This window comes from Thalia democratica, chromosome 4, assembly GCF_965202585.1.
Source record: "Thalia democratica chromosome 4, ktThaDemo2.hap1.1, whole genome shotgun sequence".
NCBI classification, from domain to species: Eukaryota; Metazoa; Chordata; class Thaliacea; order Salpida; family Salpidae; genus Thalia; species Thalia democratica.
The window spans coordinates 50642022-50714110 of NC_139168.1; the positions used below are offsets into that span (position 1 = coordinate 50642022).

At 27.0% G+C, this 72089-nt stretch overlaps 1 protein-coding gene across 1 annotated transcript; it reads right to left on the minus strand.

Annotated features, from left to right (window-relative positions):
* Positions 1 to 23784: 23784 nt before the first annotated feature.
* LOC145832920 (protein yippee-like) lies at positions 23785 to 35492 on the minus strand. The gene is made up of 3 exons (XM_082940121.1): positions 31246 to 35492; positions 27441 to 27588; positions 23785 to 24462 (listed from the first exon to the last, which is right to left on the minus strand). The coding sequence occupies exons 1-3, from the start codon at positions 31384 to 31386 to the stop codon at positions 24335 to 24337; spliced, it is 417 nt and encodes a 138-aa protein (XP_082796247.1). The 5' UTR covers positions 31387 to 35492; the 3' UTR covers positions 23785 to 24334.
* Between the last annotated feature and the right edge of the window lie 36597 nt (positions 35493 to 72089).

Below are 72089 nucleotides of genomic sequence, written 5' to 3' on the forward strand. Positions count from 1 at the left end.
AGTTTTAGAAATCTTTTAAAATGTTTAAAAATTATTTTGTGATGATTTGAGGTTCTAGCACAAAATATTCACAAATAGATTGATTTTTAGTTAGTTTCGTATTTCTGCGAAAATGAAAACAACGATATATGGTCTTAATGTATCAGAATCAAATAGACATTGCTGTACCTCAAAAACTTGGATTTTTTCTATACAGTATAAAAATTACCTTATGCTTTAAACTTCGAGTTACCTATACAGTCAAATGCTAATTTTTGTAAAAATTTGGTCTTACTCCCCTATGGCCTTATCATGCATCATTTTATTAAAAACAGACTTATCGAATCACAGTTTTTGTTTAAATAGCCTAACAATGCTAATTTATTTATCTTTCTTTGTATTAGTTTCAAATTTGCTAAAGTTATAACTAGTATTAATAATTAAAAAATAAACAGGTGGTTTAAAGACGAAGAATTGATAAAAACAGAGAAGACTGGAATTTATAAAATAAAGTACATAGATAAAAGTTGGAATAATGTTAATTTTTCATGTTGCATTCAAAATGAAGCTGGTTGCTCAAAAATACAATCGCATAAAATAAATGTGAAATGTATGTTCTTTATTTATCTTACTGTAAGCAAGAACCCTGAAAAGTATTGTTTAAATTATCTTTTTCTTTTAGATTTATGTTCTTACATTTTAAAAACTATAGCTAACAGTAATGAGCTTGGAATTTGAATATAATTTATTTTTTATAAAACCTAAAAAACTTTTAATTACTTTTAAATATCAAATTATATTTATTTCAGGGTTGCCAAAATACCTGAAAAAACCTGGAATTTTTAACAAAAATCCCTAAAAAACCTAGAATGTTAAACAACTTTTACATATTAAATAGTAAATTTTCTATTTGACGCAAAAAGTCTATCATATTGATAAAAACTTTTTTGTCACTATCAAAAAAATTTTTTAATAAAAAACACAATTAAAGAAGTGTTTAGGTAGGGATGGGCAACATTTTTAATCGGCGGGTTGGGTCAAAAAATTTTAGTCTTTGGCTGGCCGAAGCATTTCAAATTAGTGATTTACCAGTATCCGTGTCCAGCCAGATAATACCTTTTGAGATCCGGATCTAATGGATCCTAGTTAGAAAATATTATCCGGATCCGACTGGAAACTAATTTTAAATCGAGACCCGGTTCCGGTCTGATTCTAATTTAAATAAAAGTTTTGGATTTTGCCGGAATCTAATTTTATGGATATAATTGATCACTTTTCTGAATGCTTCTAATTAACATAAATTTCTCAAGTGTGACAACTTAAGATGCAGATTGAGACATGTCAGATGTTTATATAATGTCTGAAAATAGAACTGACATGGTTATTGACAAAGGTAGATTATTAAAAATTAATCTGATATTGTACTTTATAAAACAAACAAGGTCTTTTACGAAGCACAAATATATTTCAACAATTTTCTTCAGTGTGTTACAATTATTACAAAATAAAGAAAATATTTAACTTATATAGCCTTATAATTGCATCAGAAATTAATTAATCAAGCAAAACAAAAAAGTAATCAAAATTCTAAACAAAAAATTAAACATAACATAAGAGCTCTAATTAACTAAACAAGGATAACGAATAATCAAATTATCTCTGTTTATACAATTTTGGTCTATTTAAATAAATATATATGGCTTCAATTTTGATGAGGTCATAAATATTGTTACAACTTCTTAGTATTCTAAATTTCATTGTAACTTTTTTCACAATTTGGATTTTTAATTAAATGTTCTGATATTGAGGATCTTTTCATTGTATTTGAAGTTGCTGTACTAATTGTCTTTGGTTGGTTCAGGGTTGCCACTCGGTCAGGAAAAGTTAGGAAAAAATTAAAAAAAACACAAAAGTCAGAAAAGTCAGGAAAAAATGGGGGGTTTTGAAAAAAAGTCAGGAAAAGTCCGGAAATTTGATAAAATTAAAAAAAAAAGTCTGATTATTCAGTTTAAATTTACAAATTTCTTTATTTTTTAAAGCCTTCAAATGGTAAGAATTAATTAAAAATCTTTTAAAGTCAGAAAAAAATTCCAAAATTTTCCTATGAATTTACAAAATTATTTAATTCCAATGCCTTCATCTGGTATAAATTAATAAAATATCCTTTATAAAACTGCAAAAGTTTTCTATTAACATATTGAACAATTACCCTACTTGAACAAGCAGATTTTGTAAGCTTTTTAGTATTGATGATTTGTAGCAAGGACACTTCCATAGTGAAACTGTGATATATACACAAAAGTTTAAATGCAAGTAGTATACTCTGTCACTTTCAAATATGCGAAGAAAAGCACTCACTGTACATATGAATGGAGCTGAACATAGAAATAAAAGCCAGGAGTTCACTGAATCCAAATTTTTTTTATAATGCTAGATCAAGCTCCAGTGGGATAAGTGGTGAGAGCAGTGGCAGAGTAGCAAGTTGTGAGAGCAGTGGTGTAAGCCGATCAATAGGTTTGGTAAGTAAGTCACAAACCACAACTGCTGAAATTTTATGGGTATTACACACTGTCAAGCACAATTACTCAACCAGTACGTGTATCAAACTGGCGGAGCAGAACAAAAAAAGTTTCCTGACTTGGACCACATTTCGAAAACATCTTGCTTGAATAATAATGGACAAGCTGTGTTTATAAGGTAATAATATAAGTATTTTGCTGATAGAGCTGTTTATTGCAAATACATCAATAATACACAAATGGTTCAAGTGATGTAATCGAAATTTGATGATTGAATTCAGCAAAAAAAAAACTGTTGTTTTAACCTGTATTAAAATTAGATTGAAAGCTTTATATAGTTTTAAGTGTTAGATTATGTATTTTAGAATAAGTTTAAATTAAGAGTTTGATTTAGAAAAGTCAGGAAAGTTTTTGTAAAAAGTCAGGAAATTTTAGTCAGCTTGATCAGTGGCAACCATGTTGGTTGCTAATATGATCACTTACACACTTTGGAATTTTCTCTTTAATTCTAGTTTCAAGGTGCCTAGAGGTTTGATCAATATAGCTGTTTGAACAACAGTATTTAAACGTGTAAACCACGAAACTTTTATGTTTGTTAGATATGAGGTATTTACCTTTGGGTCTCAAAACTGAACTTAATAACCCTAGGTTTGGCAGCACGGTATACTTTAAAATATCTTTTAAATGTCTTTATACTATTTAAAACAGTTTTTTACCTTAAACTTAATTTTAAATTAAAATATACCCTCAAACGTGTAATTTTAGAAACCTGGTAGAAATTTTGAAAACCTGGAAAATATTTGCGAAAAACATTTGGCAACCCTTTTATTTTTACAAAGATAATAAACGTCGTTAAAAATGTTTTAATTTAAAAATAAGCTAAAAGTCTGCGTAAAAACTGAAATACTTGTTTTTTAAATTTTGAATTGTTTAAAAAGAACAGTATTTATACAAAGCTATAAAATAATATTTTTTATAGTTCTTATTAAACACCACCTCTAGTTAATTTTTTTTTATTAAATTAAGATGATCAATTTTTAGTAGTTGTTAAAAAGTGTAATATTTTGAATTAACTTTAATTTTTCGAAATAAAACCAAGTATTTATTTGCATTCTGCAAAGGTGTACTCAAGGTCTGATAAAAAAAAGAATATTTGTCAGAATTTTTTTTAAAAATATATGTAATTACACTTTATTTAAAGATGAAAATTTAAATTTAATTTTTTATTATATAAGTAGCTAATGATTGTAGCAAGAAGCTAAATGAGACATTTAAAAATTTTTTTACTTTCAAAATAAACTATTTAAAAGCCCTTCCAAGCGGGCTTGGTTAAAGTTGATTTATTTTAATAAGTATATTTTTTATTTTTAGTATATGTTGTTTAATATAGTATAAGTCACAAATATACACCATTTCAGTTTAAAAATTCAAGATTTTTTTTTTCACACTTTAGTATACTTTCTATTAGTTTATTTAAATATGCGTTTTTATTTCACATATTTGACTAAAAAACTCCCGATTTTTTAGATGCCCCCGTGTTAACAACCTATAGCAAAGATATTCGAGTTGAAAGTGGTAAATCTGTAAGTTTATTTTGTAATTGGGATGGAAACCCTAAACCATTTAAAACTACTTGGACTAAAAAAGGACTTTATGAAGTATTGTCAGAAAGTAGCTCATTGAACATTAATAGTGTAACTCAAAATCATGCTGGTATATACAATTGCAATGCAGAGTCACTGGTAAAATATTTCTTAATCTTTTTTTATATTTATGTATACAAATATTATAACTTAAAAGACTAATCTATTAACAAGTTTTTTCATTTACGTTTTATCTTATAAAGAATTGTTTGTTTTAGGTAGGTTGTTAGGATTTTTAGAATTTTAGTTTTACCTTACTCAGCTTTTGTATATTAAGAAAAACTATTTTAAATGAGCTTTAGAGTTCGTTTATTTATTTGATTTTTTATTTATATTTAAGAAGTATATAAGTTTGATAACTGATTTATGGCATTCAAATCCTATAATAAATTATCTAACAATGCTGAAAAATAAATGAAGCTTTATTTATAATTTTTACAAAAATTTTTTTTTAACTATTAAAAAATATACATAAACATAAAAAAAAAAATATTATTTATTTTTATTTTTAGATAGGTTCAAATTATCAATCGATAACAGTAAAAGTTCTAGGAAAACCTATAATATCCAATACAAGAGATCAGATTGTTAAAGCTAATGAAAATGCAATAATTACATGCAGCATAGCCACATATCCTGAAATACGAAATATTGTTAGTTGATTTTAAGCTCCCTGCTTACAAAAATAGTAAATCTTACTTTACCTACTTAAATATTCGTTTACATGCTTCAGAATAAAATGTTTGTTTAGTTTAAGACAGCCTGAGTTTTGTACGACGTGCTGTTGTCATTCACTCGGGATATTTTTATATATGTATAAAATTCTGGCTGATTCAAACTATTTTAATTTTTAGAAACTCAGGGTAGTTTTAAGATACTTAAATAACTCGGGCTAGTATTTTGTTAGAACTGATTTAAGATATTTTGTTGTTACCTGTCTGTACTTAAACTTGTGCTTGTGACTTTCGATAGAACACTACCAGAAAGCGTTAGTCCAAGGAGGTATGCTGGTAAAGAAAAACAAAGTAAAAGGAACAACATTATACTCTATTGTTTATTGGTAGACGTATAGATACTACAGCTACAGTTTTATCAAAATCAGTAAAATTTATCATAGTCAGAATTTACTTTGATATTTCTTTCAAGTTGCAACCATATATTTATTTCAGGGTGGCTATTTAGCTTGGCAAAAATTAGGCAAAAAGACATAAAAAAAACCTGGTAATGAGCAATTTTATATGTAAATAATGAAATTTAAATGAGATACATAATCTGTTTTATACACAAGAAAACTTTCGTATTATCTAGAATTTTATTTATTACAAAACATATTTAAAGTAGCATTACAGTATCTTTTCATTGTTTTATACTATTTTAAGTATTTTTTACCTTACATTTAATTTTGTATTAACTTGGTCAACAAAACTCTTACTTTCTAAAACTTGGAAAAAATTTGTTAACACCACTGACCACCTTGTTATTTATAGAAATGTTTATATATTTTATAACCATTCATTGACTTAACTTTAATTACCTTACTAAATTAACTTCTACAAAAATTAAACTTTAGTTGACAGTTTCAATTAAAATTTTTAGTTTGAACTAATTGCGTTAGTAAATATAATAAGTTAAAAAAATTCAATCTATTTTAGTGTTTAGGAACTTATTTTTGATTGTTGTTTCCCTCAATTGTAAAAAAAAAGTATTTTAAACCAAATGTTGCATTTAATTATTATGAAGTTTTATTTTAAGAAATTGGGTCAGTGATAAGCAGTTTTTTTTAAATGTATTATTTTCAGAAATGGAAAATCTTTCATTCTAAAAAATCATTTGAACTGCAAGATAATGATTCTAGAAATGACAAGTCTGGAGTGCTTAAATATAAAAGTATCCTTAATAGTTCTGGTTTTAGTGGAAAATTAGAAATTTACAATGTTAATAATGATGACTTTAATGCAAGTTATAACTGTGTTGTTGAAAATGTATATGGAAAAAGTTCTAAAGTTTTTTATCTAAGACGTGAGTTTTCTTCAAGTTTGTATAATTAAAAATTAGTAATAAATAAAACTAATTACAAGTGATATAATACGTTTCCTACAAAAAGAACAAAATAAATATAAATATACTTAAAGTTAGTAACATAATAATGTAATTTAGTATACTTATTATAATTTTCGCCGTTAACGATTTTAGATTCAGCCAATGGAGTATCAAAGAACAGCATATTAGTTATCGCTGGAAGCTCTGTCGGTGTTTTTCTTTTCATAAGTATTGTATGTGCTGCTGCTTACTGCTTTATCAACAAAAGAAATAAAAAACTGAATAAATTAAAAGAAAAAGACCAGCTGCAGTATAACGAGGATATTCCTGCAAGTGTTAATAGTGTTTTATTGTTAAAATATTTTTGTTAATAAGTTCAGTCGGTTTGCAAGAAAATCGTTTCTATTTGTATAAGATCTACAACTTGAAAATTCGCTCTGCGGTAAAACTTAGTAATTGTTTTTCTCAGAAGTAACAAATTATTAATTGATTTACAAGTAATACAAAGCAAACTACTGAGAAATACAATTTGGTTGTTAGAGTTATGTGTAATAGTTAAGTTTGATACGAAACTGTTTTAACTCTTTACTTTTAGTTTATCATGTACAGTCTTTTAAATATTTTTCATTGTTGTTTTATCTAAACAACAGTGTAAAATGTCTGTAATCAAGGAAAATGTTAAGAGTTTAAATTTGTTTCTACAGAATACTTTTGGTGGAAGTTTAAATGTATCAGCAGCTAAGTTTTCAACAGAAAGTTCAAACAATCATTCCTTTTTATTAAAGGATCTTACAAGCTCACAAATATCTTCCATTCACTCTTGCTCTTCACACAAAAACAATGACGATGGTTACTCTACTGGAGGTTAGTGCATAATTTTTTCAGTTTTCAGATATTTTGCAACGATTTATGATTAAGAACAGGCTAACTAACAAAAAATATATACCGTGTTTGTTAGTTTTCATCAATAATATTTTAATTTGTAATTTTTTTAATTTGTATGTCTTGAGTAAAATGAAACTGAAGAGATATATTTTTTGGTAACATTATTTAAAACAAAGAACGATAAATAATGTAAATTAGTTTTAAGCTATCTGTTTTTATTTTTTTACGTCGATCAAATGGTTATGTAAGTACAGTAAGGATATCGATATTTGAACCCAGGCAAAAGTGTGCTCACACCGCAATGTTTTCATTGTCATTTTTTCGCAAATTTAAAGATTCACTAAAAATCTATCTTATTCTTCATTGCTTGAACTAGACACCTCGAGTTTTCAAAAAACATTCCTTTTATAGTTTACAAGACTTTGAATTTTGGGTTTTCAAAATATTAAAATACTAAAATTTTAGACAAAAAAAAAAAAAAAAAAGTGGTTTATTTTAAATAAAATTTTAGTTTTTCAAAATTAAAAATATCCTGCATTCAATCGATTCAAACATTAGTTATAAACGTGGTGTGATATTTTGAAGAAGATTGTTAAAAAGTAAATGATAAGAATAATTTATAGTGAAGTAGTTTTTTTTTTGCGTTTTTGGTTTGCGCCTTTTTTAAATAACCTATTGAGGTCACCGACTTTGATCGCTTATATCTTGGGAGTTTTGTTAAACGGTAAAAAGTGTCTTAAAGCTGAGATTAAACTCTACAAAATAAATTCAACTTATAAAAATCAAGTTGGACCCTGCTATGCCCTTAATATCTACTTACTTTATTCAATAATCTCATTATTGAAATATATTTCAAAAAATAGTCTTTCATGTTTTTCTTTTGGCATTGTGTATAATTTAATTATATAACATTTAAACTTATTTAAGAAAGGTTGAGCGGAATACTTAAAAATATATTCACGAATGAATAAGCTTACTATTAATTATTTTGTCAGTTTCGTTTTATTAATTAGTTATAAACTAGTTTGCTTTGTTTAAATTTGCAGTTTTTTTACAGAGATACTTAATTATTTTGTTATTCGTATTAGTTTTTTACTAAGTTTGAGTGTTGCTACTGATTTTTAGTTAATTAACTTAAATTTTTTAATATTCACTCTCTAAACATAATATTTTATCAGGAGCTTCCCAAAATCCTCTCACTAGAAGGCCTTCATTAGCAACGCCCGAACCTGTATCCAACAATTTAACGATTCTTTCTCCGCTATCTCGTCTTCACCAACTTTCTTATGGTTTCCCTGGTAACAAGAACGCGACTTCATTTACACTTAGACCAACTACACACGACAACGTTGCTTCAGATGAAAAGTACCGTCGTTGCTCGAGTGCCACAGAAGAAAAACAAGTTTTTAGTAGACACCAAACTCCATCTCCGATTTTGCCCAGTTGCTTTCTAGGAAGCTCAAAGGTCGACCCGAAATCCATGGGTGATGGAGTAAATTTTGTTTCAAATAGCATGCCACATAAGTCTTCAAAGATTCCTCTACAAAATATTGACATGTATTCAACTCCTGACTACCCACTTTTCATAGCACAACAAGCTAAGGTTCAAATCAAAGATTCAGATAAAAACTGTTTAAGACCTTTTACGCCTAAATGTGATGATAATGAAAGAATGTCAACATTGGTGTAATTAAAAAGATGTTTTTCGTTTTGTTAGTTAATTTTAAAACATTTTGACTTACGGCTAATTGTAGTAGATGAACAGTATTTAGTTAGTTTAATATGTAAAAAAAAAAAATTTTTGATTATTTTTGAAAATTCGGTTTACATTTTCTGTATTTAGTTTATTCCCTTTGTATATTTTGAACAGTTAAACATATAATTTGCATTCAAATAATGTCGTTTTCTTTTCAACGTTAATTAAAACTAAAAAAAAAAAAGATTTGTAATTTGTATAACAGGTAATTTATAACGAAAGTCCATATTTTATAAACCTGGAAGTTTTTTTTACTGAATCTTAATAAATTAGTTACAACGTGTAAACTTTATATTTTTTAAACTTATATCAAATTAAAGTAGCTTTTTTATTTAAATTTGTCACTACAATAAGTACTTGAATATTTGCATTGAGTAACTATTTAATGATGATAGTTTTTACCAGAAATTACTCATAATAGTTTAAACGTAAACTATGGTGATAACAAAACAGAAATATTTTAAAATAGGGGTGGGCAACGGTATTAATTCCCACCCGATATGTCCCTTTTTCAATTCTACTCTTACGCGGCTTATTTTTAATCTTAATTATTAAAGTAAAGTTAACTAGCTCTCCAATAGTAAAATGTTAAATATGTCTACAGCATTTGCACAACTACTAAAATTTCGAAAACTGAAAGGATTATGATACTTTTAAGTAACCATATCTTTTTGAAATGAAGAAATGAATGTACTAAGATGTTGTGTTACTAATAAGCTACACACAGCTACAACTTATCTAATAGTTGTAGTAGCGTCGTTTCATCTTGTTATGTGACCAACTGGGCGCCGACCAACAAAGATTTAGGGTAGGGTACCCAAACTTATTTCCATAAACACCGCTCTTGGCAGAAATTAATAAAAATCCCCATTTTTTAGTTATTGCCCCATTACTAGTTAATTGCCTGTTAATTTTTCCGCCTTAATAATTGATACCCCTTGATAGCCAAAATTTACCTTAAAGGGCAGTATTTGCAACTCGAAAATGTCAGGATAATTTCACGCACGACCCTGATTATTTGAGTACTTCTAGCACCAAATATCCAAACTGAGTTATAAGTTATTAAACGCAATATCTTTTTTGAAAGAGAGTGATGATATTATAGTTTTTCCAATCAATCTAATTGATAACAATAGAAGTAATATTTATTCACTTGCAATATAACTACAAAATTTTATACTATACTTTCAATTTCATGTACATTTATATTTCAATGATTTTACTTATTGAAATAATAATAAAAAATATAATATATAAACCCAAAAAGCTTTATCTTGGCACTTTCAAAAAATACTATTTTCATAAATATGTTTGACGTATTACCTTAAAATTAATATTGACTTGTAAAACAAAAAATACTGAAACCCACTAAAACACATATCGCTAGACACAGTCTACAAAAAAACTTCTTCAGTGTACGGCAGATTGAGCTTGTAACAAAGTTGTAATAGTCTTTACAGACGAGTGTTGACAAGTTTATGTAATAAACTAATTTATTTAAAAAGTTTCATATAATTAAACTTAACCACAGTACGGCGCAAATAGATTTAAATTAGAAAGTTGAAAAAAAAATTTTAGTTTATACGTAAATCTAAAGCTAAAAACTAACGTCTACTAATAGATTTAACTAAAAACTTAAATTTTAGTTTAAACGTAGCTTTAATAAAAATATATTGATAAAAAAGGAGTTCTTAAAAAAATTTTCCATAAGGATCTGGTGTACAAAAAAACTTCGGTCATACACCATATGCTTAAATAAAATCTACATTGAGCTTTAAAAAAACTATCAAAACTAGTGATTTCGGATAATGCCTTTTTGGATCCCTAATTTGAAAAAACTATCCGTCTCGATCATAGTTTGAAAAAAATACTCGGGTTCAAATCTGAAACTTGTTGATTCGGTAAATCACTAGCTAAAATTCTAAATTAAAGTAAATAATTTTGATAATTACTGAAAAAATCTTTAGTGTTTTGTTTAATACTAATTTATAGTTAATTAATAAAAGTGTTGAAAACATTTTTAAACTTGTAAAAGCCAAAATTTAAGTATTATAGAAATCTTAAAGTCTTGCAGAAAAAAAATATACAGGTAACAATAGTGCATAAAATAGTTATCATCATGAAAAATAAACTTCGATACACAACAGCAAGCAATTTCAATATGTTTTATGAGTTTATTGAAAGATAACATAAATTACTATGCTTAAAGCTCTTTGAATTCATAAAATGACTGATTATTTTTGACAGCAACGAAAATAATTTTCAGATGTTTGTAGAGATTGTAAGCTTGAAATTTCAAGTTAATTAATGGTCTTAAAGTTTTTTATATTGGATAAACTGCTGAAAACTTTAAATTTGGCAGAAATGCGTTATCAATTCTAACGGTGTTTCTATTAAGGTTTTTATTTGATTGAACTATTTTTTTGGTAAATTTTAACAACTATTAGAAAAAAAATTTGCGATTGTTGGTAATTTGTTCAACGAGGGACAAATGGAATTGTAACCGTTTTTTCATACAGCTGTTTAGCAAAAGAAATTATATCTATAAATACAGTTGAAAGCGGGCAGGCCGTATGTGGTTCACCCTAACTCCATAACCAAGTTGATTTAACTAAAAATTAAGGAACTCAATTAATAATCAAGAATAAACAAAACGAATTCTACATCATTTCAATACTAATATTTCAGTCGTTTACAGCAGCATATATTAGTTTTATAACGACACAATACAGTATATACAACAAATGAATTAAAGTTGTTCGTAAAAGTTGGTTCTAATGGAGCACAAATTTTTGCTTATAAATCATTGTGTTATCGAATACGAACCTATCACATTTAGACCTCTCTTTGTTTTCTTCTTGGGATAGAGTACATAAGTAAGAGAATTACAAAAAATCATTTTGGTATTTAGAATTTTAAGACATTTTAGACACAAGACTATGTTTAGGTTTTCGTAAGCAAAATTTTAAAGAATATGCGTTTTATTTTTGTAAAACTAAGCAATTTAAGAAAATATATAAAAAGTTTGAAAAAATTTATTTTTCAATAAACTATCTTATTTTTCAACCACAAGCTCTTTTTTTCGACGAATACATACAAACTTTCGGTAGTCTCAGTGTACCAAGAGCTTGTGGGCTGATAACAAATCTGATATTGTAGTCAGATAAAAATCTTGGGCTAATCGTTGTATGGTCAAGACTTTATTTTAATTTGAGCTTGTCTCACGTTACATTAAAGTCTAAGCCATAGCTTTGATGAGTTTTGCCGATGCTTGTTTTGATTTTTATATTTTTATTTTATATATTTTTTCTTAAAAGTTAATTTCTTTTTAGTTTTTATTAGTTTAAAAAAAGAGGTTAATAAAATAGTATACAACAATTAATAAATAAGTAAAAGTTATTACGACTTTTAAAAAGAAATGATTGATTATTATCGAAACTAGTCGTTTAAATTAATTTAAACTTTTTACATGACTGTAATTTACTTGACTTGTCCTGGACATGACTTTAAATTGCATCCCGGTGTATGACTCGATAACCGAAAGGTTTTTTCGTACACCAGGTCCTTAGACCAAGTATTTGAGCGTTTTTTTTTCGTTCAATAAACATTATGTATAAGTATTTACCTAGCTTTCATTATGTTTTGTTGTACAGATTTCATCATTCTTGTAATTAGTTCGTGAATAAACTCAACAAAGAAAGATATTTATTTATGATAAAATTATACTGAATTGAATTAACAATGTCTGTGACTAAATGCCCTCTCGAAAGTTGCACATTTGGAACCCCAGATGTCGATGTAGCTGCCTCTTTGCTTATCATACACAACAATCTTCACAATAATGCATGTTCTTCAAAACCAAAGCCTCCAAAGGTGGACCGTACTCGAATAGGGAGAGACTGTAATGAAGAGGTATGGAATGGGTTTCTACAAAAATGGACAATATTTAAAGACAGCTCAGAGATGACAGATACAGTGAAACGTCGTCAGTTGTACTAGTGCTGTGATGGAGATGCTAATCTGAAGGGACATGCAGATGTAGTAAATTAAGTGAGCAAGAGATTTTATGGATGATCATGCAGCTTGCAGTTATTTCGGTTTCAGTTGTTGTAAGACGATCTGACTTTCTTATTAAAAGACAGGACTTGACTGAAAACACTAGATCTTTTGCTGCCCGTTTAAAGGGAAAAGCCAGTACATGCTCTTACACCTGTACTTGCCCAAAGGATGGCTGTAATCAAGTAGTAGACTTCACAGGAATAATTCTAAAAGATTTTATGGTGACTGGTCTAGCAGATAAGGATATCCGCAAAGAGGTGCTAGGATAGGGTGACAATCGAGTTTTTTGAAGCAAAAGAGATGGCACGTGATGCAATGAAACAACCTGCTATTACGGCCTCAGTTTCTTCAAACAAATCCTTAAGGAAAACTACACAAAAACTAAGTGGTAAAGTAACTTGTAATATTTGTAGTAAAATAACTGAGAAATTTATTTGGAGCAGAAAAAATAAAAAGTATATTGTGTGTTCTACCTGTAAACATTGTTGGATAAAATACAGGAAAAAAGTTCGTCAAGGTGACAAAAAATGTGCTGATGAGACAAATACATCTCTGGTTGGTGGATCATATATACAAAGTTTTAATATGGCAGTTGATGTTTACGATAGTATCAATGTAATCAAACCTGGTCACTACGTCTTTGATTTTTTGAGTGGTTAGAAAGAATCGGTATCACTGAATCATCCTAAAATTTAACTAAAAGCTTCTATTGATAAACAAACATACAGTCAGATGAATTTAAAATGACCTAGACAAAATTGTTGCAAAATCAACGTTGTTATAGATACGGGTGCACAGTCATGCTTATCGGACCTTGATAGCTATCTGAAATATGGTTTTTTAAAGTCAAATCTCCTACCAGTTAAAAGAAAGATGGTAGCGGCCAACAGAAAACAGATCAAACTTACTGGGCTACCTTGACTTGACTTGGAATTGATGACTAAAGATGCAAAAGGTAAATGTCATATAGCAAATGAAATGGTATATATCAACCCATGTACTGACAAGTTTTTTCTTTTAAGAAATGCTTGCATAAAACTTGGTATGAAAAGTCGTGATTTTCATCGCATTGGTGCTACTATTTAATTCTGTACTGTCCATGAAGAATTGCAAACTTGTGATTGTGTACCTAGAACTCATCCCCCTGATAGGCCAAAGGAATTGCTATTTGCTTGCATTACTGCAAACAACCAATAAATGAGAGAGTGCCTTTTGAATAGGCACGCATCATCTACATTAAATAAATGTAGTCACCAATTGTTTTCGGAAACGACAGGTCCACCTTTGAAAATTCATATTGACCCAGGTGCGATTCCTAAAGCAACTTCAACAGCTTCCCCAGCTCCAGAACATTGGGAAATTGATGTAAAAGAAATTTTGGATAGGGATACTCGATTTGGTGTACTTGGTAAGACTCCATATGGTGTTCCGACTACTTTGGTACATCGTATGGTTGTGGTTGATAAAACTGATGGTAGCTGTAGAAGATTTGTTGACCTTTCACCTTTGAATAAGTATTGTGTACGAGAGACACATCATGTAAAGCCTTAGTTCATTCAAGTAAGTGAAATTCCTGCAAATACTTGGAGAAGTGTGCCTTATGCATGGAAGGGAATTCATTCAGTACAACATCGACCCGAAGATCATCATCTCACAACATTCCTTTTTCCATGGGGTAGATACTACTACAAAATGGCACCACAAGTTTATTTGGTTAGTGGAGATGCATATACGCACAGGTATGATAAAATTGTAATTGACATACCTAGAAAGACAAAATGTGTTGATGACATTGTTTTATGGGATGAGAAGTTGGCTGATCATTGGTGGCGTATGATGAGTTAATGGGAAAAAAATGGAGTTGTACTAAGTTCTAAAAAAATTCAAGTTTGTACTAAAAGAAATTGACTTTGCAGGATTTACCATTACGAAATCTTAAATTAAGCCACAAGAAAAGTTCATAAATGCTATAAGGGATTTTCCTATACCCAAGTCCAATAACTATAAGCGATCATGGTTTGGCTAAGTGCACCAACTATCCCATTATAACCAGTTGACATCTTTGATGACTGTGTTCAAACCGCTACTAAGTCCCAGAACTAGGTTCTACTGGGATGATGAGCTAGATGACACATTCTACAAATCAAAAGAGCTATAGTTGCAGTCATAACAAAGGGAATACAAATTTTCGATTTGGGAAAGCCCTTTTTGTATACAGGCAGACTGGTCCACAACTGGTATTGGTTATATTTTGTGGTAGAAACATTAATTTTGTAGCTCTGCTGTGTCAGGATGTTGTCAAACTGGAAGGAGTATTGTTTTGACTGGCTCTCGGTTTCTAAGACCCTCAGAATCACGTTATGCTGCGGTAGAGGGAGAAAGACTTGCAATTGTTAGGGCACTTGAGCAATCACGGTATTTTACACAAGGATGTGATAATTTGTTGGTTCTGACTGACCACAAACCACTGGTAAAATTATTTGGAAACAGAACACTTAGTGAGATTGCAAATCCTCGCCTTTTCCGGTTGAAGCAAAAAAGTCTTTTGTGGCTATTCAAGATTCTACATAAACCTTGAAAACTACACCTTGCTCCAGATGCAATGTCACGTTATCCAGTGGAAACAATTTTTAAAACAGAAGATGAACTTGAGATAGTACTTCTAAAATTTTGGCCGGGATACGTTTACAAGACAGTGAGTGCATCATTGCAAGTCATCAAGTAGGTGAAAATTTTCAAGCTGTGACTTTTGACCGAGTTAAAATAGAAACCTTAAAAGATAAGCAAATGATGAAGCTTATTCATTACATTCAAGCTTGTTTTCCGGAGACTAAAGACAACCTACCATTAGAATTGCATGAGTTTTGGATAATTCGCTATTCTTTTTTTATGATGATGGGGTCATCATGTGTTGCGATCGTAAAAGAGAACTGGATCGTAATAGGCTTCTACTATCTAGAAGTATATTTCAGGATGATGTGAGTAGAATTTTTTTTTTCATCATTAAGAAAAGAGGTTCTAAGAGTGCTGCATTTTACTCATCAAGGGGTCACAGCAATAAACAAGCGATCAAAAGCGATTGTTTATCGGCCGAGAATAACAAATGACATTCAAGCTTATTGGGAAACTTAATAGTTATTAATAGTTAAATAGTTGCAACTTAATTGCACCAAGCAGTCCTCGCCTACCTCCAATTGAACCATTGATTCCAAGATTTCCTTTCATTTCAAAAGGTAGTATTATTTTGTAGTTTCTGACAGACTTTCAGGTTTGACAGAACAACGAAGAATCAAATTAGGTACAAATTATTCTGGACCAAAAGAGCTATGTAAAGCTTTGCGTCGTATTTTTGTCACTTTTGGTGTTCCAGCTGAAATATCTTTAGAAGGAGGTCCAGAGTTTTCTGCAAAAGCTACCAAAGATTTTCTAAAACGATGGGATATACACTATCGTATGTCATCTTCATATCATCCTGTGTCTAACGGTAGGGTGGATTTAGCAGTAAAAGCTACTAAGCGATTATTAACTGAAAAATTTGGTCCTAATGGTGAACTAAATAACAACAGAATGGTACAAGGTTTACTTACGCAGATAAATACGCCTGATCCGAAATGCAAACTATCCCCTGCACGGATCCTTTTGGGACGAAATTTAAAGGACTCATTACCTTACATCAGAAAGAGTGTTATGGCTTACATTAACACGTAGATCTCAAATATGTGGCGTAACGCATGGAGTAATAAGGAAGAATCTCTTAGATCTCGTTATGTTAAGTCACTTGAAAGTTTAACTGAGCACACAAAATCGTTGCCAACACTGAATTGCGGTGATTATGTCATGATGGGAACCGTTCACTTCCAAGCCGCGCACAATTCCCACCCGGATTAATTCCCACCCAAATCAAACCCCACCCGATCATTTCCTACCCGATCAAATCCCACCCAAATCAAATCCCACCCGATCAATTCCCACCCGATCAATTCCCACCCAAATCAATTCCAACCGGTCATTTCCCACCCGAATCAATTCCCATATATTATCAAACCTGATTATATTTATTTTTGTACGAGTAAAAAATTTAAATACGCTTGAAACTCACATTAAAATTTTAGTTTTTGTATTTTTTAACATCATTTGAAATATGAAATTATTAAGGTAAAAACGATTTTTTTATTTAAGCTAAAATTGTTATTGTTGCTTGTTTTATCATGTTTTTAGTTTATAAGTTCGTTTGTTGATAACTATGATAATTAAATAATTACGACTTGTGAGCAACAGAAAGTTGGTCTGTTACTTGTAAAATGATATCATTGTTACTAAAGTTTAATCCAGATCAGGTTTAAATAATAATTAAGTTTTTAGTATCGGAACCAATTTCTATCATGGTAACAAATTTATGTCCAATAATTTTTTTGTACGAGTTTGAACAATTGACATTGACACTTAATTATGTTTTAGTTTTTGTAACTAACTTAAAGAACAAAATAATATAGTACTGTATAACATAGTTTTCTTTAATAAGAACTTTAAAGTTTGAAAATTATATTAATGCTTATTCTATTAAACTCTAGACCTAAATTACTTTTGTTCGTTGATTACTAGATTTTTTAAAAGTAATTACGGCCGACAAGGAAAATTGGTCTATCTTTTGTTAAATGCTTTTACGGCTTATACAATTTAGTCCAAATCAGGTTCAAAGAAATTCAAGTCTTTTTAGTTTCCAAATTATTTTTTATAACGAAGTATACTACGGTAACTGATTTATGTCTAACTAAATCTACCTTTGTAAAGACTATAGAAATTGATATTGTTCGGCATAACTTTTTTTAAGTGCAATTTTTGAAAAATATTTTGTTTTGTTAAGCTTAAAGTTTCATATTTCTTGTTTAAAACAATACTTCCTAAGTTTATTTTAAGAACAATCTTAAGTATTTGATGCCTGCGGCGCGAATAGCTTATTATAGAAAAATTGGTCTTTTTTTTTTAAATATTTGTTGTTCAAAAAAGTTCTTATTCAGTTGTTATTCAATTTTTTGCACAAGTCTTAGCTTTTAAACCAACTAAATTAGTTGTGTACTATATCTACCTAAAAATGAGCTTATTTTTATTGTAACTATGAAGTTTTTATTTTATTCTAAAACATATGTTTTTTTATTTATGTGAAAATAGATGAGTTAAAAAAAAAAATTAAACAATTAATAAAAACTTACTGTTACACAAAGACTGATGTAAATGTTTAAAATAATACAGAGTAAAATACATTTGTCTAACTGTATAATTTAAAATCAATATAATCTAAAACATGTTTAAATGCATATTTATCAATTGTCTTTCATGCTATTTTTAAAAACCTCCTATAAAATATTATAACTTATTATCTACCGCTATATGACTTTTCAAAATTGATTTTTAAATATGTGTGCTAAAAGCACTTTCAATAAATTTATCTTCATTAAGAATGTTGTATGAGAACTAATTAAAGATTTATAATTATAAATATTATTAACTAATTTCAGAAATAAAAGAATTTAATAAAACAATAAAAGTTTGTTAAACTAATAATTTCTCTCATTAAATGTTATTATAAACAAAAATTTTAAATTGTTATACGTTATTAAAGAAAACTTTTTTGGTCGAAATATATGAGTTAAAATAAAACTTTAAACTTATAAAGAATGGAACTTGACTGAAACTTATAATCAATCTTTCTTCTAAACTTTACATGTACAAAAATTAAACGGATTAGAATTTATGCATAAACCTGTTAACCTGAACTAACTCTATAACATAAATAAAGGTTGATAATTATTTTATTTGAAATATTTATGAACTGGATTGAGTCAAATGAGAATTCATTCGAGTGATAATTTAGCTGGATGGGAATTGAACGTGAGGTAATTGATCGGGTGGGATTTGATTTGGCCGGTATTTAATTCGTGTTGGAATTGTGCGGGTTGGATTTGATTGGGGTGGGATTTGATTCGGATGGGATTTAATCGGGTTGGAATTGATTTGGGTTGGATTTGATCGGGTGGGAATTGATTCGGGTGGAAATTGATCGGGTGGGAATTGCTTCGGGTGAAATTTGATCGGGTTGGAATTGATTCGGGTTTGAAATGGTCGGGTGGGAATTGATTTGGTTGGGAATTGATCCGGGTGGGAATTGATCGGGTTGGAATTGATCGGGTTGGAATTGGTTCGGGTGGGATTTGATCCGGGTGGGAATTAAGCGGGTGGGATCCATGTGGGTTGGAATTGAACGCGGGTTGGAAATGTTAGTATACCGTCATGATACAAAATCAAACAGGTTATTTTCCTAACAAGTGGGAGAAAAGTGAGTAATAGTAGAACTACAAGACTATCGCCAATATGTTGTCAAGGTTGATGGATCATGCCGTTTAACTGTTCGAAATCACAAGTTTCTAAGAAAATTTACCCCTCCTGGTTGCAAATCTCTAAGCAGTATCCCTTATCTGAGTAAAGCAAACATACCACTGCAGAAGTATGTCTTTTTTGGTAATGATGAGATAAAGATTCCAAGGAAAACTGTGATGTCCTGCGCTCCCAGAAGGGAATAAATTTCAAAGCTGGAGATAACTATGGCAAGATTTGTAACGCAAAACGAATACATTCCTTTCACCTGAAGACTCAAGTTGCATGAGTACTAGCTAATACTCTACAAAGCAGAGAAATGGTGTATTGTCTCGTTTGGATCCTAATAATAAATATAGGTTATCTGAAAGAGACTTTTTTGACAATAAATTGTCGCCAAAAAATGAATTGCGTCGTTCCGGTCGTATAAAAACTCGGATAAGGATTTAAGATGCCAAAAGTGGTAGCTATAAACCTTTTTAAACTGCAGTTTATATTAATGTTTTATTCAATTGTAAACTAAGTTAATTGTAACATTTCAGTGGTTTTTGTTCTTTATATGTTTAATTTTGTTAGTTTTTAGCACTGAAAACTGTATATAAGTTTAGAATTTACTTTTAATTGATTTATTTTGCTAGCTAAATGTATCGTTTCATCTTCTTTGTAGATAAAATCTGGAGGGAGATGTATAAGTATTTACCTAGCTTTAATTATGTTTTGTTGTACAAATTTTATCATTCTTGTAATATTGTATTGCTTGTTAAAAATTTTACATCAAGTATCAAGACTCGTCCGGATATTGCTTTTTTAGATCCAGTTTCGGGCCTAAACTAGAAATTTATTTTATAAAATTTTTAAAGAAGCAACATCTCTTGAAAAGAATGTCAAAAACACAGTCAACTCTACTTTTAAACCTGTACAACTAAAAACTAGTCATTTTACAAGAAAAATATTGAATAGATTTATAAAGATGTCACTACCGATCTAGAAAAAAGTTAAGTTGTTTGTAAGTTCAAATGCCACTGTGATAGTGTGTACATCGGCAGAACGTCCCATAGATTCCAATTTAAAAGATACCAACATGTTTCGAAATCCCTTAGAAGTTGGATGGACACGCATTTGAAAAAACCATTTAACAGGTCATCGGCGATTTTATTAGACAATTCTGATTGGGCAAAGAATTAGTTATAGTCATTTTTCAATTATAAGTAAAGCACGTAATGATTACCATCTAAGTGTTTTAGAATCTTTTTTTATAAAAACGTTTAAACTTAATTTAAGCAAGCAAAAATACGTTTATAAATCTAATCTTTATAAGTTTTTATGATTGTTGTTTGTCGCTTATTTTATTTAATGTTTGTTTTTATATCTATACGTTTGCTTATCTTAGTTAAATTACTAATTAATTTATAATCATATATTGTTGATCTATCTCTAAGTAATTTTGCTTAATTATGCTAATTGGTATTAATTAATTGAATATTTTCTGATGAAACCTCTAACTATTTACTTACTCAAAATTTAATTTTTAAAATAGTTGCTAACAAAAATAGTTAAGAAGTTTTAGCTGAAATCGATTTTACTTGTTTGTTTAATAAAAAATGTTTTTTGAATGAATCATGTCTTAAATTTCTGTTTAAGAGTATTTCTTATAAACACGTTCTAAAAAGTTATAGATCAATAACAGGGTTGCAAGTGTTTTTTGTAAATTTCTTCCTGGTTTACTGAATTTTCTTCTGACTAAAAAAACAAGTTTTTCGGTCCAATTTTAGTATAAAGTTAAAAAACTATCGTCAGTAGTATAACAACATTGAAAAGATATACTGTAAAGCTACTTTAATTTTTTTTTTAATGAACATGATACAAAAATTTCTTAACTTTTATTATAGATCTTTGTGTATCTTATCGAAATTTCCTTATTTTACATTTAAAAATAGTTCAAAGTTCCAGGTTTTTTAGCGATTTCTGATCAAAATTCTAGAAGTTTTACAAAATTTTTCAAATTCCAGGCTTTTTGCAACCCAATCAATTGAAATCATAAACAAGTTTTAATTTAAAACTAGTTTTAAGTTTTTAAGAGTTGCATAGTCCAAAGCATAGTTATCATTTTCGGCTTAAATTTGTATAAAGTATTGAAAGAAAATTTATTAAAAGAACACTCTATAAGATGCTAAAAACAACTTAATGTATTAAAAGAACTTCCTAATTTTAAACTTAGTAATGTTTGACGATTGCTTTGTTAGAAAAGCTGTTCGATTTTAATTTTTTTTTTCTAGGTACATAAGTTAGTTAAAAGTTATTTAAATTACATGAAACATCAGCTCATAAACTTAAGGTAACAGAAATAATTTTTTCAGAAAACAGAAGTTATTTGGAAAAACACGATCTCAGAAAAAACTATTAAGCATTAGCAAGTCTTAGTACTATATACTTTTATAAATACTTAGATTGTAAAGGACTAAAAATACTATTTATTTGCTATTGAAGTTACAAAATCTTTTATTAGAAATCAAAAGGAATTTTGTTTCACTTTTTTCCACACCTGTCAAGTTTAAAAAAAAGATCATTGGTAAAAAATATGTTGATTAATTCAGTATTTCGCTACTATTTTTTTACAAAATACCAACAAATGTTTTTATTATATTTTTGTTACTGCTTTAAACTTTAATGGAAATTTTTCAATTCTAAATCAATTAACCATCGTATACTTTGTTAGTTTTTCTATAACAATGGTCAGCAGTCTATTATAAGTAATTAGCAACTAAAACAAATATCTTGAGGGCCAGATTTAATAAGTCTTTAAATCTTACTGTAACTTCGTTACATTGTCTAAAATTTTTTTAAAGTTTTCAAAAAAAAAATCGAATAAGCAACTGTTGAATAATAATTATTGTTAAGAAAAATAGATTAAGAGGATTTAGATATTTTTTATAAAAAATAGTTTTGGTTGTATTCATAAGATGTTTCAGGCCTGATAAATTTACTTAGCGAGCTGGATCCGGTCCGCAACTTATTAAACTCTCTAGATATAAAAAAAACATTTACAATAATTAGTTATATAGTTTTCTAGAACTTACACATAAAAATATGTCATAACAAAACTATATTCGGAGTGTAACTGAATATAAACTTTTAGAAAAAGTTTAATTCATCTGAATTTAAAAAAACATATACTACCGGATTTTTATTTGTAGATCCAGTAATTTACCCATTAAAGACAATGAAACCAGTATGGTAATTTTAGTTTCTTTATATAGTTGTTAAGTTTAGTTAAGCAAAAGGAGTAAAATAATTTGTATTAGTAACTTAATAAATAACTAAACATCTTTTAAGTAAAATAATCGGTTTTTGATGCAAGACGAAATATTCTTAATTTTGAAAAAAAAGTACTACTAACTTTGTCATAAACACCTAAATTTTGTAACGTAACTAACCAAACGGCGACCGTGTAAAAAAATTATGAGCTGAGTTTGAGATATTATTAATAAAGTGTGTTAATCACTATTGTTCTATTTTTTTTCAAAGAAATTACCTCATACTTACAAAATAATTAAAACATTAAACATTCTGCACAAATTAAAAGTTGATTATAACAAACGAGGTTAATAGCAGTGGCTTTGAGTGGTATTTTTCTTAAGTGGTGCAAAAAATTAAAACAATTGTCGAGTTGCACGTGCTCGAGTCGCCTCTGCTCTGCTTTCATTTTTTGTTTACATTAGCTTGTGGAATGATATTAAGCCTGTACTGTTTTGGGAAAATTTCAACTTAGTTTACTTACCGCGAAATCAGGTATTGATAAAGAATATTGATTTTGCGGTAATTCTTAAAGAAATTTTGCTTTTTTGAGTTTATTTGCGGCAGTGTAGTGAGCGAAATGGTCGTTGTCTCAATTGAAGTTTTATAAGAGATTTTATTATAAAATAAATAAATAAAACGTAATAGATACTTAGTTTTTTCATACAAAATGTTAAGGTGGTGCGATTGCGGCAGTGCAACACCCCTGGTTAATAGTAACCATTAAATGTTTTAATTTAAAAGAGTATACATGTAGATAAATCAGAGTCTTTTTTTTTATAGTTTCAAATTATTTTTAGGGTTTCATAGTTTTTAAACTTGCCTAACAGGGAGCTGATAACTCTGTTAAACATTTCCATCTACTAAAACATTATTATAAAAATTTGAAAAATCTACTAATTTTTCTTTGTTTAAATCGTATTCTTATTATAGTCTGGTTGGTAAGAATGAAACTTAAACAGTTCGAAAATTTTGAGTAAGCTTGTTCTAGTCTAGAGGTAATTAACAATACTTATTAAGTGTTTATTTGCAATTCCATTTTATTTAAATTGATAAATAACCATAACCAATTACCCTCAGTGAAATAAAACAATATGAACTTATTTATCATGACAATAAAAATATTAGGACTAGCGGAAACCTTATTTATAGTTTATGATGTTTGTTAAATTGAGCTACTACTTTAAAGAAAACGACTCATTGTTGGTAATAAAAAAATAACAAAATTAACTTTTACAGCTACTAAAAAACACTTTATTCATGATTACAATAGATACACAAAAACATCAAAACGTAAATTTAATAGAACTTAAATTTATCACTACACAAAAATATGGTCTCAAAATTATGAAAAATTAGCACATGAGTAAGATATATCAAAAATACAAAAACAGATAATCAACACATTTGTTAAGCATACAAGCCAATAACTTGATGCTTTTAAAATTAGTTTGGTATATATCTACAATAAGCTTATAAAAGCTGTGCAAAACTTTAATAACTATTAGCGTTTGTTGAAAATTTCAGACATTTTTTAGGGAGGTAGTGATAATAATGTTGTTCAGCATTAACATAATAATAGTAATGGGGTATTAAATTAAATAACAAAAGTATATTATATACTTAATTTACTTTTAAATCTGAGCCAAGAATATTTTTCTCTAGCTAAACGTATGTGTTTGCAATATAAGCAGATAGCCCCTTAAAAATTCTGCAAAATTCAACCAACTCATTTTCAAAAAAAAAAAAAAAATGAATGTGTTGGAGTCTTACTACAAATGTTTGTGTCATCCGTCTCTGTCTTCCTCATCTTGATTTCTAGCGCCAGCACGTGGAAGACTTCTGCGACCGAAACGAACATTTGGGTGAGGGGGAGAGCTCTCTTTCATATAGGCACATTCGATTACTAAGCAACCTAACAATTTCATAACTAAAGTTTTTTTTTGTGTCTGATGAATAAATTTGAAATCAGAAAAAATTAAAATCTGTAAAAACATTAAACTAATAAAAAGATTATATGATAGTCCATAAAAAAACGACCAAGTACAAAATTTGACGTTTAAGAAGCTACCGCTTTATGTAAAAAATGCATTTTTATTTAAAATTTTTATTTTTAGCGGTATTTCAATTCAAAATATAAATATTAGGGTTTCCAAAAAAGGTGATACCGCCCCTTTGTAGACGATTAAACTAAGTCGGGAGCGATAACTAGTAAGGCGCAACAACTAACTTACACTAGATGTTCTGGGGATTGTAATGAGGGGAAAGACTATATAATCTATAATTTTCTAAAAAAGGAGCAATTTTGAAAATTAGTTTGGGAAACCCTGATTTAGATAAATATCAAAAAATATATATATAAAGTGATGTTGTTAAAATACCTAAAACCAGGAAGGGTAAAAGTTTTTGGAAGTTTGTTAAAGTTTTAAGATTTCAATTCAAGGTTATCTGAGTTCCTTCAAGTTTTCTTATTATATTCTATAAATATTAAATACAAGTTTTTCTGTCCCGTTTTAGTATAAATTGAAACTTAAGATACTTAAGTTTACACAGTAGTAAAACAGCTATCTGACCGACTACACATAAGTAGGTATTAAAAACCAGTAGATACTGACATAATAACGCAATAACTAAGGCTAGTCTTTCCAAAATCTTGGAAGCTAGGCTTAATAGACCTTTATTTGAATAAACAGCTTAATGTTTATTCTAATTTTGTACTCCTCAAAGATGAATTTGAAAAAAATCAAAATCTTATTTAGCTGTTGATTTACAGTATTGACTTTACTTTTTCCCTCATAATCTCAAACACGAGGTTAAAAGGATATTGAAATCAGGAGTAAAAAAGGATAGTTGTTGTGAGACTGGTCAAAGTGGTAATTTTCCTTTAGTACCGCCCAATAATCCTTAAACTCAACTATCTACAAATGATGTTCCAAATGATTTTTATCGTTCTATTCCACGTTTGTAACAGAAACAAATACAACCAACGAAAGCGAGCAAAAAGATGTAGTTGATCAAGGGATTGAGACAGAATTAAGGTTTTTTTTATTTCGAAGAAAATTTACTTTAACAAAATAAAGAAGTAAAAGTCTTATTTTGGTGGAAGTCAACAAAAAAAGATACTCACAAAAGGTTTGCAAGGAAGTATCTTTCGGCACCTCCATCTTCAGCTTATTTAGAAAGGTTAATTTCTGAAGCTGGTAACTAGTACGAACAAAAACAAAATTGATTGCTTACAAAGACCGGGTAAAAACTTTTATTTCTTCATCAACACTTTAAAAGCTAGAATAGTTTTCTTTTAGCTTAATAGTACAGATATTAGTATTTGTTATTTACTAAAATATTTATTTTTATATATCTAAACAGTTACTAAAAAAGTTAATCTTCATCTTTTAATTTAATCTTTTGTATACAAAAGTTTAATTTAAGCTTATCACAAAACAAATAATATAATTTTTTTTTTTTATAAACTTTTTAACATTTCGTTTCCTGTACATAATAAAGGGTAAAAAATTCAAGTTCAATCGTAATAGTTGCTTGAAATCATATCTTAAAATTTAAACTGAAATTTAGTATAGATAGACTTTTTTGTTAATGCAACGTTTAATTTTAAATAAAACAAATAAAACTGTCAAAATAAAACAGTTTAACAATAACATTGTGTTTTTATTAACAAGATATATGATTTAGCCTTTTTAGCTAAACTAGTAGTATTATAATAATTAATTTTTCTAAGTTTGTTCTCTATTTGCACTTCATAAAACTTAAAATAGTTAGGATCCGGAAGGATCTTAGTTTGATAAATAGTTTAAAAAAAAATTGGATCCCGCTGAGTCCTAATTAGTGGATCTGATAGATCACTAATTAATAGTAACTTATATAGTAAAAAATTATACACAAATTTTCTGTTTACATAGCTCTAGTTTCAATTATCACATAAACAAAAACTTCTTTTATAATATTTCATGGAAAAATTGTTACAACTTCACTTAATCTATTGTCACTTATTTGTTGCATAAGCTGAGTTTTTTTTATATACTTGGTATATCTTGATCTCAGTTACCTGACAAAATACGATTAAACTTAAGAGACAATCAATATAAAACTAATTAAATTAATCATAAAAACTAAAAAAGATAATTAGAACAAAAATGGACTATTAAAAAACATTAAGTGTAATTCTAGATCGTTCATCAGGACCTAATTGATGATTATGTTTTGGTTAATTTTTTTTCATCATAATTGCCTCTGTTGTGATTTTGACAAATTTTACGGTGTTCTATAAGTGAATACTGAACTAATTGTCAACTTTGTATGTTCTTTATGAGAATACTGCACTATTTGTGGGCTTTGTATATTCTTTACAAAGTTGGAAACTACTTCTCATTGAAAGACCGGATCAATAAATTTTACAGGAGTTGCATCGTTTATAAGTTGCAATATCCAGGTGACCTGGATACCCAATACATTGGAGAAATGGAACGACAATTGTTTGTCAGAATTAAAGAACATACAAAGCCCACAAATAGCGCAGTTTTCTCACATATAGAACAATGTAAAATTTGTCAAAATCACAACAATATATTTTATTTGTTTTGAGGTAATTAAATCTTTTTTAAATTGAAACATTTTTAGCAGTAGAGGCAATTATGATTTTAAAAATTAAACCAAAACTTAATCATCAACTAAGTCCTCATAAAGGATCTAGAATTACACGTTTTTAAATAGTCATGTTTGTTCTAATTATATTTTTTAGTTTTTATGTTTAATTTGATAAGTTTTATATTGATTGTCTCTTAGTTACCTGAGTTGTTATAAAAGTAGACAATCTAACTTCTACTGCAGCAACAATTATACTTGCGCATGTCATTAAATAACGTATTATCTACAAACCTTCTTTGTAACGTTGTGATTCTTCTTCAGCAAATTCATATTTCCATCCTATTTTAGTATTGCACTTCTTGCAGAAGACATCTCTTGCATGGTGCACACCTGTCATCATTTGTCGTCTTTGTACACACCCTTCTGTGTAGTTAACTGCCTGCCATTATGTATTTTTAAACTAAATTTTAATATTTAGTTTAGAAATTTTTAAATTTTAAAACTAAAGCTTAACATAATTAATCTATAATAAACACATGCTTTAAAAATTGGAGAAATAAAGGCTATAAAAGTAGTAAATCACTTTTTTATTTGGAATTTTTTAAATCAAATCTTATTTTAAATAAGTATACTTAGGAGCTGATGTTTACCATTTAAATATTTTTTAAACTAATTTTTGTAAAATTAGAAGTTACTAAATCAGAGAGTTCAATAGGTTCTTTATAAAGTTACCAAATCAAAATGCAAAAAAAAAACTATTTTATCCTATAGTTTTTAAGAAATCATTCTCAGTCAACTCTAACTTAATAATAAACAATCCTATTATATGATTTTCAAGTTTCCAATAAAAACTAGTGAACTTCCTAATCCAGGATACGGCACTTTTTACTGGAATACAGATTCCTATTTAAAAAATAGATGGGACTTAGCCAGATCAAAATTTAAAAAATAGATCCTAATTTTGTGGATCCAGTAGATCACAACTTTGGCATATCATATCAAAAATGGATCCATATCTTTTTTAAATAAGCAATAGTAATTATTTTGTTTAAAAATTTACTTATTAAAAAAAAACACACTTAATTTATAACTAAACTTTCCTTGACAGATACAAGTAAACTATCAAGAATTAAACAAATTCACAGTAACATTCATTGAAAAAAATAATTTATGTATGTATATTGTACATTCAAAAATGTTTATTTGTGTTTTGTTATTGCTATAAGATAAACTACTTATTTCTCTTTATTGGCATATGTTTACCTTAAAACAATTAAAAAAAACATTATAATTGACTGATTCATAGCAACTTTGTTTCCTCCCCTTCATGACAAACCTTTTGTTTTGAATGTAGTGTTTAAAATTTTAATGACTTTTTAAATTCTAAATAAATCAGTTTTTTACCTTTTTTAATGTTCTTAATAAAGTTAAGCAACTTTTCTAGTTGGTGGATCTGATATGGAATGCTTTTTGTACATAACAGGCCACACTTATTTGACATAGACTTTTGCAGGACGCTTCACTTTTGCTAAACTAGTAATTCTATAAATTAAACTAATTAGGTCCTGATAAAGGTTCTATTAATAGGAGCCAAACGATAAAAAAGCAAAATTTTACACTAAAAGTTAAGGGCATAGGGGGGGTCCACTTTGATTTTTACAAGTTGATCTTATTTTATAGAGTTTTATCTGAGCTATCAGACATTTTTAAGCGGTTGAAAAAATTCAAAGTAATTTTTGAGATATGAGCAATCAAAGTTGGTGACCTCAATAGGTTCCTTATGGAAGGCTCAAACTAAAAACGCAAAAAAAAAACATTTCACTAAAAATCTATCTCCTCCTTCATTTTTTAAGCAATCTTCTTCAAATTTTCACAGAAAGTGCATTATTAAATTTTAAAAAGATTAATGCAGGATTTAGTTTTTTGAAAAAGAAACTTTTATTTTTAAAAATCACCTACTTTTTTTTGTATTTTTAATCTAAAATTTTTATTTTTCAAAAAAAAAAACCTGCATTTAATCGTCCCAAAGTTTAATAACACACTTTTTGTGAAAATTTGAGGTCAAAAAATGAAGGAAAAGATAGATTTTTAGTGATTTTCTAAATTTCCGACAAAATTGACCTCCAAAAATTTGCAGTCCATACGTTTTTATGGGAAAATTTTTATAAAAATTATAATATCCCAAAAGTTAAATAAGACTTTTAGTTCTACAAAAACTGACTTGTAGTTTGTACCATAAGCTTTCATATAAGATCCAATGTTATTTTAAGTATAAAAAATGTCGGACCCCCCTATGCCCTTAACCTTTTTTCATGTTGTACCACTTTTAAGAAGGTTATTACCAAATTTACCTCTTTTTGGAACTTAATTACCAGTTTACACTCAATATAGAATCAATTGTTTAATTTTGAGGGAAAATATTTTTTGAACTTTAAGCATATAAATTTTTTTTAAATTTAAAGATTTTACATAACTTAAAAAAAATGAGGTAAAATACTAAGTTTTAAAGTAAAAGGACAATCAATAAACATCAATTTACATTACTTGTAATAAAGAAAAATTTACCCCCCTAAAACAAGGGAATTTACCACTGATTAAGAATTGCGGGATTAGTGGTTTCCTTGATTCAGTAGAAACATCTTTTTTGGTGAAAAATACAGTTATATTTTCAATTTGATCATTAAATGCTTATTTTTTTACTATTTCTACAAGATTTTTTCTTATGATGATAAATTTCATTACGTTTGAGATTGGTTGCTGGACAAATGTAGAAAAAATTTAAGTAAATTTTTGAAAACTATAAATAAATTTGCCATTCAAAATGTCTTCACTATTTGTTTATGATGGAAAGTTTTTTCAAATCTTACTTCATATCAAAAGTTAATAAAGGTTTTAATGTACTAAAAAATACATTATAGTATACAACATGAGCTTTCAAATAAAAACATATTTCAATTTTGTGAAAAAAATGTTTGACTTTTCTATCACCTTAGACAACTAGTAGAAATATATTGAGATGAAGAATGATCTCCAGATAAAATACAACAAGTTAAATGATTTGTAAATAAATAAAAACTTAATAACGAATTTCATCAAAGAAACTTGATGGTTTAAATTAGGAATAGGAAATTTAATTTAATAAAACTCTAAGTAAAGTATGCTGCAAACTTTATGATTACATTATTATACTTAAGAGGTAAGACAAATTAAAAACATTTAATAGTATACAATACAAAAGTAAAGAAGCCCTTTAAAGTCTATGACTAATAAACCCAGCAACTATATAGAAAAGTCTACCTCATTTGGCCTGCCAACTAGAGAAGTTTCCAACCACTAGTTAAAACTTTGCTTTAAAAGTATAGTTTCAAAAACTCAAACTGCACTAAAATGTTATACTTTTTACTGGTGCATAGCTTTATAAAAAATTTAACAATACAATTTTCATATTTATTGAAATGATCTATAACTAATAGTTATCAATACAACTTTTAAGTAATAATAAAATAAGATAAAAGTGTACTATTAGTGTTTGTATTAAAAGCAAAACATTCAAAAATTCTAGAACATAAAATGAAATAGTAGATAAGCATACAATTTGCATCTTAATTTAAACAAAAAGCTAAAATAAAGGTAGGCAATGTACGCTTATGGATTGAAAATTAAGAGCTTGCTTATGTTTGCAAAATTTAAGCAAAAGGTAAACTGTGGTTATACAAACTAAAAATAAATTCTTGAAAACTATTAAATCAACAACTTAACTTTCAAACAACAGCAATAAAAAAAATGTTCATGAAATACAACTTAAAATAAACTTGTTTTAGTTTACTTATAAACCATTAATAATCGGTATAGATAATAAATTATATTGAAATACGGTTTTGCTTATATCATGAAGAATCTATTAAACATTGATCCCTGATACCTAATAATATATTTTCAAATCATAAATACAGTAAAAAGCTAGTTAGTAAAAAGTTACATTATAAGTCGTAAAATAACAAAATGTTTTGTTTTTCAACTATCTTCTACTGTATTAATTCAATAATAAATAAGATAATAATAATCTTGAAATTAAGGTCTTGTAAAAGTTACTAACCTTTTTGAATAGAAAAGCACGGCCTGTTTCACCATGAAAATGGCGAGAAAGAAGACTTTCTTGGTTGGTGAGGTTGAGAAGGCAACTGCCACAGTAGTAAACTTTCACACCTCCCATGTGTTCAAAAAACATTTTACCCATGTCAAATATTACAAATATTAAATCAGCTGTAAATTTTCACCACAACAGAAGTAAAAATATAATTTAGTTTTAAAAAAATTAAAAAAGGATATCAATTAGTGACAAAAGGCCTATTTCATAAGATATATTAATCTTTACAATAAAAAAAATCAAAAAACTTTTGTATCGTTTACTAAGTTTCAACTTTTAAACGTATCTTCAGAACAAAATAAAGAACATAGCAGAATTTTCTAAGAATCACTCAAAAAAAACCATTATGACGTTTCAAATAAAATTGAATAATTTTAGTTAGCTTATCTTAAAAACAACTTATGTACTTTGCTTTGTTTGTTCTTGTTTTTGGTTTTATTTTATTGTTATTTTTTGTTATTGATTAGTGGTTTTTGTTCTTTTAAAATACATGTTTTGATTGTGGAGACAGGGTTGCTACCTTTCTTTTCTTTTATTTAATGATAAATCTTTTTTAATTTTTTCAAAATCGTACCTTTCTAGGCAACATAAATGGCATGTTTTGTTGTTTGTTTTTTTTTTTTTGTTTTAGTTCTGCAGAGTATTTCTTATTTCAAATTATGGTCTTTTAACTCACATATATAGTTTGACAATTCGGTATTGTGTCTTTTTTATTCGTTATTAAAGCTTGCCTTATGGTTGCTATATCTGTTTTTAAATATTGTACTAGTTGAACCAACGTAAAATTTTGTTTTATTGTCTGATTTTTTAGTAGCTCGGTAGATTATATTTTTTGATAGGCAGTTATTGTTTCAATGGCATTTTTCTTTCCTGCAGTTGCAGGTTTTTTCTAGTTGTATGAAGTTTAGGTTGTTTAGTATTTTGTTATTGTGTTTAAGAATTTATTTTTGTTTTGAAATTTTCCATACAGCTATAAGAAATTTTGAGTGTGTTCCTTTTAGAAATGTTGTGGTATTGTGTCAAAGTGTTTAAATACAAAGTTTAAGAATTCTTTGTTTATTTTAGTTGCTACAGTTAGGGAAAAAGGTAGGTTGAAATAAATAAATTTTCTTTTTTTTTTGGTTGTTTTATTTGCTTTTTGCTATGTTAGATTGAATTTGTAGTTGACAGATTTTAGTGCTGATTGATAATTATGTTTTATACGGTTAAATGATTCTTTCTTACTTGGTAAATAGGTTGGTCTTTCGTTAATAGTTATAGGTAATCGTTTTAATATTTGATTAGGGTGGTTTGATTGGTTGCTCACATAAAGGATATCCAAATTTGGTTTTCTAAATGGGATGTATGTTCTGTTAGGTAAATTTAATTTGATATCTAAAAAGTCTGTTTGGATTAGGACTGCATCTACTGTTATTTTTAAACCACATTTATTGAAAAATTTGTGTAATTCTTTTGTTGTGCTTTCTGCGGTTCTCAGCAATTTAGATTGGATGACAGGCCATCGTCTCTATAGATACCGAATTGTTCTTCATTTAATATAATATTATTTTAAATTTTGCTTAGCATGAAGAGTCCTACCATGTCGTACACTCCAGCTCCATTGTAGGATCCCATTCTAACGTAAAAGAGATCAGATATGTTTATTTTTTCCCATGTTTTATTTTTGTGAAAGATTAAGAATTACAGGAATGTAGTATTAATTTTTGGTTGTTGTCTGTGATAAGTGTGAATTTTTCAACAAATTTCAATGAGTTAATTAAAGTTGTTTTTGTTATGGATGGGTAAAATTTGGTGGTATTGAATTTTATGAATCGGGTTTTAAGGGTTATTTTTAGTTTATTTAACCAGTTTATAACGCTGTAGAGTTTTTCCATTGATTTAGTTTTGAGCCTATTATTGTTCTTGTATTTATTGTGTTAGTTTAGCTTTTGTGAATTTCTTGAAAGGGGATTTGGAGGGATTCAAACTCTACAGTTTAGTTTGTTTGGAAAATCTTTTTTGTGGTCTTTAATTGTAATGAACGCAGGTTTTTGTTCTATTTTTTTAATTTTGTCTTTTACATTGTATTTGTTGTGTCTACAAGTTAATCTACAAGTTAATTGTAGATAAAGAAATAAAGCACTTAATTCATCCAGGAATGAAAACTAGAGTACATAATCACTGTATGAAAAATAATATGTATAAATACTACAAAAGTACAAAACTAGGTAATGAAGTTATGTTATACACAGTTTAAACTTTTGAATGAGAAAAGATGTACTAATTAATCTATATATTTATTTAAATTAAGTAAATAAGCTTATTTTCAATTTCAGTTTATAATCAGGCAAAGTCTCATCGGTATTACTGTACTTAAGCCCGCTGTGTTAGACTGAAACAGCATTCATCAAGACTATGTCTACCTGATGATGTCCTAATGAGAACTAAACTAAGTTGCAGAATTTCCTCTGGATTGTTGTTGATGGTTGTACACAAGTTAATTGTAGATAAAGAAATAAAGCACTTAATTCATCCAGGAATGAAAACTAGAGTACATAATCACTGTATGAAAAATAATATGTATAAATACTACAAAAGTACAAAACTAGGTAATGAAGTTATGTTATACACAGTTTAAACTTTTGAATAAGAAAAGGTGTACTTAGTTTATATTTTTCTAAGAAGTGAAGGCTCACTACTATTATGTCATTGGACTTGATGTGGAGAAATACGTGTCTAAATCAAGCTACACACCACATAAACATACAACCATATAAAACTAGATTGATACTTTAAACAAATTTAAAATTCTGTATTTTTCGAACAGTTAATAGTTGGAAAAAAGTAACTTAATCATCTTCTAAAATGGTTGAAAACTGAGAGCTGAAAGTATTCAACACTAGTATGTAGCTAATAAATTTAAAAAAATTGAAATATGTATGTTTTGAATGTTAAAGAACTGTTGAAAATTCTGTACACCACAGTTCAAATTTCTATAATGTACAATTATTAAAATTATTAATCAGGGTTGACACTGGTTTCTGAGAAATTTCTTCCAGGTTTTTGAAAGTACATGGTTTTTGGTTTATTTTAGTTTAAAGTTATTTTTAAACAAAAAACTGTATTAAATAGTTTAAAAAATACAAAAGATACTGTGTAGCTACTTTAAATGTGTTTTTTTTTTGTATAAAAACTTTTTGATGATGAAGAATAATTATCTATATGATAGATGTTTCATGTAAAATCTAAATTTTACTACTTAACAAGTAAATTTGTTTAAAATTCGCGATTTTTTTATCAAAATTTCTAAAATTCCAGGTTTTTTTAGCCTAGATTGTCAAATTCAAAGTTTTTCTAGAATTCTAGGTTTTGTGGCAACCATGATAATGTAGGTTCACTAAAATTACAATTAAAATATCCCTTAAAATTTGAATATTAGCATTCTCTTAGAAAAATTGAGAGGTGATATTAAAATGTTCTGTAAATTTTATTGAGTAAGATAAACAATGAATTTATGGTATTGAAAATCAGCTTTTTGTGATGAAATAGAATCATGGCATTCTTAAATTTATACAAAATTTGACATTAAGTTTTATGTAAAGAGCTAAAAGAAAGTGATTAAAAAGAACATTTTTTACTTTTGAAAGTAAACCTAATCATCTATAAACAAAACTTTAAGACGAAATCGTATTGTTGTGATGGGTAGCTTGAAAATCATCCAAGTATTTGCATAAAAGTAGCAAATCGTTTGCATATTTCCTGAGTCAGAAAAAATTATTTTATATTTTCTTTTTATTTTTTTTAATAACCTTATCCCTAACTCACCCAAAATTAAAAAAAAAAATTATTAATGTTAAAAATAACATGAAAGATTTTTTTTGTCTTTAAAAATTTGATTTGCTACTTTTATGCTAACGATTTGCATGATTTTAAGCTATATGTTGTGATTACATTTATAAGCTAAGTTACTTATGCTTACAAAAGAGTTCTAAAAATTTAAGTTTTAAATGAACTAAAAAAACACGAAGATATCAACGTTTTTTATGTAGTACAAGACTTTTTAAAGTTAAATGAACAAAATAAAAATTACCATAAAATTAAAAAACATTTTTGAAACTTCAAAGTCTTACATAAAAAAACAAACAGCTATATAAGAATAGTTTATAAAAACTATCAGTTAAAGCTTATAAGCATCAAATATTGGCAATTACTTTAAGTAAAGTATGAAAAAAACAACCAGTCTTGTGTTCAAGTTTAGTCATGTGATAGATTAAAATTAGTTTTGTATGCAGTGTAGAGTAAACTATTAATAACTTTAGATTGTTCACAACAATCTAATCAAATTCAATTAAGTTAACAAAACCAATTTTTACTGCTTACATTTATTTACAAGTATAAAATATAAACAAAAATGTTTAAACAATTAATCTTGACTAAAAAATAAATATGTTATTAAATTAACTACATTCTTTCTATATGACCTAGAACAAAATATTTAAACTGGACTTACATAGAATAAAAACAGTTCGCATAGATTTTTTTTTTAATTTTTTTTAAACGTTACGTTATAAAAAACTTGTTCTAATGGAAAATTTTGAGACTGAAAATTGTTATAGCTTTAACAAAAACAAGAGTTCTTTTTTCTCTTCGCTCTCTTATAATAAACTCTAAAGATAAATAATGAAAAATAAGAATTTTAATTTGTTAACATTCAAAACATTTTAATAGAATTAAACTTTTGAAGGACTAGTAGTTTTTATATTTGTACTACCTTTAATATTTATCTTTTTTTTATGACAGTTATTTTTACGTAGAAAACAATATAACATTTTGAAGAGGAACTAAGAAAAGTAAAAGAAGACTTTACATCAGGGGTCGGCAGGCAGTTGGTGGTCGCGGGCCAAATTTCAAGTTTACAAAGTCTTCGCGGGCCGCAGTTTTAGCTTTAGTGACATTTGAATAATCTTTTGGTTTTAGTTTTAGTTACACCAGAGAAAAGGTTTACTTTTATTCACCTTATCATTTTAAATAACTTTTAGCTATACATAGAATAACTATTTGAACTAAATAAAATTAGAATAAAATTTACATTGACTAATATACTTAAGTGTTAATAAACGATGTACTTTCATAAGCACTTACTAAGTTAAGTTTAATACTTTTTTAATTTTACATACAATTTAACTCTGTATAAAAACCAAACTTGAAAGACAATTTATAAGTTACTTTTATATATTTGTTATATTATCAACCCCTTTTTTCATATTTCTAAGAATATTAACTTCAAAAAAAGTTTTTGCGTATTAAATAATTTACATTCATTAAAAAACTTAGTAATTAGTTAATTTAATAAAATTAATACCTGTTTGTATTATAGAAAGCTAGAACAAATTCTTAACATAATTAATTCTCGAATACTTAAATAAAATATCTTATTAGTAACTAGTCTTTTACATGGTTGTCACTTAAAAAGCAAAAATGTCTGAGTTGTATCAAACCAGCCTAAGTTCATTAAAAGTTAAAACAGCTAGTAAATCGTTGTAAATCAAGCTCAAGTACCTAGTAAAAATATCATCATCATTAAAAAGTACGTAAAGTGTAAAAAAACATGAAAAAACTACAATTAGTAAACTACACTCTAGTCATTAAAACTGTTCTGGGAATTCTAAGATTTATTTTAAGTGTTTGAAATAAAAGTTTCACACACATCTGAGTTTTCAAGCTTTAAAAATAGCCTGTTTGTGTAGCAACCTAGATAAAACAAAGTTCACAACATAAAGAAATAACAAAACTTATTAACAGTAAATAAACTACATGCCAAAAAAATATAAGTCAGCTGGAATGGAAAATTAACTTTCTTAAACATTTTTGAAAAAAGTATAAAACTTAATTGAGTCATTAGCGAAGAGAAAAACCTCTTTTTTATTAAGCATTACAGCAATTCTTTATCTGCAATAAGAATTTAAAATTATTAGTTGTAAAATAAAAGATAAGCAACAAAAAAAAAACGTTAGTTAGGAGTTATTGCGAGAAACGATAAAAAAACGAATCACCAAAGTCAGTTCCAACAAAGCACATGATTATCTTCAGTAACTACAGAATTATCAGAAAAAAGTTGTTAAGGCAAGTTATAAAGTAGCAAATTTTATTATTAATAATGAGATACCGTTTATAATTGAAAACTTTTTTAAAGAATTTTTGTTGGCAGTAATGAAAAACTTTTGTTTATTTCTTCAATGACAACAAAAAGTCCTATTTAGGAAATGCATTAAGGTTATAAAGTCGCATAAATCAAATTATGACTTTAATCAATATGTTAAGATGAGAGCACTGATAGAAAAACTATTGCTCATCTGAGAATTTTTATTAGAGATGTTTTTTAATTTTGACACTTTAGTATAATTTCTTAGTTTAGTTCAAAGACAAAGCACTACAATCGGTGAAATTTTACAAGTAAAGGTGCAATGCACCAAAAGTTTTTAGAATTAGAATTCCTTCTTTTATTTTTACTATAAAGTTTAATTAAAGTTTAAAAAGTGTCTTACAAAGTATATCAATATTAAAAAACACTGTTAAGCTACTTTAGTATATTTTTTAATAAAGAAATGTTTATTTGCTAAATTTTTTGTGTCAAATCGAAATTTCACTACTTTACATGTAAAAATTGTTTGAAACTCCAGGCTTTTTCAAAAATTCTCAAACTCAAGTTTTTTTCCAAAATTTTTAAGTATAAATTTTCAAGTTCAAAGCTTAAACTTGATATATTATAACATATATTATAACTGAAACTAACACTTTGGGTTGAGCAAAACTTACATCATAAGTTTAATTTGCCACTCTTTTAAGCAAAAAAGCCAGCCTGAATTAACAAAAACATTTCTGATATATTTGTATACAAAAAACAATTCTAGCCAAAAACTTATAAAATGACTTAGTTGGCCTGAGATTTGAAGTCTTCAAATAGTGAAAGTCTGAGTGTGTGTCAATGTTTATAAACTATCCCTAAGTCTAGTTTATATTAAATAGGTAGCTCCAAAAAACAGCAAATGTGTGTATTGATATGCAAAGCATAAAAGTTAACTTAGCTTGACAAAATCAATGTTTAAAAAATGAAAATGTATACCTAACAAAAACTATATTAGTTTATGTCATATATATTGTTTTAATTGTGTCTGTACAAATTTAGATATTACATGTAAAATAAACAAACTTAGAAAATTATGCATAAACTAAACTTAAACTAACTAAAGTATTTTATAAAAAGTGGTTTAAAATATGAGCATTTTTTTAAGTTGGTGTGCATATAAATTAGTTCAAGTGCAAAGAAAACTTCTAAAAAATAAAAATGTGTCAAAACAAAACTTAAATAAACCTTTTTTTCTTATTACTATGTTAGTTTAAATGTTTTTACACTAAATCATAACATTTACAAATAAAAAATATATAAAAGAAACTTCGGTATAAAAATATTGGAAAGAATATCTAAGCTGTAAAGAAATGACACTTTAGTTAATTGTATGCATTACTTTTGTACAAAATGGAAAACATTTGCATTTAGTTTATTTGATAAGTAGGTATAATATAACTAACTTATTAAATTCAAGCACTCTTTTTTCAGATAATTACTTGCTGTTGTAAAATAGAAGTTATTATGAAACTCAGAAAAATATCCTGTTACAATGCTAATCTGTCTTTTTTACAATTTTTAAATTAAAGTAGCAACTTCTTCTAATTATTTTTGAATGTTATACAGAGACTTAAAACCAAACTAAACAAACTAAATCGAATTACCGAAAAAAACTTTACTTGAAATATATTTTTGCTCAGCGGGCCACTTTTACATGCTCGCGGGCCACAAAATTTTCTTTCGCGGGCCGCATTCCATTCAAAAAAATAACGTGGTCGCGGGCCGCAGATTTACCCTTCGCGGGCCGCAATTGGCCCGCGGGCCGCAGTTTGCCGACCCCTGCTTTACATTATTTAGGGCAGATAATAAAATTTTGGTTATTAGGGTTTAAAGTAGTTTTTACTTAACAAACTGACGAAACTATATTATCAAACTAGAGAAAATAAACGGTTTTACTTTTTTTTTTATAAAGTGTATTTTGATTTAGGTCTTTTAAAGTCAGAGTGTAGAGTTTTAATAATTTATGTCTCAGATTTATTTTAAAAACAGTTTTAAAAATTTGTTGTTTAACTTTAAAAGTTTCAGCTACTAAAATTAAAACTTATTTTTAATTTCTTATCTATAAAAAACTAGAAAAATTTGAGTGTTACAGTTGCTCATGTATCTAATGAAATTTAAAAAAAACTAAGTTCAGAAAAAAAGTTTTCAAACACCACTATATATACATTTGAAAAACTTATAAGTTGCACTAGGATGTCTCTATAATGAATTTTTGAAACCTTATCAACCTTTAAAAATAAGATTAAAATCAAATAAAAAGGTCAAATATTACAACTTTTAGTTCGTTAGTATAATAACTAGCTGCAATATTTTGGCTATCGCCAACGAAGCTAAGATATTTTCGCCATCATAAAAAAACACTAAACTAGACTGTCCCGTAAGACCATTAACAATAATAAATTCTGCGATTTGGTTTGTCTTTAGTAGGACTTATTAAGCAGGGCTGCATGAAATTATTTACGAGAGTTTAAATTGTTTTTCTAAAACACTAGTTTGAATTTTTTAAATGAAAAAAATGTGTATGTATGTCTAAACAGTTATTAGTAATCATTATCAAATCAACTATAAATTAAACTAATTCATATTTTAAAAAAACTCTTAAATATTTTTATAACTTTTTTTTCCATATCTCAACAAAAAACTAGTAGTTGAAGAAAAAATTATAAAAGCTCATGTTGGTCTAATTATTATTTTTTATTTTCTTACTGAATGAGAAAATTCGAAATAAATCAGAATGTCTATAATTTAAATCTATTATCTTATCATACAATTTTACATAAAATAAACTTTAAGAGGCACACTAAATTTTTAGATATAAAACTTTATATTGATATTCGAAAGGCTTAAAAATAAAATTTTAAGGTCAATGGATAAATATTAATCAAAGTTAAATAAATGATAAAATGTTAAAAGTTTTTCAATAGATACACCAGATGAAAATAAAATACTTAGAACTTTTATACCTTTAAAGCAAATATAATTGTTGTTGTTCAATACTTATTTTTGCTGTGAAAAAATAATCTTTTAAAAACCTAGATGATGACTTTGTGTTATATAAATATAGTTTTTAACAAAGATAAAAAAAAAAAACAATACATGAGTTTTATGATTTTAGTTATAGTTTAGCTTAGTTCAATAAACAAACCTATCGAACCATTGACTTTTGCTTTTTGAATTGAAAAAAATATAAATTACTACAATTGATAACTAGAACAAAACTAGTAATATAAAATGACGTTTTAAAGCTTAAAATTACGCTTGTCTACATTCATTTAGTTTGTATAAATTAAATAAAACTTTAAAGTTTTCTTAAACCTATTTGTTACTTTTATATAAAAAATAAAATAAAGATTTTAAGTACTCAACTATATCAGTTTTGCCTTAACTTCTATTTTAGTAATATGAATAAAAACATAATAAAAGTTAATTTGTTTTTGTTTTTTTAATAATTCTCCTGCTATACAACGTTACAGGGAAACTTAAATAAAATAACAAGACTTTACTACACTCTGTTACACTAAATTTGTTTTAAAGAGTGAGAAAAAAACGAGATAGGAGAACAAATTAACTAAAAATTGAATTATATAATAAAGATAAACGCTCTCTCAATTTTTAACTATTGTTTTTAGTGCAAACTTTCAAACTTTAGAAAAATATTATCTAATATTTTGTACACCACTTTTTCAAAGAATAAGCTATAGTATATATTTACATCACGTATTGAGCATTTCATAGCGCTATTGGCGACAATAGTTTATCCAATGCACTAAAGTGCTCCAACAAGAAAGTAATGCTCATTAAGAGCAAAAATTTCTCTCAAAAACAAGCCAAACACACATACTGAAATAATAATTTTGTAGTTAAGCATTCAGAGTAGTATATCTTCTTAAATTAAAATAAAACTAAAAGCTTAAGGTTTTCAAAAGTTTTAGACATAATAAAAGGTTTTGTTTCAACTTAACAAAAGCAAACTTTTCAACAAACTTATTATTTACTATGTACTTAAAAAAAATAAATAAAGAAACTTTTCAAAATTTATCCACAGTGCTTAATCTTCTTAAGTTAAAATTTTAAATAAATATGTATAAGTCGTAAAAGATTAAACGTGTTGTAAGTTTCCAAACCTAACTAAGTTACGAGAGTGAACTTGGCTTGAATGGCTTTTTAAATTTTTTTTTTGACCAAACTTTAAAACCTATTATTTTCAATTTCTTTAGTGCTAACTTAGAATTTTTTTTTGTTCTAAAGAACGTTCTTTTTCTTAGCTTTTCACAAAACTTTTTATCGAATTGGGGTTTTACTTTTGTAGTGGGGCCCTTTAAAAATTTAAATGTTTTTTTGCATTTTTCACTTTGCAACCTTTTTCTCCAAAAATGATTGTTTTTTTCGAATTTTATTATTACTAACATACTTATTAAAATGAGTTTTAGGACGTCATAATTTTTTTTTATCAATTTTTTCGTTAATAATATATGCTTAAATAAATTTTTCAGAAAAGTTCCAAATTTTCACGGCCTTGGTTTTTTTTACATGGTTTTATAGCAAAAGTAAATTATTAAAATTAACAGACTTATTTAATTAAGTTTTATAACGTTATTATGTTTTTTCCCAATTTATTAATATTTTTCAAATATATGACTCATTTAAGTTTTACCTAAATTCTTAGCATTTGATCAAGAAATCCCTCAAATTACGTAAACAAAAAGTTTAGGTAAAACTTGTATGGGTCATATAATTAAAAAATAATAATAATAAGTCGGGAAAAATATAATAACGTTATAAAACTTAATTATACAAGTCTGTTAAAAATAAAACTTATTAAAATAATAATTTACTTTTGCTATAAAATCATGTAAAAAACACCAAAACTGTGTAAATTTAGAACTTTTCTGAAAAACTTATTTAAGCTTATGTTATAAAAAAAAAATTTGAAAAAATAAAGATAATAACGTCTTAAAGCTGATTTTAATAAGTATATTAATAATAATAAAATTCAAAAAAAAAAACAATCATTTTTGGAGAAAAACGTTGCAAAGTGAAAAAATGCAAAAAAAAAATTAAATTTTTAAAGGGGCCCCACTACAAAAGTAAAACCCAAATTCGATGAAAATGATTGTGAAAAGCTAAGCAAAAGAACATTTTTTAGAATAAAAAGAAAGTTCCAAATTAGCATTAAAAAAATTGAAAACAATATGTTTTAAAGTTCGGTTAAAAATTTTATACACGAAAAACGCTATTGGAGCCAAAGTAACGCTCGTAACCAAGTTTTTCTAATTTTAAATTTGAAAAAACATGTTGTTCAAGTAAATGTTTTGTTAATTAGTGAAATAATTTTTTTAGTAAAAATTACTTTATACTTAGAAAATGTAATATTCAATTATAAAGCTTAAATTTATAGCCATTCCTACGATTAAAACGCACTTTTTATTATTTGCTAGGTATCAAATTTAAATGAAGCAATTTAAGTTAGAATTATCTAAGTTGTATTGTTTGCATAAGTAAACTAAAACAAAAAAAAAAATCTAAAAAAAAAAATCAAGCCTACTTGAGTAACAAGCTGAGCAATTAAAAAAATATTATGTTTAGTTTTTAGTATCAAATTTTTTTGGAATTCCAGTTAATTTTTACATAACTAAAATAACACTCAAAACTAATTTGTACAAAAAAAAAGTTATGTTTTATAAACCGTAAATAAATATAAGATAATATTTTTACAAAGTAATCATTGATTGTTTGTTAAACGATTGTTGAAGTTGGCAACTACTAGTAAAAATATAAAAATCCATTCTTTTAATGTATTAAATTATTTAAAGATTAAACTTAAATTTAAATAAATAATTGTTTACGATCACTTTAAAATAAGCTTATACTACTCTGCTCAATTTAAAAAACTTTAAAGAGCTTCAGATAAAACATTCAGTGATTCCAAGTTTATTCTAAAACTAGAGTTTCGCAGTGGTATTGCTACCAATGCTCATCAGTCAAAATAAACTTGCAAAATCACTACATATGGCTATAGATTAACTAGAAAACCAATTGGGCGTGTTAATTGTTTTTAAGTAAAGTTAATTAGTTTGCTTTTGGTAATTAATATGAGTAAAAAAGATTAGTAGATTACGTAAACAAAATTCATGGTAATAACTAAGAGTGTAAAAAATTTGGTCGAAATTACATTTTAGAATATCAAAAAAAATTTTAATACAAAAACATAAAATTAAGTACAACAGATATTACAAATTATATAGAGCACTTTGATTTTGTGTTTTACACTTTGATTTGGTTTTAAGTAGGTATTTTTCTTGATGTGTACATGTGTTCATGAGTTCGTTTCTTCAGTTGATACAATTCCTTTTCTGCTCTAGAATTTATAGGGCTTCTGTTGAACATAGTTTTCAGGCGTCTTTTCCTTGTCTGGTTTTTCGGACTTGTTTATTTTTCTTCAAAGGATTTCATATTCTTGGTTTTTTTCTTTTAATTTGTGAATATCTTTAGATAGTTAGGTTGAGTTCTTATATTTAAGATAGTTCTTGTTCTCTGGGTCAATATTTAATCGTGTTTTACATACTGCCATTCTTTTATTGATTTCGTTTTCTGTTAGTCCTATATATACTTTGTTGTCGTTGTTAGACTCTATTTTTGCCTCGTATATGACATTTTATTTTATACGCTCATTATTTTTTAATGGACATTCGTGTTTTTTTCTGCAATCGCACTTTTTTAAACAATATTATCTTCATTAGCTTGGAGGATCTTAGAGTTGTGACATTTTATGATGTTCTCAGTGTTAATCATGCAGGAGTAGCTGATTTTTACATACTTTTTATTGATGAGTTTCTTCATTTTACTCTTTTCAGCAAAATGTTTATTTATTATGTTGATGAAATTTCTGCCTATGTTTGTTTTTACTATTTTGTCATGTAGTGAGTTGAACCACAATACTTTTCGTTTTCTATTTTTACCTTTTTTAGTTGTAATACTGTTCTGATCGATGTAATTAATCTTTTTTCTGTATCCACTTCTTTCAAGTGCTTTATTGTATACGTAATTTGATGAATCTAATAATTCTTTACTACTTTAGTATTTGTTGGTCCTTTTTTAATCATACTTGGTATTTGCCTTATGATAGTGTGAGGGTGGTTTGGGTTTACACCATTTTTATAATTGTAATATATTTGATTTGTTTGTTTGGATTTCTGTACGGGTGGAATGTTTCATTTCTTGAATTTAGAAGGTTTGATCATACCAACTCGATCATCAAACGTTAACATTTACATCACCTTGAAAGACCATAAAAATGACTTCAACAGCAAAATGCAATCAAGACTAATAAACCCAACAGGCTCAAAAAGTGGAATTATTAACAAGAGAATAATCTAAAGTTTATTGAACGATAAAAAAACGTACAAAATACTTAGTTCTAGGACCTGGTGCACAAAGAACCTTTCGGTTATCGAGTCTTACACCACGGACACCTTTTACTGTCTTGTCCAGGACAATCAATCGACAATATAAACAAACAAATAAGAAGCAAAAAAGAATTTAATCAATGGATAAGCTCTGAAGAGGTCTTAACCTGGTTCAGAAATTTAGAAAAAGAAAAATATAAACTGCTTAAATTTGACATCGTCAACTTTTATCCTAGCATCAGTGAAAGCCTACTAAGAAAAGCATTAACCTTTAAAAAAATTATATGAAAAAGTAGTAAATCTCGAAATCAAAATGATAATGAATGCAACAAAATCCGTACTTTACCATCTACAGCAAGTTTCGATTAAAACAAACAATAACAACAGCAGTTAACTATTTGACATAACCATGGAAGAAAAGCACGGTGCTGAGATTTGCGAGTTAGTAGGATTATACATATTGAATGGCATAAAAAGTAAACTAAATGTAATAAAAGTCGGTATTTATAGAGATGAAGGGCTTATAGCGATTGATAAAAATTCAAGTGGACCACACATCACAAAAGTCAAGAATAAAGTGCATGAATATGCAAACGAAATAGGGATTGAAATTGTATTGGAAAACCCAGCATTCAAAATTAGTTACCTAGATCTCAATCTAGATTCAAGAAACGAAACATTCCACCCATACAGAAAACCAAACAAACAAATCAAATAAATAGATGTAAACTCAAACCACCCTCATACTATCATAAGGCAAATACCAAGTATGATTAAAAAAGACCCAACAAGTACTAAAGTAGTAAATAATTATTAGATTCATCAAAGTACGTATACAATAAAGCACTTGAAAGAAGTGGATACAGAAAGAGATTAAATACATCGATAAAAACAATATTACAACCAAAAAAGGTAAAAACAGAAAACAAATACTAATTTAATGTTTATAAATAATTAAATAAATAAAAGGTACCTATTCATCTTATGTAAACTCTATTGAAATAGATGATCATTTAATAAATTATCCTTTAGTTCAACCTGGAACTTTCCAAGATGGCTTTAGTATTTTAACTTAATAGGTAAGTTTGTCCAAAGTTTACTACCTTGATAAGCTAGTAGTTTATGACCATTACTGCTTTTAAATCTTGGTAAAAAAATTGTTTTTGAGGACCTTGTTGAATGGCTTTGTATTTTAGTTATATTTTTAAAGTAACACTTAAAATTTACTGGTAAAAAATTATGTACAAATTGAACATAAAAGCTCCTAACTCATATTTGAATAAACTTTTCAACATTTAATACCTTTTTTGTTATTTTCAAATTTCTTACACTCTCGTTGTACTTTTTATAGTTAATGCACTTGAGTGCTTTATTTAAGAGTATATTGATTTAATTTACTTTTCTTTTATTGGTTCTGCCCCAGCATAACAGACCAAACCTTATATGACTCATAAATAGTGAATTAAAAAATAAGTATAAAGATTTTTCATTTAAAAAGTACCTTGTTTTATAAAGAACACCAATTGTCTTTAAAAGTTTACCTTTCACTATTTCAATATGCTCCGCCAAACTTAAATTATTATATATTATTACTCCTAAGTACTTGTAACTTTTTACCATTTTTACTGCTGTATTACCTATTTTGACACAAAATTTTATACTTTTCCAAAAAATAGCTTCAAATGGATGAAATAGAATACTTCTAGTTTTACCTATATTTAATTTAAGTCTATTTTCTTCAAGACAATTTTAGACTTTTGAAGTTAAAAATCAAGATTTTCACTGTCTTGTAAATATGTGTTTTTGTTAAATTTTCTATACAGTAAGGTATCGTCTGCAAAATTTAATACTTTTAAGCTAGTATTGTTTTGTAGGTCATTAATGTGTAATAATAATGTGTAGGTCATAAATAAAAGAGGTCCTAGGACTGAACCTTGTGGTGCTCCTACGTCATTTTTTTCACATGTTGATTCATACCCACAGAAATTAACATACTGTTCCCTTTCAGTCAGGTAAGATTTAATTAACAATTGCATTTTCCCTCTTACACCATGACATTCTAATTTGTTTAGCAAAATCCTTCTATCAAGACAAATTGACAAAGTCAAATGCTTTACTTAAATCAAGTAATGCCGCACACACTGCTTTTCCCTTAACAAACTTCTTCAAAACACCTTCTACAAATTCAGACAAAGCCATGGTAGTAGAGTGATTCTCTCGAAAACGAAATTGTGAATTATTTAAAATATTTTTTTTACTAAAAAAACTTACTTTAGAACGAGCTTTAATTATCAATATAATTGATTTCTTCTGTCTGTGTAATCGTTAAAAACTAGCGATATTTATTTAACTTTAAAAATTAGTTATCTGTAGCCTAAGGTTGGGCAACGTACGGCCTGTGACCTGAATGTCTTATGTACAATTTACAGGTGATTTAAAACACATTAAAAAAAGGCCACTTAGATTTTTTTAAAATTTATTGGTTATCTTGGAAATTTTTGTGAATTTTACTAAGTTTAAATGCTTCGATCCCCCAAGAATTAAATTTTTCCATATCAGACCCGCCGATCTAACAACTTTGTCCACCCCTACTGTACGTGGGCTTTAAGATTACATCAAATGTAATTTTTCATATTCTTATACATCTTAAGTTTAAAAAAAAGTTAACTCAATTTCTGTACTGATTAAACTTTTTTGAACCATATATATGAAAAAAATTTACAGTATCAAGTTCTTTATTATAATTTATTTGTTTTTGTTAATCTTTAACGAATTTTGATTTTAAACAACTGATTATCATTGATTGATAGTCTGTCATAGTTTGGTTTATTATTGTAATTAACTACTTCTGTACATTTTCTGTCATCAATTTTTTCTTAAGGCGCTTGAAGAGGATTTTTTAATAATACTTATTTTAATTTTAGTCTCATTAGTTTTCTTGGTCGTAACTTGTTTTGTAATTTCTAACTTGCTGCTTTTATTCATATTCTAATTAGATGTTTAGTTGTAAAAAAATAATAAGACACCAAAGTCACTTATCCTAATTCAAAATAGTTGATTTTAAACATACTTTCATAAACCAACATTACAAATAACATTTTAATAATATAAATAAATTTATAAAAATTAAATAGGTTTACATCACACTATGTAAAAACAATGCTAGACAAATTTGCACCTTGGTTTGTATATGTATATATAACTAAAATTACAATTAAAAAAAAAAATTCAAGATTGTTTTAAAACCGTTTTATTACTATTTATGTTTAAGTTTTTATCAGTAGTAAACTATACATACAACAAACTTCTAATTTTTTTCATAATCTTTTAAGATTTTGCTAATTAATAGCAAAAGAAATTTTATGAATCTTTGTAATACTTTGGTATAAAACTGTAATGTTTATTTTTTACCTGCAGAAGTTACACTCATTGCAATACTAGAGTATAAATTGGGAATATAATACCTTTGGCTGTGAAACGTTATACCTATTTTTTTTTTTTTAAATTAAATTAAAACCTGTCAAATATACCTATGAGCAATGTTAGATATGGCTTGTTGTGCTGGGGAAGAGCAAATAAAAAATAAAAAATATCAATGTTCTCATAAACAAAGCACTTAGATGCATACATTATAAGAAATATGATAGTGTAAGGAAATTAAAAACTCAGAAAAAAACTAATTAGATGATGAAAATCTGTACCTATATGTTTTAGGTCTATTTATGTTTAAGTTTAACTATAATATGTTACCAGCTAACTTTAATAGTTAGTATAAAAGTGTAAAAAAGTCCATAATTATCATACGATGCCTTCAGAAACGATTTTTTCCTACCTATATTTAACAGCAAAATAAGTCATAAATCGCTCTCCTACCAAGGAAGTAAGTTATGGACTAAGCTACCATTATGTTTAAAAAACATAAGTTATTTTGGAAAGTTCCAGGATGAACTTAAAAATTTATCTATTAAATAGTGATTATCAAGGTCATTAGTGATCATTGCTACTCGTCTATTTACTTTTGTTAGGAGTTAATCATATTTGTCATTTAATACCCAAGATTTTTTTTTATGTTTAAAAGTTGATTTGTTTGGTTACAATAACAGTGGTTTAGTCTAGGTTGCAGAATTTTCTATCTGGTTTTTCTTTAGATTATTTTTTAAGATTACTATGTTGAATTAAGTTCAGAAAACTTACAAACTTTTTCTTTCTTTTTTTTTTGTATTTTTTTTAGCATGCTAACATAAAACAATTAGTTATAGATGTATATACTTTATTAAAAAATTAAGTGTTTTAATAGTAGGCTGAGATAACTGTTTTAAGCAAACTAATGTTAAAAAATATCTTTTTCTAAGGAAATCAAAAAAAAATTCTCCTTTTTTATGTTTGCAAAAATTGTTTGCTTTATACTATTACAACTTTAGACTTAGACAAGTATTCAAAATATTAAAAATAACATTTTTAAATAGAAGAAGATTTGTTGTTTTATTGTTATTTTTTATTACTATTGTTTTATTCTTATTAAGTGCATAAATGTTACAGTAATTATCTTTATATTTTTATTTATAAAAGTTAAGTTCCGTTCTGGTAGAATTCACTTCTTTAAAATTATTGAAAAATTATACAATAGTTTGTTTATATATTCAAATGTAAAATTATTTTACTTTTCAAGTAAAATTATTAAATAAAGTAGAAAAATTACACTTTTAGCACAGAATACTGATAAAATTTAACGTAAAAACACTTCATCGTACTACATTTTTACCTTCTTCAAAGAAGTTGTAACCTATCATTCAAGTACACACATGTTTGCTATTAGTATTGCTTATCTCCTTTTATAAGCTAATTTAAAGTTACAGATGTTTTTTTAGTTCTTACGTTATTAGACACGGTTTTAAGTACATTTTTGGACACAAAATTCAGTGGGTTTTCGTTTAGTTTTCTTTTCTTTCATTTCGTTTAATTGATTATTACTAAATATTTAAATACTTAGATGATAAACAAAACATATTATCATGAATGTATGTTACAGCTCGTAAGAAATTTTAAAAGCATGTGGTGTACGACTCGATAACCGAAAGGTTCCTTTGTACACCAGGTCCTTAGACCAAACTTTTTGAGTACTTTTTCATCGTTCAATGAACATTATATAAACAACTTAACATTGAAGTGTTTTTCGACACAAGTTTTATAACATTCAAAAACAAAATTTTTCTAATTTTTCTGCAAGTATATTTTTACAAACACAAGTTAAATAAAAACAACATTAAACTTGGTAAGACTATTTTGGTTATGAATTTATATAAAAGTTTAAAACGAAGTAGAAAATTTCAAAGGACTTGTAAAACATACATTCAATTATATACAATAATCATCACCTATACATGTATTATGTGCTCCTGTCATTATCAAGCAAACAAAAATTTTGTGATAAATTATTTTACAGCAAGGGTCGGCAGCATTTTATAAGTCGTGGATCAATTTTCCTGGAAAAAGTTGCTCACAGCCGCACTGTAAAGAAAAAGGTCTTCGCACGCTGCAGCTACTTTTAAATAGTTGTAATAACTATTATTATTTTCATTTTAAACCAACAGAGTGATAAAATAAGCAAAGGTCCTGGACAAGACGCTAAAAGGTATCCAGAGGGGTGTGCGATTCGAAAATAGAAAGGTTTTTCGTGCACCAGGTCCTAGGACCAAATATTTTGAGCACTTTTTGTCTTTTAATAAACAATATAAAAGAGCATTAGTAATTACTAGTTGTAAGGTAAAGATCCTAGTTATTAGTTAAAAAACTATTGTTTTTATAAATTGTGTCTGTCGCATTTTGCCGACCCCTAGTCTAAAATAATTGAAAAATGCTAAAAATGTATAAAATCTTAAATAAATTTAATTAAAGTAATCTTTTTTAATTATACGTTTTCAGTGAAGATATACTACAAACCTTCTTACACTTTGGATTAGATAATATTGGAAGGCTGCAATACTTATATGTGTACACAATGGAAAAAAAAAACTAAAATGTATAACAAACTAATCTAGTTTCTAATCTTAGTTGTGATAGAACATCTTTTTTCAAATGCTTTATAAATTTTTAATAGGTATAGTTTTAAACCGAACTGGTCTAAATCTATTTTAGTTATTTTAAATTTAATAAGCGGACTTGTTAAATCAGACTTCTAAATTCGCGGGCCACGGTAAAAAATGTATACATACATTAAAAACAATCGTTAATAGCAAAAATGAATTTAAACTTCTAAGTCATTATCGTATACTTAAATCAAATGAAGAACAAATAAATATCAACTTTCAACAAAAAATTCTGTTTTTTTGTTTTGAACAAAATATTTTCAAGCTAGAAGTACTTCATGCATCAGATGTCTCTTCTTGGCGGGCTGCATACGGCCTGCGCGCCGTATTTTGCTCGTCGCTACCTTATGGCAAAATATTGTCAATCCAAAACGATTTAAAATTAAAAATATTAGATAAAACTATTTGTTACAGCAGGGCTAGGCAACCTGCGGCCTTCGAAAGAAAAGAATGCGGCCCGCGAGGTAAAAAAACGTTTTTGTGGTAAAAAACTTTCAACGAGGTACCTGGTTTTATAAATACCCTTAAATAGTATTCTAATATCGCTTTTTTATCACATTTTTGATTTATAAATTTGTTATTCATATTATTTTAAAACGACTGCGGCCCGCAGAAGATTTTTTTCTATACAGCTCGGCTGGCGAGCAAATTTTTCTATGAAAACTGGGTCGCGGTTTATAAAAGTCTGCCGACCACTGAGTTACTGTAAAAATAAATTGTTAAAAAAATTTCTTTTAAATGCGTCACTATACTATTCATACTTTTATCTAAACTTAAGTAACTAGTTGTTTAATTTATACAACTATGTGTAGCTTATTTATTAGTTATATGTTTTGTTAGTTTAGTTCTCAAGTTTTAAATATTCATCTAAAAAAATCGATTTTTAGTAAGTTGGTCAGCACTTTTTTCAATTATAATCAATCTTCAAGCTAATAGTTGTTGCATTTAAGGTTAAAAATAAGTTTATGCAATTGATATAAGAATTAAGAATTTTTTTTATATAATTGTTGTTACAAAGATGGACAAAAAGATGAAAATTCTTACATGTAGCAAAAAAGTTGGACCTAACTATATAAGCTGTTATAAAAGCGATAAAAAAGATATCGTTTTGTTTCCTAAACCTAAAACTAAAAACAACAGATACAAGTTTTTTGAAGAAGAGTATTTAAAAAAATATTTTTATGATAATCTACGAGAAAACGCTAACTTAATCAGTTGTTACCTATATAAACATCTTCAAAATTATTTTGATTACGATGATAACCTGAGTTTTAGGTGTATAAAATCCTTATCAAAAATTATTTGGTATTTGGTCAAAAACTTATTTTGTTTAATATTGACTTTATTTCTATATCCACTTCGTACATTGATTCTAATATGCATAATGGTCATGCAAAGATTTTACAACTTCATTGCTTTTAAACCGTTCTGTATCTACGACTCAGCAAACCTGTATGAAACTCAAACTTATCATAAGCATGAAATTTTTATGCCAGATGATTACAAGAAACCCTATCAAGTTCATAAAAAAAAAACTTACGATGAAATTAATCTAGGACTTTTAAGTAAACAAAGTAAGTATTCATTCAAAGATAACTTATCTTGCAAAACCTACACTGTAAGTAGAAAAAGTCATGCTTTTAACAGTTCCAACAAGCAATATAAGTGTATGAAGAAATTGTTTTTGCAAAACAATGGAAAACTGTTAGAAAATTTTGGAAAAGAAAATGATAGACTCATTAAGAGCAACGTTGAGAAAATAAAAAAAAGAAGAAACATCTGGTTGAAAAATCTCGAACCGTATAGTTCTGCAAGAAGTTCACCAAGGAAAAACGCAAGATATACTCGCGAAAATCGAAAAGAACAATCTCTCTTGCCTTCTGCTGGAATTATTGAGTCATACCCGTCACTAAAGATCTCAAAAAATAATATTTTACGAAAAAGATATAGATTGATCAACAAAAGAAAGCGTAATAGCATAAAAGTAGCCTACATAAAAGTTCATGCTGAACTAATCCCTGCCGAAAAACTAACTAAGTCTGTTAAATGCATTATACTTTGTTTTTATAATGCTATAGTTTTGAACGTGCTACTCTTGCTTCCTTACTTTTTACACATACTTTTAAAACAGAACGTTAAAACACGTCAGAAACTGGTCAATGAGCTCTGGCGTTCCGTACCTAGCATTGGTCAATTAGTTTTAGAAATCGTTGCTTATTTTAAAGAATGGCGCGAGATGACAATATTTTCCATTATTGACGACCTTCTTGATCAAAGAAGCAACAAATTGTTTATAAAAAAAAATTCTGAATTAGATTTTAAGCTTAATTTGAAACCAAAACAGAAAGTTTCACAAGTTTTTGTTTTTTCTACAGTTAGAAGTATATTAACTGCTTTTTCAAATTTCAGCAGATTAGTCTCAATATTTTATCTTAAACTAGTAAAATGTTTTCCACATACAAGGCTAGTGTACACCTTAGTTAGTCCATTCTTTATTTCGTTAAATTATTTTTTTTCTTTATCAGTTAAGGTCTTTAAACTGTCTTTATTAATGTTTGTTCATATATGGGTGGTTTTGGCTCACAAGTGTGCTTCGGTGTCTTCATATTTACTAAAATTTCCATGCAGAGTTCTAAACTTCAGTCCTTTTAAATTCAACAATGGTAACGAAGTACGTTAAAATTAAGTGTGAGCATTTGAATATAATAAAATCAATTTTGTTCAAATTATATTGTGTACGTTTTTACTTTTAAGATAACAATCAAAGTTCTCAACTTAATTGAAAGGAGAATGATCAAAATTATATTTTTATTAAACCAAAACTGCAGTTTGTAAATACTATTTTAATAAAAAAAAGCTTTTTGATGTTGATCAGGCATAGTATAAATTGAATGATTTAAAATGTAAACAAACTAAACTACAAATTTTTATTTAACCTATAACTAGTTTTGTATAAATGAACTTATTTTTGTTTTCAGATTACAATGAGTAAAATAGAACAGCGATTGGAAAAAATAGCAAATGTTTCTTCAAATGGTGATAAGACACCGGTTGACTATAAGAGCAAAAATAGTCTTAGTCAAGTATTATCAAGCCGTATTGTAAAGTATAGTAGTATTAAAAAGAAAGCAGGTGATAAAAGCAAAACTTCATCCCTTTGCACAGTTTCATCAAAGTTCAAAAATACAAGGAGTAAAGAAACAAAATTAAACGTTAGTATCAAAAATTTTTAACAGTATATTGTTTATTGAACAACAAAAAAAAGCGCTCAAAATATTTTGTCCTCAGACTTGGTGCACAAAAACCTTTCGGTTATCGAGTCGCACACCACGGATATCTTTTAATGTCTTGTCCAGGACAGTAGCTAAATATACTTGATGCAAAATTCAATGATGAATACATTTGCTACCCTTAAATGGTTAAATGACAATTCAAATTCGGACAACTCAAATTCCGACAATTCAAATTCTTAGCAAAATATTTAAAAGACTATATCTCCAAAAGTTACAAAAAAAATAAAAATACGTATGTAGATCTTATTAATATCTACAAGCCACTTTTTCTTTTTTTGCTAAATCTTGAATATTTTTACAACATTTTAAACTTACTAAAAATAACTATGTTTTTTACTTTATTTAAGCCATATCTCGAAAAATATTTAATGTTTTGCAATAAGAAAAAACGGCTTGTAGATGTTAATATGACCTACATATGAATTTTCTATATTTGACAAATATACACTACTTTTTTAGTTGTGGCCCTTTCAATATTTTTTTAAGAATTTGAATTGTCGGAATTTGAATTTTCCGAATTTGAATAGTCGTGCACCCCCCTTAAATATATAACCAATTTTAGACACTTTTTTTATTATTTAAACTTAGTTTAAAGTTCTCTATACTTTGTATAAATATTAAAGCAAATTAATTTGTTGCAAAACAAAAAACTTCAAATTTTTACTTTTATTTATCTTAAACTTATTTTTAATTTTTGATTTTTTTAACAACTGAAGATCTCGTTTAAATCTATTATAGCAAGGTTTTTGAACGTATTTATATAACATTTGCAAATTAATATCAATAGATTATTCATTCTGTTTTATATTTTATTACACAAAGCTTTTCAAAACTATACGAGTTTCATTGTCAAGTGATAGATTTTAAATGAAGTTTGAAAAAATATTTTGGTAAGTGAACAGCTTAAAAACTTAAGAGTAAAACATTGTTTTAAGTTTAACATAAAATTTAAAAATTTGAAGTTATATTAGTCTTCTTGATCACAAGTCGAGATCTGTATTTGTAATCTTAAAACAGGGGTCGGCAAACTGCGGCCCGCGGGCCAATTGCGGCCCGCGAAGGGTAAATCTGCGGCCCGCGACCACGTTATTTTTTTGAATGGAATGCGGCCCGCGAAAGAAAATTTTGTGGCCCGCGAGCATGTAAAAGTGGCCCGCTGAGCAAAAATATATTTCAAGTAAAGTTTTTTTCGGTAATTCGATTTAGTTTGTTTAGTTTGGTTTTAAGTCTCTGTATAACATTCAAAAATAATTAGAAGAAGTTGCTACTTTAATTTAAAAATTGTAAAAAAGACAGATTAGCATTGTAACAGGATATTTTTCTGAGTTTCATAATAACTTCTATTTTACAACAGCAAGTAATTATCTGAAAAAAGAGTGCTTGAATTTAATAAGTTAGTTATATTATACCTACTTATCAAATAAACTAAATGCAAATGTTTTCCATTTTGTACAAAAGTAATGCATACAATTAACTAAAGTGTCATTTCTTTACAGCTTAGATATTCTTTCCAATATTTTTATACCGAAGTTTCTTTTATATATTTTTTATTTGTAAATGTTATGATTTAGTGTAAAAACATTTAAACTAACATAGTAATAAGAAAAAAAGGTTTATTTAAGTTTTGTTTTGACACATTTTTATTTTTTAGAAGTTTTCTTTGCACTTGAACTAATTTATATGCACACCAACTTAAAAAAATGCTCATATTTTAAACCACTTTTTATAAAATACTTTAGTTAGTTTAAGTTTAGTTTATGCATAATTTTCTAAGTTTGTTTATTTTACATGTAATATCTAAATTTGTACAGACACAATTAAAACAATATATATGACATAAACTAATATAGTTTTTGTTAGGTATACATTTTCATTTTTTAAACATTGATTTTGTCAAGCTAAGTTAACTTTTATGCTTTGCATATCAATACACACATTTGCTGTTTTTTGGAGCTACCTATTTAATATAAACTAGACTTAGGGATAGTTTATAAACATTGACACACACTCAGACTTTCACTATTTGAAGACTTCAAATCTCAGGCCAACTAAGTCATTTTATAAGTTTTTGGCTAGAATTGTTTTTTGTATACAAATATATCAGAAATGTTTTTGTTAATTCAGGCTGGCTTTTTTGCTTAAAAGAGTGGCAAATTAAACTTATGATGTAAGTTTTGCTCAACCCAAAGTGTTAGTTTCAGTTATAATATATGTTATAATATATCAAGTTTAAGCTTTGAACTTAAAATTTATACTTAAAAATTTTGGAAAAAAACTTGAGTTTGAGAATTTTTGAAAAAGCCTGGAGTTTCAAACAATTTTTACATGTAAAGTAGTGAAATTTCGATTTGACACAACAAATTTAGCAAATAAACATTTCTTTATTAAAAAATATACTAAAGTAGCTTAACAGTGTTTTTTAATATTGATATACTTTGTAAGACACTTTTTAAACTTTAATTAAACTTTATAGTAAAAATAAAAGAAGGAATTCTAATTCTAAAAACTTTTGGTGCATTGCACCTTTACTTGTAAAATTTCACCGATTGTAGTGCTTTGTCTTTGAACTAAACTAAGAAATTATACTAAAGTGTCAAAATTAAAAAACATCTCTAATAAAAATTCTCAGATGAGCAATAGTTTTTCTATCAGTGCTCTCATCTTAACATATTGATTAAAGTCATAATTTGATTTATGCGACTTTATAACCTTAATGCATTTCCTAAATAGGACTTTTTGTTGTCATTGAAGAAATAAACAAAAGTTTTTCATTACTGCCAACAAAAATTCTTTAAAAAAGTTTTCAATTATAAACGGTATCTCATTATTAATAATAAAATTTGCTACTTTATAACTTGCCTTAACAACTTTTTTCTGATAATTCTGTAGTTACTGAAGATAATCATGTGCTTTGTTGGAACTGACTTTGGTGATTCGTTTTTTTATCGTTTCTCGCAATAACTCCTAACTAACGTTTTTTTTTTGTTGCTTATCTTTTATTTTACAACTAATAATTTTAAATTCTTATTGCAGATAAAGAATTGCTGTAATGCTTAATAAAAAAGAGGTTTTTCTCTTCGCTAATGACTCAATTAAGTTTTATACTTTTTTCAAAAATGTTTAAGAAAGTTAATTTTCCATTCCAGCTGACTTATATTTTTTTGGCATGTAGTTTATTTACTGTTAATAAGTTTTGTTATTTCTTTATGTTGTGAACTTTGTTTTATCTAGGTTGCTACACAAACAGGCTATTTTTAAAGCTTGAAAACTCAGATGTGTGTGAAACTTTTATTTCAAACACTTAAAATAAATCTTAGAATTCCCAGAACAGTTTTAATGACTAGAGTGTAGTTTACTAATTGTAGTTTTTTCATGTTTTTTTACACTTTACGTACTTTTTAATGATGATGATATTTTTACTAGGTACTTGAGCTTGATTTACAACGATTTACTAGCTGTTTTAACTTTTAATGAACTTAGGCTGGTTTGATACAACTCAGACATTTTTGCTTTTTAAGTGACAACCATGTAAAAGACTAGTTACTAATAAGATATTTTATTTAAGTATTCGAGAATTAATTATGTTAAGAATTTGTTCTAGCTTTCTATAATACAAACAGGTATTAATTTTATTAAATTAACTAATTACTAAGTTTTTTAATGAATGTAAATTATTTAATACGCAAAAACTTTTTTTGAAGTTAATATTCTTAGAAATATGAAAAAAGGGGTTGATAATATAACAAATATATAAAAGTAACTTATAAATTGTCTTTCAAGTTTGGTTTTTATACAGAGTTAAATTGTATGTAAAATTAAAAAAGTATTAAACTTAACTTAGTAAGTGCTTATGAAAGTACATCGTTTATTAACACTTAAGTATATTAGTCAATGTAAATTTTATTCTAATTTTATTTAGTTCAAATAGTTATTCTATGTATAGCTAAAAGTTATTTAAAATGATAAGGTGAATAAAAGTAAACCTTTTCTCTGGTGTAACTAAAACTAAAACCAAAAGATTATTCAAATGTCACTAAAGCTAAAACTGCGGCCCGCGAAGACTTTGTAAACTTGAAATTTGGCCCGCGACCACCAACTGCCTGCCGACCCCTGTCTTAAAAGTTAAAAGTATACAATGTGAAACAAAAAACAACAGGTTACAAATGTTTCGTACCAAAAATTTAATTGTTCTTCTAGGGCACAGGTCGGCAAACTGCGGCCTGCAGGCCACATACGCCCCATAAAGAGTAAAAATGCGACCCGCGAGCATGTTTTATTTTAAATGATATAATTTAAATGCCTATTAGCATGTAAATTTGAACCGTGGATAAAAAATTATTAAGCTGAACTGATCACACAACATGCTTGGTTATATAACGCGGACCTGGCGATTACTGACTATAACGCGTTTTTGTAACAATATCGTTAGACAGTTTCTTAACCTAATGTTTAAAATGACTTGCTAATTAATAAAGTCGACTTATCAAATGTGAATTAAACTTATTCTATTATTTTAATAGATTATAATTGTTGATTGAACCTTAGCTGCTGTTTATTAAAATAAGTTTACGAGCAGTTAGCTTACTTAAACTATTATTTATTGAAGCAGTAAGATTGTTAGAAAGCTTAAACTACTTGTATATAATTAAATCGAGTGTAAAAACTAAAAAATGTATTAACAATGAATAAAAGTGCGACAAATTACAACAAAATGCTAAAAAATAAGAAAAATCAACTACTTTGACTTAAAAGTCAAGATGGAAAACAGTGGCCATCGTTACGCTAGTAACGATGGGAAATACATCACTCTTTATAAATAAATATCAATACTTAAATAAATGCAACCCATGGCTGTTAGTTGCGTCAAAACTAAAAACAACTAAAGCCCACTAAAAGCGTGATCGTCACCTTTAATATGAATTTGAGAGAAGAGAAGGAAAGAAATAAGATGACACTCAACGCTACAGAGCAGTACAAAACTTACACTAGATATTCTGAGATTAAAAAGTAACATCAAAATAGGTTAACAAACGTCTTAGTTAAAATTTATGGGAAATTCAAAACACGTACACTAGATATTCTGATGTTGGAAGTAAGGAGAAGAGAAAAGTTGGGTAAAATTCGAAACTTACACCAGACATTTTTTGTTTGCTTTCAAGAGTAAAAACTAAAACTACGGCTGCGACCCGCGAATATTTCTATTTGCAAAATTTGACCGACGACCGCTAAATTCCTGCCGACCCATGGTCTGAAGAATAATAAAAAATATTTTACGAACACTTAAAGCTTTATGCTTTAGGTGCGAAACATATGTAATCTGTTGTTTTATGTTTTACAATAAATATATAACCAACTTTATACAAATTTAAACAGCTTTGTTTATAACTATTCAAGCTACGATAAAAATAATATTATTTTTTTTTACATTACAACTTATTAATAATCGATATGCCAGTAACTAGATTGAATTTTGTTCTTGTTTGATCTATAAAACCATCTAAAAAATAACTAATTTCAAAGATATGTTTTAAAATGACTGATTGTACTTTTAATAACTCTTTAAAGTTAAATTAGTCTTGTCTTATAGTAAAATATTAGAATAGTATGAATAATTTTTGATAATCGATGATTTGTACTATCAAATAAGTACCGAAATCTTAAACTTTAAACATTATTTTTTATGAGCAAACATATTTAAGAAAATAAAAGTCTTTACTGTATATATTCTTTAATAAACTAAAAAAGATGCATAGTTGTATTCAGTTGCAAAAAAACTAGGTTTTGGAATAACTGACAGACTATAGCAGGGATACTACTAAATAACCCATTTGACAGGTTTCAAAAAAAACAATTCTGTTTGATTAAATTCACAGATAGCCACTTAGTTTATTTGCAATGAAATCCTGTGTTATTATTTCTACAATTTATCAATTTAAACCTTTCAAGTTAATATATAGGGCCAATAGTTGTAGTTTTAAACTATTACATGTTAGTGAAAATACCTCATAGAACTTCTCTATCAAATTTCGAGCGCTCAAAGTATATGGTAGTTGTAACAGCTCTACTAACTTTTAAGCTGCAAATTTATTCCTAAAACAGCTTATAGATAGATATTTTATAAGTACGATTTTCAATTAGAAGGACAAGCTTCATGACTACTACCAATTTCTTCTGTCTGATTGTAATCCATTTTAAAACGAACATATGAAGCTCTTTCATTAAATTATATATTTTATTTCTCGTTACAAGTTTTTATTACTGAGCTAAAATAGTTCTTAATCACATAGCTCGACGAAAAGTATATACTAATCAATTGAATTTCGTCCTGAAGTTTAGAGTGCATTTGCCTCAAGTTTTTTGTAATTAAATGTTTTTTTTCGGAAATTTTACTATTAGCTTAAGGTTAGCTACTAAAAATGGAAATAATATAAGAATAGTGTTAAAAATTAATTGGATAGGGTTTGCTGTTAATCGGTCTATTAATAAACTAGGAATTTAATCAAAAAAGTTGTTAAGTCATCTATCTAGCTCATTCTAATTAGTTTATCTAAGAGAGGTCTTCAAATAAAAAAAGAATATTTGTACACAATCTCAACTATTTCTCTCTTTTATAAGCTTGTTTATGAAGCTAAATAACTGAATTTTGGCTTTTACTTATTTTCATTTTGAAAACCTTTATTAAGCATATTACATAAAATACGACGAAATACTAAAAAACACCGACCATACTAAAAATGACAAAGCTTTTCTTTCAAATAAAACAGTTATTAAAATAATCTATTGACATTATTTGAGTTTTTTATAGTTCATCAGCCCTTAAAGGTAAAGCCCTACTTGTAGTAAAATAACGTAAAATGCATTATTATTCATGAAATGACCCAACTTTCTCAATAAAAATTATTACAAACAAAAACAACCAATTAGAAAAAGTTTTTGATACTAACAATTGAAATTATTTAAAGTTAAATTTTTTGACATTGTAACAATGTGAATCCTGTAAATTTTTGCATTATAAACTACATTAAAGCAGTGTTTCCTAAAACTAAAACTAAAAAAAGCATATAACTAGTTAACATTTTTACAGGTATTATCATATCATGGATACTATATTTTTTTGATGTATGATTACTTATTAATTAATGTTTTTATGGTAAAAATGTACATAGTTAAATTTGTTTAAAAGTTGAAGAACAACAGATTTAAAACCAAATACTTTTTGGTAGTTTCTTTCTAAATTAAGTTTTATACACAGTAGAATCGATTATATTTGCAATACTTTTCACAAAAGCACACTTTGGGAAAAATTGCAAAAACCTATATATTAACTATTTTAATTGAGTTTTGTTTACGAAATTGTAAAAAATCGAATGGTTTATTAATTCTAAAAAAAATTTTGACACAAAAAAGTATTTTTAAATTACAGGGTGACACAAGAAATCATCTTAATTTACAAATCAATAATGTTATAATCAGAAACTAATTCTTTATAGTTTTCAGATTTATTAATAAATATTGTTATTTGAAAAGTTTACAATTAAAATTAAATTTTAGAGATACTAAGGACTATTGAGTAAAAGGTATTTATATTTCAGCCTGTTTTCGATAGAAATCTATTCACAAGCCTGACAGTAAAAAAACTTTTATCTGAAATCTGAATTTAAAACTTTTTAAGTATTAATTTTATATTGTTTGCAATTTTAACCTACAAAAAGAACATGCTGTTTAAAAAAAAAAAACTGGAAAAAAATGACAGTACTTTATAAAATAACTATTCAAAATATAAATTTAAGCGTTTGTTAACAAAAGATCCTAGCGAAACAAGTTCACTGAAATATATAATAATGACAAATTATATAGTATCCTTCTTTTATTACACTGAAACATGTTTCTGTGTGTTAACGGATTAACACATTTCAGCGGAGCTATGTAAAAAAATAAATACAGTAAGGAAAGAATAGAAGCTAAATGGCTAGAATATTTGGTCTTAGGACCTGCTGCACGAAAAACCTTTCAGTTATCAAGTCGCACACCACGGATACCTTTTAACGTCTTGTCCAGGACGTAGGTAAAATAGGTATATACATGTGTCCATTAAAAGTAAAAATAGTTGCTATAGATTTTTATAGGTTAATCGTTAATAACAGCTAAAATACTTAACGTTAAATCCGACTGTTATAAAACTTTATAATATTTGTAATTATTGAAACTAAACTAAATAAATTAAAGTTAAATAAATGAATTAATTAACAAATCATAATATACACTACTTACACGAAAATGAAGGAAGTACTAATTCTAAATATTTACTGGTTACTAATCATTGTAAAAAATGTATCTAATTATTACGTCAATCCGTTAACACACAGAAACATGTGTTAGTGTAATAAAAGAAGGATACTGTACAATTTGTTACAACTACTTTATAAAATATTTATTTTATTACCATGCAAAAATTGATCTAAAAATGAACTCTTTGGCGCTGCAAGTGCACTTCAGTCCTGCTTGAAAAATTATCAAAATTACCAAAAATGAGGTTTTTTGTGTCACCCTGTACAATAACTTATACACTGAAAATGTTTGTTGTAATACCCTAATACAATGCTTAAATATTTTAGTAACTAGTCTTGTCTCTATAGAATATTAATTTTTTTAGGATTCTGAAATATTTAAAGTATATATTTTTTTATTATAGTTTAGTAATATAAATGCAGCTATTTTTTTTTTCAGTATCTAAGAAATGAAAATTAAATTCCTCTGTTTTAATTATGAAAACATCGGCGAAAGTCTAACATAACTTAAAACTTTTAAATACTAAGAAACTTGCAGTGAGACAAGCTCGAGTTACATAAAGATTTGATGAAACCACTTAAATCATCAGACCACAAGCTTTCGTTAGACAGAGTCAGTCTAACAAAAGGTTGTGGTATGATGATAACCTTTATGTTTTAATTATGTTATTTATTTCCTATTTATAACAACTCTTTAGAACTACTCTCTGGAACTAATGATGTGTTGTGCTCTTGTATTGCTGTATCTGGTTGTGTGTATAAAAGTATATTTTATAAGCAAATTATAAGCAAATTATAACTACAACTTTGATATACTACAATTATGTATATTTTATTAATATTACTTTCAAGTAAAACTGTCTTAAAGTTTAGGTACTTTTTTGCAATGTTCCTCTTTAATTTTTTGAAAGTATAATTATGAATTGTTAAACCGCTAAATATTTAAGTATACAGTATAAAGTACTAACATTTGAAAATAGATTAACTTCCTTTATAATAAAAAGAATTTAAAAATAATATGTAAATTCATATGTGAGCTAGATAATTTAAAAAATGTAAACAGGAAATTCAAATAACATTCGATCTAGAGGAAAAAAAAACAACAACAGTAGAACTAGTTAACAACAACAGCTTATCTTCTTTAAACAATAAACGAAGTAACAAGACAAGTGGAATTTTTTCTAGTTCAAAAGGTAGGTATGCACGACTATTACATTCTTTTGTTAGCTTTAAATCATTAAGTGTTTAGTATAATTGAAAATATAGATTGGAATAATCAAAAATTATTGTGAAAATGGTATTTGTGTATGTGAGTTTTTCAAGTTAAAAACTAAAATATAATATTATTATTTTAAAAAAAATTAAATTTTTTACAGAGTCTAAGATTGAAAAAATAAGTGGAAATGGATCTTCTTTTTATTTAAGTTAGACTTCAAAAAATAAATGAGATAAAAAATATTTTTCAGCTTGATTATTTCATAAGATTTTTTTTCGTAACTGAAAACTAAACAGGCTGCTAAAAAGTAAGACTTAAATTTTGTTTCACTTCTAAAGGTTTTCATAAAAGTTAAAATTAACACTTATTCTAGTTATAATTTCATACTACTTTAATACTTATTAACACGAAAAAGGTTCAACTGATTTTTTTTAACAAATTAGAAAGATTAGTGTGCAGTGTAATTGTTAAATTATAAATGTTATGTTCTATCAACTAACTTTGTTTTTATTAATTTTTTTTAAAATGTAGTTTTACTGTACATAACGGCGTTTAATTTAAACAGTTTTTTTTGGTGAGCAAGTTTTAAAAATTGACAAATTGTCTCTCTCTGTAAAAGATTTAATAAAAATCATAACGATAATTTAAAGCTTTTCTTAAAACTTTATTGCTATGAGTAAGAATTTTTCCGTTTAATCAAAAGTTTTAAAGAAAATCATGCGTCGAATGTGCTGAAGAAAATTCAAAACAAATTTTCAGGTCTAAAACTAATTACAAAATAGAAACAGCTTGGTAAGATAACATTAAGGTCGATGAAGCTTGATACAAGGTATTATAGAAGCTGTTATTTATCTATACTCTTTTATGAGTATATTTTAATTTTTTACATCGCTAAACTCAGTTTTTTATCAAAAACATACACTCTAAAACCTATGTTTTATTGAACTCATTGTCTTAAATATTGCTAGGCAACATACAGCCAGCAGGCCAGATCTAACCTCATCAGAAAAAATATCATGCCGCGACGTACTTTCTAGCTTGAAAAGCAACAAATGAGTTCGATTTTTTTTTAGAACAAATACTTTGACATTGTAATGTACAAAGATCTTTAGTTTCTTAATACATAGGTATTTAATAAAATATTATTTTTATTAGTATAACTTTTCAAAATGATGGGCACGCGAAAACGTTTTAAGTAAATTTGTTCTGCTGACTAAAAAAGTTGCCCACCCTTAGTCTAAATCTAAAATATACAATAAAGTGTTTTTAAAATTTAAAATTATGAGCATGCAAATTGCAGACCATCATTCTATTAAAATTTTCATACAAATATACTAGTAAAAACTGAATTATCATTTAAAGAACATATCATATTTTTAAAACTAATTTTTCAAACTACGTGACTCTCAAAGACTTTATTGTACAATTGTGGCCGGCAAAAGACATCATTATTAATGCTTGCTCGCAAACTTAAAAATTCTCCCTACACTAGCTTGAAAAATAATTCCAATCTTAAGTCAAGTTTCTAACAAATTTTCCAAATTTTTGTAAAAGATTCCTCTCATTTTGTCGACAATCTTCGTAATAACCCCTGTTTATCCGACCAAATATGTTCTTTAGATATAAAAAGTCTTTTTTTAAATGTACCTTTAGATGAAACCATAAACATATGTCTAAACGGGGTAGCTGTCTAATTTGCACGAGCGTACAAAATTGCACGAGGGGACTAAATTGCACGAGTGCACAAAATTGAACCAAGACTAATTTACACGAGGGCACAAAATTGCACGAAGATAAAATTGCACGAAGACAATTTTTGCACGAAGGGTCACTTTTGCACGGAGACAATTTTGCAGTGGTTAAATTATTATTATTTTTTATTTATTTCTGTATTAATTTTAATTTTTTTTTTACTTTCACTGTTACCCCAAACCCTTACCCTCGGTCGGTAAGTTATTGATTTTTTTTTAATTTTTTTTTTTTTAACTATCACTGTTACCGCTAACCCTTACCCTCGGTCGGTGTATTTTTTTATTTAATTTTTTTATTTTATTTATTTTTATTTTTATTTCTTTTTAACTTTTTTTTCTGTATTTTTTTACTCTCGTGAAAAATGTAACTCGTGCAAAATTGACCGTTGGTGCAAAATCATCTTCATGCAATTTTGTTCCCTCGTGCAATTTTGTGCCCTCGTGCAAATTTGGCTTAGTGCAAATTTGTGCACTCGTGCAATTTTGTTCTCGTGCAATTTAGTAACCTCGTGCAATTTTGTCTTCGTGCAATTTAGACCCGTTCCCGTGTAAACGAGCTTTATAAATAAAATTTAAACCCACAAATGTTTCCAAAAGAGATATGCCAGAGTTTGCTTTATATGGCAACTAAGAACGTAGAACTTAGGTTCAATAATTACCTCTATAGACAAGTTGACGGTGTCGCGATGGGCAGTTCCTTGGGTCCTGTGTTAGCAAATATATTTGTTGGCTATTTTGAATCCATTTTATTTACGAAAATAGAAAAACTTCTAAACTACTTTAGATAAATTAAGTATTAATAAAGGTTTTATTGTACTTTATATATTTACAACTAACTGGTTTTCTACAAATGTAAACGAAATACTTTATCTAGTTTTACTTTTTTTTTGTTGGCTAATTTATTTTGTGTTACTGATCATTATGTTTTGTTAAATTAGAAGTTTTTATTTGTGTAAGAATTTGAGAGTTTTTAAAACATACTGTTACTGTCTTATAATAAAAAACACTTTTTTCGAATGTTTTATTAGTTTTCAATAAACCATTAAAACTTTACTTTTATGACCTTTCTAATTTTATGTATATTTTTTCTATCGATACTTTATACTTTCCACGGGTCGTAGATCTAAAGTTAATCTAGTAGAAAAAAAAAACAAATATTGTCAGATTAAATTAATATATAATAAAAAAACTATGTACTAGTTTTAAGAATTTTTACTAATGTGTAACAAAACTTTGTATAAAAGTTTTTCATTAATTACAAAATAATTACGATATAAAAAAGTTAAAATATAAAATACTAAAAGCTATTGTAACTTTTTACAAACTTAATTTATCATATTTTTGATATAGTAAACAAAAGCTTCATACATCATGAATACATAACGCAAATATTAGTAACGCAATAATTGGCCCTGGTTTACTGATAAATTTTTGAAGAAAAATTTTATGCACATTTGTATAATAAATTCATTTAAAAAGAAGTCAGTCCTAAGTATTGTGATTAAGTAGATAATATTTACTTCGTAGTTTTGGTTTATAAAATTTTATAATTTTTTATCGTTCTAAAAAGAATTACATGCTTTATGAAACGTAAAATTAAGTTAATCATGTTTCTTGATATTTTTTTTGATTTATAAAAGTTGTCCTCTTCTATTTGCTACAAACAACTGAACGCCACCTGCATTAAAATATTATTGATTATTGTTTCATAAACAAAGAATTTGGTTGGTGCAATTTTTTGTCATAAGTTTTTGTAGCAAAACTTAAACATTTCAAATTCTATGTGGATTTACGATTCTGAATTGACAACATAAGTATATTTATGTATAATAAAAACCTATTAGGATGTAATTTGTGAAAATAAAAGTTATCAGTTTAAATTAAAGTTTTAAGCAATATACTGAATCTATATTAACAAAGGATAGCTATTTTAGTGTAATTATATTTAGTTAATAAAAACAACTTAGAATAAATATTATTGTTTTCTATTTAGCAGCTTTATTTAATTCTTTTATTAAGTATTTAGTAAAAAAGTATAAATTAATTTTAACAACATATTTTAAAAGAAAACAGATCATTAAAAATATTTATTAGTGAAAATAAATAATTTGTATAAACATATTTTCAATTTAATAAGAATTTTGATTATCCCAAGACTTTTAAATAAAATTTATAACATCTCTTTAAAGTTTTTTGTTAATAAACAGTTATAGCATTAGTAAAAGTTTAATTTACACAAACAAAAAAACTATTTTCAACTTAAACTTTAGTAAATATCAAAACTATTATGGTTTCTTTAATGTATAAATACATAAACACGTTTACTTAAAATGAAACCTGCAACTGGTGTACTTTTATGAAAATGAAGAAAGTCTTAGTAATTGTTGTTGTATATTGTTTATTGAACGAGAAAAAAGCGCTCAAAAGTTTGGTCCAAGGACTTAGTTTACGAAGAAACCTTTCGGTTATCGAGTCATACACCAGGATACAATTTAATGTCATGACCAACCACTGTTGATGGTTGTCCGTCACAAAGGAAATTAGTATCAATTATGTCGTCGATAAAAAGACTAATTCTAAATTATGTTAATGTCTTTCGTTTTATTTGTTTTGCTTAGAAAATCGTTTTTGTTTTATTTTAAGACATATATGATAATGTATATTTAATTTTTTTTATGCTAAAATCTAAAAATGCATGTCATATCATTTTCTTAATTTTATCTTGTTGGTGTTACTATTTAAAGTGTAGCTTTTTTTTTCAAAAATCATAACTGTTGAAAAATTAAGTAATTTTTGTAGTAGCTTTAAATGAAAAACTTTTAAAATGTTGTATATGTAAGTTTTTTTAAGTTCAAGTTCAATGTTTAAGTATTTGTTTATTATAATGAAAGTAATTATTTACAATATTATTATTAAGTTATTAAGACAAGTTTTTGTCGTTTTATATACTATAATTTAAAAAAAATTTCTTATAAACAGTGTCTCGCCCGATGAGTACATTAATAAAAATAAAACTGATAACAAATTCAAGTCATTAAAAATAGTTTAGTTTTGGTACTGGTTTTAACACAAAGTTTAAACATAAGTCACTCATTTAAAAAAGGTTTATTAATTAATTTCGTTTAGCTCATCATCAGAATAAACTTGCTAAAAACTGATAATATTATAGTGTAAATTTAGTTATAAATAGTAATTTTGAAATACCTAGCTAAAAATTGTCACGTCATAAAGCATAAAAGTCTGTTTAAAATGTTTAAATTAGAGTTGAATTATACTTATGAATTTGAAGTTGTTTGTAAAACAAAACTGTTAAAACAATAACATTTAAGATAGTATAAATTTTACCTGAAACAAAATAAAATAAAAAGTAAATTACAAAAATATGACAATGAACGTTTACAACAATAATACTAAAAACACGCTATTTATAAAGTTTTAAATTGTAAAAATCTCTTTGTTTGCAAACTTTCGGCTCACGAGTTCTAATAAACAAAGATTCTAGAACTGAGTTATGGTAAGTGTTTCTCGCTCTAGGTAGAATTTTGAACCTACTATCCAGGTAGTTCTCAGCACAAACAGGGTTGTTGAGGAGGTGCTCTTGCATAGATGACTGTTAACCTTTCGGCTTAACGTCGTCATTAAAAATAAACCTTTTTAGCTTTTTCGTGACATCCTGCTTCTCGCCTGACGTGGAAACGTTGAGATGTTCAATCTAGTCACTTAGTTTGTCAAGTCATTTAGTTTGAAGATAGTGTTACTAATAATACTGGCTAGAATTTTATTATAGCACAAAATAGTTTATGCCTTTTAACCAAGTACTCAAAAAATTTTAGCTGTCTGATATTTGTTAAATTTCTAGATAGATAGTGATAGTATATATTAAGTATTGATTAAAAATTTACAACAAAAACAAACTATAAGTTTGAAGCAAGAACTTAAATACTCTGGGTCACTATAAGTAAGTAGATAATAACTTTTGAACAAAACTTAAAAACTAAAACTTTAGTTTAAAATAATTTAAGTTAAATGTTAAATTTTGAAAACTCACTATAATAGGTTTACTGGTTTTAGCTTTTGCATTATTGAAGTATCTTTAAAAGATAAAATAACATTAAATTACTTAAGTTAAGTACTAATTTAAAGAAAATGATGAAATGTAACTTTATTAATGTAATGGTTGGAGTAGATGAAATGACATGTTAAGTTTTTGAGAAACATAAAGTCTAAATTAAAAAAATTAAAAAACAATAATAATAAATTGAAAATATAGTGTCATGCTAAAATACGTGCGTAAATCTGACTTAACCTAACCCAAATTTCAATAGACATATGCTAAAAATAATAAAAAATTTACTTCGGTTTTTTTTTAATAAATATTTTTTTTTCAGTTTAATAAATATGTAATTTAAGTTAAACTTCAAATTCTAGTTAAACTTCAAATGGTGATAATCGCAACTTTTTCAAATTATACCCTTGTTTAATTGAAATTTTTATACAAGTTGGTTGCGAATTTCCTTTTTAAAACAGGCTCTCAAAAAATAAAAAATAAATTATTAAATCATAAAGAAATTTTATTCAAAACTTGTTTCAGCTATTTCCAAGCAATGTTAAAAACAAAAGTGAAACTTTTTGATGTTTTAAAATTTAAATACTAAATATGTTGTTATGGCTTTAATTGTTTCTGTTGTTCTATTTAATTTTTATAAATTTATTAAAAAAGCACAAACAAGTCTACTTGAAGTTTCTGATTAAACAACATTCTTATTAGATAATTAAAACTCTCTCTTTTTTTTTCTTCTTATTTAGAGGTAGAACAGCATCCATGAAACCAGTTTAAACACGCCTCTGTACTAGTAGATAGACTTATGTCAACTAATGCACAACTGAATTTTCGATCTTTGAAGCAATAAATTAACTACTTTTCAACAAAGATGACTACTTTATTTTAATTTAAAAGAAGTTTAATAACTTAAATGCTTTCGGTAATATATTTTCATATTCTTAAAGTATTTTTAAAGCTAGAGTGACCTCTCCGAATGAAAAGCTAAAACCCAAAATTAATATTGCGCCCATGCATCTCAATCTCCACAATGAGAGCTGGCTCAACGGAGCAGTAAGGCTAATACAGTTTAGATTCATCATTTCTTAGGAGCTGCCGGAATCACACTGAATGCAAGTTCAGTCGACTCAAACTACGACTTTTTATAAGATTTTTTCATCTCCTAGAGGGATTGAAGTACAGGTCTAAATCAATCGTTCTACTCTAGTATTAAAGACTTATCCTTCTGTGACTTTTTTTCAGGGATTTCTCAAAAAGCTTTAAAATAACCAAAAGTATCTAAAGTCAATGAATGTAAGCAAAGGTTTTACGGAGCTGATCAAAATGTTGTGTCAAACGCATCTTTTGACAAAGAAACCAATTGTTGCGTCAGAAAGACATCAGGCATGTTTACTTGTATGACTGCAAGAGTTTTAGCTTACACAAAATTCAGTATTTGCACAAAGGCTAAAGTTTATTTTTCCCGTGTACGCAGTTATCTGCTATACGATAGGAAAACATGGATCTTGTCGAGTGTGCAGGAGAAAAAATCAACACCTTACACCTACAACGTCTCCATCGTATCCTTAGAATTAAATTGTGGTTAAAGATCGCAAACGCGGAAGTGTTAAGACGTACTCGTCTCATCAGTAAGTATTTTACCTATTCAACACTACTTTTTTATGATCTAATAATGGGTGACGAGCGATTCCTAAAGTCTTTGTTGTAAACTGAGCTGGTCGTTGGTAAACGCAACCGCGGTCGTCCAACATTACGTTTAAGGATGTCTGCAAGTGCGACAAAAAGAATTTAAATTTCAATACTAATTAGCTTGCTAATTACCGTAAAAATAGCGATTTTTTAGATTAAAAAACTTAATAAAAGAGAAAAAGAATTTTTTAAGAAACCTAAGCAGGTAAAAAAATCAGAACTAAACTATAGTTTATTTATTTGTTTTTCGTTTTTTTTTTTGTATATTTATTTATTTAACTGTCATGTTGTTGCATGCAATTGTCTTTGTTTTTAGTGCTGTTTACTCTGTAAGTAATTAAAGCTTTGAGCATAGTACGCATAGCCGATTTTTGCCAAGAGCGGGCCTATCAATCAATTAGTTGCTTTGTAGGCAATAATATAAAATGGGAAAAATTTTATATTAGAGGACTTTGATATAAATAGCTTTTATTTTTAAGTTTTCTCATTAAGTTCTTACACTCAGAAATTTTATTTCGTGTCAAGTATAGGTGCTTACTTAAAAAATAGTTGTAATCAATCTCAAATACATAAAAAAAAATTAGAAAAGTCCTACTAAATGAACTTTCTGAAATATTTTTAAAGTATATTGAACTTATTTTGTATTAAAATTTTTAAGTGTATCCTTAGTTTTATAATAACATTTCTACTAAATGTAAACAAACCTAAAATTTTGCTAAAAGTATATTCGATTAAGAGTAATTTTCAAACCTTAAATGTATGCAGTTTAGTCACTAAGTATGGGAAACCCTAGTATATATGTTACCAGGAAATAAAACGGTATAAGCAGATAAAAAAA

Excerpts from the sequence above, each read along its gene's own strand:
- LOC145832920 (XM_082940121.1), bottom strand. The coding sequence starts at position 31,386 with ATGGGTAAAATGTTTTTTGAACACATGGGAGGTGTGAAAGTTTACTAC. Across the intron at positions 27,589-31,245 it reads GTGCTTTTCTATTCAAAAAG|GCAGTTAACTACACAGAAGG; the intron begins GTTAGTAACTTT and ends ACATAATGGCAG. Across the intron at positions 24,463-27,440 it reads ATCACAACGTTACAAAGAAG|GTTGCTTAGTAATCGAATGT; the intron begins GTTTGTAGATAA and ends TGAAATTGTTAG.